At 38.6% G+C, this 69,886-nt stretch overlaps 1 protein-coding gene across 1 annotated transcript; it reads left to right on the top strand.

The window, feature by feature from the left end:
• Positions 1-28,251: 28,251 nt before the first annotated feature.
• On the top strand, positions 28,252-53,316 carry CHORDC1 (cysteine and histidine rich domain containing 1). The gene is made up of 11 exons (XM_069566424.1): positions 28,252-29,279; positions 33,042-33,091; positions 35,740-35,796; positions 37,010-37,167; positions 40,343-40,446; positions 41,086-41,144; positions 44,797-44,867; positions 46,004-46,109; positions 47,823-47,942; positions 48,576-48,638; positions 48,920-53,316. The coding sequence occupies exons 1-11, from the start codon at positions 29,216-29,218 to the stop codon at positions 49,064-49,066; spliced, it is 999 nt and encodes a 332-aa protein (XP_069422525.1). The 5' UTR covers positions 28,252-29,215; the 3' UTR covers positions 49,067-53,316.
• Positions 53,317-69,886: the final 16,570 nt, after the last annotated feature.

Genomic DNA, 69,886 nt, shown 5'->3' on the forward strand with positions numbered 1-69,886 from the left:
AAGACAGCTCACAGGATGTGGCTCAGAATCTTATCTATAACCCTGAGAAAGAACTGAAGGTCCTTGACTATGCTTAATGCTTACATTAGTATTATTTAGTCTCCTTTGACTGTTTTCCTGTGTTTCAGCATTTCTCACTTCTCTGATTAAGGACACTTTTTAACTAAAGTGTTTCACAGGCAAAAGGTAGACAGAGGACAGAGTGGGGCGTGAGGGCGTGGCAAGGACCATAGGATCCTGCTCCATTTCAACATGACAAATTATTTCTTTACCAAGTTTTGTCATTGGGCTGTGAATGAAACTGCAATTATACAATGCACCTCAATTTCAACATGTTAAAATGTGGGGAAAAAAAGAGTTAAAATGTGGAGACAATGTTTCTCTGAATCAAATTAAAATGTCCCTTACTAAAATCTGCTGATTAAATTACTAAAATTGCATAGAATAGAAAACATTTTGAACAATTGTTCCTTAAGCTGCTATGTAACTTAAAATAATCTCATTCACATGCATTAACTTGTGCTTGTATATAACAGGGGCTTCCCTGGCGGCTCAGGAGTAAAGAATCCACCAGCAATGCAGGAGACATGGGAGCCACAGTTTGATCTCTGGGGTGGGAAGATCCCCTGGAAGAGAGCATGGCAACCCACTTCAGTACTCTTGCCTGGAAAATCCCATGCACAGAGGAGCCGGGTGGGCTACAGTCTATAACATCGCACAGAGTCGGACACAACTGAAGCAACTGAATACACACATACATGTGTGTGATTAGAACTTAGATAATATTAGATAAAATTAGATAGAATTAGATAATACAGCTTTGGGCTGTAAACATACGCACATATATGTATATATATTTATATAAATTTTATATGTTTATATATATATAAGTTATGTGTTCACATTTTATTGAAATTCATTCTATTTCTCCACCAATTTCATCACTCTGATTACTCCTGCTGCCCCCAGGCTACCATTCTTTTGGTTTTAAAATGATTAAATAAGTAAATCTTTTAAAGGATCAAGTATATGCCATTTCTTCTCTGAGGACTATAACCAAACAAATCATATTTGTATATCCTCACTGGTATATTAACAATTAAATAGGCACAACAAATAAGACTACAAAATAACTAAGGTATTATTTTATTAAAGTAACTAAGGTATTATTCTATAAATACTTTGTTTCTGTGGTTTAGTAGTTATGGGGACAAGCAAATATAAAATTATAGTGATATGCTGTTTATTAAATGGCTCAGATTTAGAGGAAGAAAAAGCCCAAATTATCAAGTCATCACTAAAAAAGGTTAACTAAGTTTTATATTTGCAATTTCTTCACTAAATAATATTGAAAAAAATGTACTCAGTGAAAAATATTTCATCAAATTCAAGTTCTACTGATCAATTTTTTTACGTTTTATTGGAGTATAGTTGATTTATAATGTTGCATTAGTTTCAGATGTACAGCAAAGTCAATCAGTTATACACATACATATTTTCACTTTCTTTTAGATTCTTTTCCCATACAGGCCATTACAGAATACTGAGTAAAGTTCCCTGTGCCATACAGCAGGTTCTTATTAGTCATCTACTTTATATACAGCAGTGTATGTATGTCAGTCCCTATCTCCCAGTTTCTTCCTCCTCTCCCACCCACTGAAAACCGTAAATTTGTTTTCTACATTCAGGACTCTACTTCGGTTTTGTAAATAAGTTCATTTGTATCCTTTTTTAAGATTCCTCATATAAGTGATATCATATGACATGTGTCTTTTTGTGTCTGACTTACTTTATTCAGTATTACAATCCCTAGGTCCATCCATGTTACTGCAAATGGCATTATTTTGTTCTTTTTATGGCTGAGTAATATTCCATCGTGTATAGTGTCACACTTTCTTTATCAATCTCTCTGTTGATGGACTTTTAGGTTGGTTCCACGGTTACTATAAATGAAAATATACACATACCCACTGAACGTTAGGGTGTGTGTATCTTTTCAAATTATGGATTTCTCTAGATATATGCCCAGGAGTGGAATTGTTGGGTCATATGGTAGTTCTATTTTTAGCTTTTTAAAAGGAATCTCCATAGTGGTTGTATCAATTTACATTCCCATCAACACACTATGGGAGATTTTCCTTTTCTCCACACCCTCTCCAGGATTTACTCTGCAGTTCTTTTGATGCTAGTCATTCTGACTCGTGTGAGGTGGTACCTCAGGGTATTTTTTGGATTTGTCTTTCTCTAATGAATAGTGATGTTGAGCTTCTTTTCGTGTGCTTTTTGGTCATCTGTATGTCTTTTTTGGAGAAATATTTATTTAGATTTTCTGCCCATTTTTTGACTGGGATTTTATATATATATATATATTGAGCTACACGAGCTATTTGTATATTTTGGAGCTTAACTACTTATTGGTTGCTTTGTTTGCAAATATTGTCTCCCATTCTGAGGGTTGTCTTTTGTTTTGTCAATATTATTTTTGAAGTTATTAAAAATCAAACAAATAAAACTACTCTTATCCTCTTTGGACTAATTCATGAAAGTTAAAAGTGTCAAGTGACCACTTAAATATATTAAGAAACAGTCTTTAAAGTATATCAAAATAAGCCAAATAATTTCCAACTCTAGTAGGTTTATTTGACTTCAATACATTTAACTCCTGATTCTTTTTTATGTTCAACATGGCTAGACAGGAAATAAAATCTCCACATTAAATTCAATGCCTTTTCCAGTCCAACCTAGGGCAATCCATAAAAGGGTCAGTCATTCTGAAAGAGCCTCTCAAAAGAAAACTGAACATGCTTAGGTAGCAGACTTTTCCCAAAAAATGCAATCAAATTTAGTCATTATAATGACCAAATAATTTCCCCAATTATGTATAATTTCCAAAAACGGTTGTGTTAGTGTGCTGACTGGATTGGCAAAGGGGTATTAGACGGTAAAATGCAACCTGTAGAATCAATTGACTAAAAGGTTGGCTCTGACCAGCCAATTGGATGATACTAATTTCCTTTCGGAAGAAACAATACTGAGTAAGAATTAAAGTCACAGGCTATTGAGTTAGATTGATTGATTTGAATGGTTTGTTGTTGTTCAGTCGCTCAGTCATGTCTGACTCTTTGTGACCCCACGGACTGCAGCACACCAGGCCTGCCTGTCCATCACCAGCTCCCAGAGTTTACACAAATTCGTGTCCATGAGTCAGTGATACCATCCAAGCATCTCATCCTCTGTCATCCCCTTCTCCTCCTGCTTTCAATCTTTCTCAGCATCAGGGTCTTTTCAAATGAGTTGGCTCTTCACATCACATGGCCAAAGTATTGGAGCTTCAGCTTCAGCATCAGTCCTTCCAATGAATATTCAGGACTGATTTCCTTTAGCATTGACTGGTTTGACCTCCTTCTTGTCCAAGGTACTCTCAAGAGTCTTCTCTAGCATCATATTTCAAAAGCATCAATTCTTTGGTGCTCAGCTTTCTTTATGGTCCAAATTTCACATTCATACACGACTACTGGAAAACCCACAGCTTTGACTAGACAGACGTTTGTCAGCAAAATGATGTCTCTGCTGTCTAGGTTTGTCATAGCTTTTCTTCCAAGGAGCAAGTGTCTTTTAATTTCATGCCTGCAGTCACCATCTGCAGTGATTTTGGAGCCCAAGAAAATTAAGTCTGTCACAGCTTCCATTTTTCTCCCCATCTATCTGCTATGATTTGAATGGTAGCTTCACCAATTATTAGCTGTGAGATCTTGAGCAAATTACTTAAACTGTCTTTTAGTTACTTCTATAAAGGAAGGAAAATAATAAATAAAACTCACCTTGTAAGGTTATTTGTATGAGTAAATAATTTAACACACGTAAAGAACCTAGAATAGAACCTGGAAATTTTAATAGTAAGCTTTTGATAACTGTTTGCTACTGATAACAACAAATTTAATATGAATGTCTTGTTTTCTAAACTGGTTAATAAACTGCTCCAGAGCAAGGACTAAGCATTAATTTCATTTTCATTTCCAGTACTAGCATGCAGTCGATATTCAATGAACACCTGTTAATGTGTGTGTACTCAGTCACTCAGTCATGTCCAACTCTTTGTAACCCTATGGACTTACCTACCAGACAAGAACACTGGAGTGGAATCCCATTCCTTCCTCCAGGAATACCTGTTAAATAACAGTACAAAAATGCATTGTGTTATATCTCAGAGGAACATTATATTACTAATTAGAATTCAGAATCTGATGACAAGGCTTCCATGTAAATCTCTCAAAATAATTATATAAAAGTAAACATCTGTAGGTAAATTACACGTACCCATTTCTCCCAAAGTCTGTAGATAAGTTTGAAATGAAGTGAAGTTGCTCAGTCGTGTCTGACTCTTTGCGACCCCATGGACTGTAGCCAAACAGGCTCTTCCGTTTGGCACCCCACTCCAGTACTCTTGCCTGGGAAATCTCATGGATGGAGGAGCCTGGTGGGCTTCCGTCTATGGGGTCGCACAGAGTTGGACATGACTGACACGACTTAGCAGCAGCAGCAGCATGTATTTATAAGGATTGTTTTCTATAAGATTTTTTAACTTTATGATTTAATTTTTATATTTAATGTAAGTGTATTCCAGGTCTTGTGAAAACCATCTTAAATGTAAAAATGGCTTTATGAACTTAGTACCCCTTGATGTTTACGAAAATAGTATAACAAAAAAGAGCTTTTAATTGTCAAAGTATAATAAAAAGTGACCATTTATATATAACTAGTACGTTGTGCTAAGTAAAGGCCAACTACATCAGTATATTGACTACACAAAATATTCAAAGTAGTTCAAGAGAAAAAAGTTATGGAGACTTGAGTCATCACATAGTCATTTCAAACTAAAAGTAGTCCTTGTTTAAAAGACCATTTTCAACCTGGGAAAATTATTTATTTGAACAAGATATTCATTCATTACATCAAATGAATTGTGTTAATATTAGTTTTATTGGCTTCATGAAAGTGAAAGTGAAGTCACTAAGTTCTGTCCGACTCTTTGCGCCCCTGTGAACTGTAGCTCGCCAGGCTCCTCTGTCCATGGGATTTTCCAAGCAAGAGTACTGGGGTGGGTTGCCATTTCCTTCTCCAGGGGATCTTCCGGACCCAGTGATTGATCCCAGGTCTCCTGCATTGTAGGCAGACGTTTTACTGTTTGAGCCACTAGGGAAGTCCTTGGCTTCATACTTTTGCTTATACAAATATACTAGGGCTCTTTTTTTTAAAAGATTTTTTTGATGTGGACCATTTTTATTAGGTTGGTGCAAAAGCAATTGTGGTTTCAGACCATGAATTTTAAATCATTATAACTAGACTCAAACACATCTTTATTAATCAAAATATGAATCATTAAAATCAACACATTTTTGCCAATGAGAGATAAGTTTGCTTATTCCTGTAGCATAAAAATCCATGCTTCAGGATTCAACGAACTCTTGGAAAGCATTTTCTGCCTCCTTCTGGTTATTGAAGCATTTTCCCTGCAAAAAGTTGTTGAGATGCTTGAAGAAGTGGTAGTCAGTTGGCAAGAGGTCAGGTGAATATGGTGGATCAGACAAAACTTCACAGCCCAACTCGTCAATTTTTGAAGCATTGGTTGTGTGACGTGCAGTCATGCATTGTCGTGGAGAAGTGGGCCTTTTGTGTTGACCAATGCCCACTACAGGCAATGCAGTTTTCAGTACATCTCATTGATTTCCTAGCATACTTCTCAGATGTGATGGTTTCACTGGGATTCAGAAAACTGTAGTGGATCAGATGGGCAGCAGACCACCAAACAGTGACCGTGACCATTTTTTGGAGCAAGTTTGGCTTTGGGAAGTGCTTCGGCGCTTCTCCTCCTTCCAACCACTGAACTGGTTGTCCCTGGCTGTCATATAAAATCCACTTTTCATCACACATCACAATCTGATGCAGAAACGGTTTATTGTCGTTGTGCAGAATAAGAGAAGAAACAAAGTGTGAGAGTCGCTCAGTCGTGTCTGACTCTTTGCGACCCATGGATATACAGTCCATGGAATTCTCCAGGCCAGAATACTGGGGTAGGTATCCTTCCCCTTCTCCAGGGGGTCTTCCCAACCCACTGATCGAACCCAGGTCTCCAGCATTGCAGGCAGATTCTTCACCAGCTGAGCCACAAGGGAAACCCATAGAATAAGAGAAGACAACTTCAAAATTACGATTTTTTTTAAATTTTCAATCAGCTCAAGAGGCTCCCACTTCTCGAGCTTGTTTGCCTTTCCAATTTGCTTCAAATGCCCAACAACCATAGAATGGTTGACATTGGGTTCTTCAGCAACCTCTCATATAAGTTGTAAGAGGATCAGCTTTGATGACTGCTCTCAGTTTGTCAATGTCAGCTTCAGATGGGCCGTCACCGGGCTCCTCATCTTCAAGGCTCTCATCTCCTTGCAAACCTTCTCAAACCACCACCACCCTGTACATTCCTTAGCAGCTCTCGGGCCAGAAGTGTGGTCGATGTTGCGAGTTGTCTCTGCTGCTTTCTGACTCATTCTGAACTCAAATAAGAAAACCACTCAAATCTGCTTTTTGTCTAACATCATTTCCATGTGCTAAGTCGCTTCAGCTGCATCTGACTCTTTGTGAACCCATAGACAGTGGCCTGACAGGCTCCTCTGTCCACAGATTTCCCAGGGAAGAATACTGGAGTGGGTTGCCATTTCCTCCTCAGGGGAATCTTCCCGACCCAGGGACTGAACCCAAGTCTCTTACATCTCCTGTATTGGTAGGCAGGTTCTTTACCGCTAGTTTTACCTGGGAAGCCCCATCATTTTCATAGTCTAAAATAAATATAAAATAAACAGCATAAGTAATGTTATTAGCAAAAAAAAAAACAAAGCAAAAAATGCACATTAAAATGATGTATAACATAACCTACATGTATTAAGAATGCATTCCAATATCAAATGGTAAATTCCAACAATGGAAAACCTGTAATTACATTTGCACCAATCTAATACAGCAATACACCATTACTGGAGAAGACAATGGCACCCCACTCCAGTACTCTTGCCTGGAAAATCCCATGGATGGAGGAGCCTGGTAGGTTGCAGTCCATGGGGTCGCTAAGAGTCAGACACGACTGAGAGACTTCACTTTGACTTTTCACTTTCATGCATTGGAGAAAGAAATGGCAACCCACTCCAGTGTTCTTGCCTAGAGAATCCCAGGGATGGGGGAGCCTGGTGGGCTGCCATCTATGAAGTCGCACAGAGTCGGACACAACTGAAGCGACTTAGCAGCAGTAGCAGCAGCAATACACCATTACAACATACAACAGAGTTTTTATGTTTTGGTTGTTTGACCTTGAGGCATGTGGGATCATAGCTCTGTGACCAGGGATGGAACCCACATCTCCTGCACTGGAAAGGGAAGTCTTATCCACTGGACCACTAGGGAAACCTTGAAGAACTTTAAACAAAAGAAAATTATACTTCTTCCTATGCTTTATATATTTAAGTAATACCGTAGTAGAGAGTAATTTAAATAACCATTAGCAATATACATGAGTGCTTTCTCTTTAAAATGGTTCCTTACATTTCCCACATGAGAAACACTGATTAAGATAATAACAAGGCCATTAACATCAGAAACAGTGTAGTGGCTAGAAAGAATTTAGCAGTATTTTTAAAATATCCAATAGTTTCTGGACAACGGGACTTTTACCTCTACTATTGTTCTCTTCTTTAGAAGAAACATTGGCAAATGCCACATCACTCAAAACCCGTAGCTGTTGGGCCAAGTCTAACCTGCTACATATTTTTGCACATGAAGTTTAATTGGAACACAGCCACGCCCCTTCATTTTGTATTATTTATGGTGGCTTCTGCTTGAATGACAAAGTTAAGAAGTTCTGACTGACACACTACAAAAGCAAAAATCTTTACAGAAAACATTTGCTAACCACAACTCTAGAATTTTCTCTTGTTCTTGGTATTAAATATACATAAAATATCTTCACATAGCTCCAAAGAACAGAATGGAGAATTTTAAAAAACCGATCTACACAAATTATGTCCAAATTATGTCCAACTTTAACAAAGTTAGAAAAAAAAATTCAACAGAAAAAGATTATCTTTTCAAGAAATGGTCTTGGATCAACTGAACATGCATAGTCCAAAAAAACAAAATAAAACAAAACAAAACTACAACCTAGACCTTAAATGTTGTGTAAATTTTTTTCAATTAATTTAAAATTAATCACAAATTTAAATGTAAAAATACATCTGTAAAACTTTTAGGAAAAAAAATCTTCAGAATCTTGAGCTATGGGAAGAATTATTACACTTTATCCAAATTCATGATCCATAAAAGAAAAAATAAATTAGATCTCATCAAAACTTAAAACTTTTTTCTACAAAAACCTCTGTTAAGAAATTTAAAAGATGAACTGTGATCTGCATCTTACACAAGGACTAGTCTCTAGAATACACAAAAGACCAAAAATAAGTATCTGGGTCATATAAAGAACTCTCAAAACTCACCAGTAAAGCACAGTCCAGCTAGAAAACAGGCAAAAGACAGACACTTCACAAAAGAGATGTAACTGTAAATAAAATTTGCCTTCTGTATACCACCAAAAAGGATAATTGATGGCATGAGAAAAGATGGTCAACATGGCTTGCCATTAGAGAAACAAAAATTAAAACTACAATGAGATGATACTACATATCTACCAGAATGGCTAATATTTAAAATGATGACAACAGCAAATGGTTACAAGTAGGCAGAGAAACTGAATAACTCCTACATTCCCAGTGGAGAGGTAGAATAGTATAGCCACGGTGAAACAGTTTGTGGATTTCTTATAAAGTTGCTTGAGTCCTATCCAACTCTTTTGTGACTCCATGGACTGTAGCCCACCAGGCTCCTCTGTCCATGGAATTCTCCAGGCAAGCATACTGGAGTGGGGTGCCATTTCCTTCTCCAACTACCATATGACCTAGCAATTGCATGCCTGGACAACTATCCCAGAGAAATGAGTACTTAAGCTCATGCCAAGATATGTAGGCAGAAGTTTGTAATGGATAAAAACTAGAAACAACCTAGATGTCCTTCAGTGGGGAAAAATTAAATAGACTATGGCACATACATATTATGGAGTGCTGCTGCTGCTGCTGCTGCTGCTAAGTCGCTTCAGTCGTCTCTGACTCTGCGACCCCACAGACGGCAGCCTACCAGGCTCATCTGTCCATGGGATTCTCCAGGCAAGAACACTGGAGTGGGTTACCATTTTCTTCTCCAAGGCATGAAAGTGAAAAGTGAAAGTGAAGTCACTCAGTTGTGTCCGACTCAGTGACCCCATGGACTGGAGCCTACCAGGCTCCTCTGTCCATGGGATTTTCTAGGCAAGAGTACTGGATTTGGGTGCCATTGCCTTCTCCTAGTCAGGCATAAAACGGCAGTGTTGCTACATGTAAGAACTTAGATAAGTCTCCAAGGAACTTTGCCAAGTTAAAAAAAAAAAAATCAATGCAAAGAGATAGAGGAAAACAATAGAATAGGAAAGACTAGAGATGTCTTCAAGAAAATTAGAGATACCAAGGGAACATTTCATGCAAAGATGGGCTCAATAAAGAACAGAAATGGTATGGACCTAACAGAAGCAGATGTTAAGAAGGGGTGGCAAGAATACACAGAAGAACTATATGTAAAAGATCTCAATGACCCAGACAACCACGATGGTCTGCTCACTCACCTAGAGCCAGACATACTGGAATGAGAAGTCAAGTGGGCCTTAGGAGGCATCACTAGAAACAAAGCTAGTGGAGGTGATGGAATTCCAGTCAAGCTATTTCAAATCCTAAAAGATGATCCTGTGAAAGTGCTGCATTCAATATGCCAGCAAATTTGAAAACCTCAGCAGTGGCCACAGGACTGGAAAAGGTCAGTTTTCATTCCAATCCCAAAGAAAGTCAATGCCAAAGAATGCTCCAACTACTGCACAATTGCACTCATCTCACACACTAGTAAAGGAATGCTCAAAATTCTCCAAGCCAGGCTTCAACAGTACATGAACCATGAAGTTCCAGAGGTTCAAGCTGGATTTAGAGAAGGCAGAGGAACCAGAGATCAAATTGCCAACATCCGTTGGATCATCAAAAAAGCAAGAGAGTTCCAGAAAAATACCTACTTCTGCTTTATTGACTACACCAGAGCCTTTGACCGTGTGAATCAAAACAAACTGGAAAATTCTTAAAGAGATGGGAATGCCAGACCATCTTACCTGCTTCCTGAGAAATCCATATGCAGGTCAAGAAGCAACGTTAGAACTGGACCTGGAACAACGGACTGGTTCCAAATTGGGAAAGGAGTACATCAAGGTTGTAGGTTGTCACCCTGCTTATTTAATTTATATGCAGAGTACATCATGTGAAATGTCGGGCTGGCTGAAGCAGAAGCTGGAATCAAGATTGCCAGGGGAAATATTAATACCTCAGATATGCAGATGATACCACCCTTATGGCAGAAAGTGAAGAACTAAAGAGTCTCTTGATGAAAGTGGGGAGTGAAAAAGCTGGCTTAAAACTCAACATTCCAAAAACTAAGATCATGACATTCAGCCCCATCAGTTCATTTCAATTCACTCAGCTCACTTGCTCAGTTGTGTCCTACTCTTTGCAACCCCATGGATCGTAGCCTGCCAGGCTCATCTGTCCATGGGATTCTCCAGGCAAGAATACTGGAGTGGGTTTGCCAGGCCCTCCTACTATATATAAAATAAATAACTAATAAGGACCTACTGTATAGCACAGAAACAAGAATTCTACTCAGTACTCTATAATGATCTACATGGGGAAAAAAATCTAGAAAACAGTGAATGTATGTATAAATAATTCACTTGGCTGTACAGCAGAAACTACCACATAGTTTATAAAGCAAATATAAAGCAAATATATTCTAATAATTTTTTTTACGTACAGTTTCTACTAAATGCATATCCCCTTTGCACCATTGTAAAGGTGAAAAATTGTAAGTCAAATCATTGTAAGTCAGGGACGATCTGTACATCTAAAACTGGAAAACTCTTAAGGATGAATGGGACTGTGTCAATATCAATCTCCTCATCATGGTGTTCGTGCTGTAGTTTTCCAAGATATCATCATGAGGACAAACCAGGTAAAGGTACAAGGGAGCTCCCAATATTGTTTTTTTCACAACTTTGTGTTACTCGTCAATTATCACAAAATAAAATTTCAATTATCTTAAAAGCCTGCTCCATAGAATAAAAGTATCTTTCAAATATTGTTCCTCCTCCTTTTTTTTTGAGCAGCTTTCTCTGTGAAATTTTAATACATAACTTATTCAACAAATATGCACTGTGTATCCCCAGACCTATGTAATGATATTGTACTAGGCATGTAGCAAAGAAAGTAAGACGTAACTCTGGCAACAAGAGAACACTTATTGAGCAGCTAATAATAGCCAATTTCATCTGAAAGTGTCTTCTAATTAATTGCACAAGTGCTACAAAACATTTTAGTATTTTGCTGTGTCAACTCCGTAACTCCTAGATACTGTGCTGCTGCTGCTGCTGAGTCACATCAGTCGTGTCCGACTCTGTGCGACCCCGTAGACCGCAGCCCACCAGGCTCCGCCGCCCCTGGGATTCTCCAGGCAAGAACACTGGAGTGGGTTGCCAGTTCCTTCTCCAATGCATGAAAGTGAAAAGTGAAAGTGAAGTTGCTCAGTCGTATTTGACCCTCAGCGACCCCATGGACTGCAGCCTACCAGGCTCCTCCGTCCACGGGATTTTCCAGGCAAGAGTACTGGAGAGGCGTGCCATTGCCTTCTCTGCTAGATACTGTAGTAGTAACTTATTCTAAATGCTTTAGACAAAGCCCCAGAATATGAGCTCTGGATTCAGAATGCACAAGTTTGAATTGTTTTTGAGACCTACCAGCTGTGATAACTTAGGCAAGTAAGCTAACTCGATTATGCCTCATTTTCCTAATCTGAAAACTTGGGGTAATAAAATATTCATCACAGTTTTTGTGAAGGTTATTTAATATAAAGAGCTTGAAGAAGAGTAAGTACTGGATTTTTGTTGTTGGAGATGGTAATGAATGTAAAAGAACACAGCAATCCCATGTTCTCAGCTTTTGCTAAAAATTGAGAAATCAAATTTGGATGGCTCAACTGAAGTATAAATATGCACATATTTAGACCTTATTTAGTTAGCTTTTGGTATTTTTAAAGAGCCCTGATTTTAAAAAATAAATATGGAATACTGTATTACAAAAACATATGCTGACTGAAATACTACTGGCCTTTGAACAATGTGGGTTGGGAGCTAGGGCTCCCCACCCTCTGCAAGGTCAAAAATCCAAGTATAACTTAGAGTTGGCTCTCTGTACTTGGGAGTCCCTCCATATCTGTAGCCCTAATAAACGATGCAACCAACCTCAGACTGTGTAGTACTGTAGTATTTACTACGGAAAAATCTGCTAAGCGGACCTGCAAAGTTCAAACCCATGGTGCTCAATGGTCAACAGTACTCAGCTCCTAGAGTTGTAGTTTATGTCACTGTCTTTCAGACATACTTATTTTTAATGATGAAAAATGAACTGAAATATTATGAAACAGACATGCAAAAGTGTAACCAGAGAAATATTTGTGAGAGATTTTGAAAATGACACTGCTACCAGTAAAAGATCAGTATTTGAAAAAACAGAGAGTGTTAAGGCCTTTAACACACTGCGAAGAGAAATATCTGGATTTCTTTTCTATCTTGGTATGAATAAATATCCTTGAGCAGGTCCCATAGCAGCCTGACACTCATTAGATCGCCTAGCAAATGTTTTCTGCTTTCCTTATTTTTTTCCTCTTCATTTTATTAGTTCCCTTTCTTTCCCATTTTCCAGCTTATTGAATTATTTTTCCAGAGAAGCAATATGTGTCAATAAAATATGTAGTAGAGTCTGACAATGCTTCATAACATTTTTTACTTGCAAAATTTTTTGAAGGTCATCATTACTCCTATTATTTTATAGGTTAGTAAAATGTGACTGCATTTTATTAACAGAATCGAGTTACCTGTGTTGGTCATGTTACTTTATAACTTCTATTTTCCAATGACAAGTACTATATAAACTTGCTATTTTACATGTCATATCAAGTAGCTAGAGTAAAGGCCATTAGACTCCTATCTGGCTCAACCACTGTATAAAATTACTCCCTAGGGTATATTTTTTTTAATGCTGTTTCCAGATTGCTTTTGAATAACTGATATGTTCACAGTTCCCATGGGAAAATATTTCATAGCATGATTTTAGTATTAGACTATTATATTTCTGAAACTCTTTATTTAAAACTTTCCGTTCTTATAAATATCTGTTTTCATCAGTCCTTTAAACACATTCTGTTTTTTTATGAATTCCTCACTCAATTATCTCATGACCAACTGAGTAGTTTATCGCTAATTTCTTATAAAATAATATATATTAATTCAACTGCTAAAAGAACTGGAGAAAAGCATAAGGATATGTTACTCAGAATCACAGATAATTGATAGGACATATTATTTTTAAACATCTATTTAAATGATATCTATTAAGATGACTCATTCTGCAGACTTTAAGAAAAGGTGTCATAAATATAGCAAAACATTGAGTTAGAAACATTGCTAGGACACAGAACGATTGGAAAATTAAGGAAGAATTGGCTTTTCCATACAATAAACCAGCCATGGACATTAGCTTAATCTTAAATTATCTGAAGGTAATTGTTCTATATATTTTTTTCTAAGATTAGCCAAGAAATAAATACATACTTGCAGTCTTTGAAATTTTTATGATTATGACTGGTACAAATGAAAGAGAAATAAATTTGTAACAGATAAAACTCTGGGTATAACATTATGATATATAAAATTTAATGCAAGCACATTGGGTTGGTAGAAATAATGACGACCAAATAAAATTTCCAACAGTAGGAGTTATAAATGATAATATTTTATACAGACAAAAGCCAGTAAATGGATCAACTCTTAGTTTAAAACCTTTATTTAAAAAAATCATTGGACTTCCCTAGCAATACAGTGGAGAAAGCAATGGCACCCCACTCCAGTGCTCTGGCCTGGAAAATCCCATGGACGGAAGAGCTTGGAAGGCTGCAGTCCATGGGGTCACTACGATTCAGACACGACTGAGCGACTTCACCTTCACTTTTCACTTTCATGCATTGGAGAAGGAAATGGCAACCCACTCCAGTATTCTTGCCTTGAGAATCCCAGGGATGGGGGAGCCTAGTGGGCTGCCGTCTATGGGGTCGCATAGAGTCTGACACGATTGAAGCGACTTAGCAGCAGTAGCAGCAGCAGCAGCTGCGGTACAGTCGATAACAACCTGCCTTCCAATTCAGGGAACACGAGTCCAATCCCTGGTTCAGGAAGATTCCACACACTGCGGAGCAACAAAGCCCATGCGCCACAGCTTCTCAAACCCCTGCAACCCTGAGCCCACACGCTGGAGCTCCTGCAGCCCACGCGCCCTTGAGCCTGCGCCCTGCAGCCAGAGGAGCCGCTGCGATGAGAACCCACAGAAGAGCAGCCGCTGCTCCTCCCAGCTGGAGGAAGCCTGTGCACAACAAAGACCAAACACAGCCAAAAATAAAGTCAGTTCACTCGCCTAAAAGGAAATGGCAGAACAGTGAACGGTTAGCTGGATGTTGGTCAACAGATTAAACTCACATAATGACATCTACCCAGCCAAATACATTCTTGTTTTCCTCCAAGTATTTTTACCAAAAAAAATCAATTGTTGTTATAACTCTGATTAAAATGTCTTACATTTACGAACAAAAGGCAAAATGATCTTAGGAGCAAAATCTAAAGTTAAATTTGCTTAAACTATTTGCTTAAAACAGTAAGTATTTAAAACCTACTAAAGATCTTCTGATTTTAAAAAATGAAAACAAATTATTTTGATAAAGATTCAGGATAGAACCAAGTATTCACTATTAATTCATTTGGCAAAAATTGCTGAGGGACTTTTAATCATCAATATAAGAAGCAAATGTTGTAAATATGAATATCAAAATCTGTAAAACTTAGAGAAAATTATATACAGTAATAATAGTAAAGATCCTTAAATAAAACTGTGATATACTTTTACATGAATGCCTCTAAAAACTTACTAATATTTTTTCAAGACCTGATTGTTCACAACATATTTTCAAAAAATTTTTTCAAGTGATATTCCTAACAACCTGTTGTTAGGTTAGAAACCATGCGAACCAGAGAAGTAAACCAACATGTCCAAGATGATACATTTGGGTTCAACGTCGGGACTTCTCACTCCAAATCTAAGCTCTATGAATGACTACTTTTTTGATTGCTATATTAGTATCCAATTGCTTTTCATATATTCCTTAATTTTATTTTTCTTACAGATTGATAAAAACTCACAGGTTATATAAATAATTTAACGAAACTTTAGAATTACCTTTGGAAAACTTAAACAGAAATAAAACAAAAAGAAATATTTCCTTACTTTTTAGCAAATCAAATACACATTTTACATTTAACAAAAAAGAGAAACTACTGCACCAGATTAAAACAAAGAACCCTTTCTACTACTGAATAGATTCTCTTATGTTGTCAGATGATGAAAGATCATATATTGAAAGATTTTTCCCTTATCATTTCCCTTCCCAACACACACACACACACACACTAATGTATGTCTTGTTTGCCTCCAGTATTCTATACTGGTTGTGTTCCACTGACTATTTAACCTGTAACTTCCAGGTATGCGAAATCATACTTGAACTGGGTTGTATGGTGAGGAGAACTCCAAGTAGGAAGTATAATTTTTTTTTTTTTTTTTGGCATTTTAAGGATGTATCTGGTGGTTCAATGGTAAAGAATCTGCCTGCAATGCAGGAGAGGCAAGTTTGATCCCTAGGTGGGAAAGATCCCCTAGTGAAAGGAAACGGCAACCCACTCCAGTATTCTTGCCTGGAAAATCCCAATCCATGGGGTCACTAAAGAGTTGGACATGACTGCTGTGACTAAACAACAACAAAGAATGTATAAGCTTTAAACAAGAGATTGGAAAAAAGCCAATGGGAATTAAACAAAGCCTTACGGAAACTGCAGGACACCTCAGGACAAGAGGAAGGAATTCGGTTTGACTCATGCGTAAGTCACACAAAGTGTAATCATGAAGTGTAGAGACCATGGTGTGAAGATCCTTGAATGTAAATTCTTCATCCTACACCTAAAAACTGAATTATACTTACACTCATTTTTTACATCATTCCTTTCAGACTGAAAAAAAAAGTATTATGAACAAGCACTTCATCTATTAACAGATTGACAGACTTTGAGCATATCTGACAATTTCCAGAATCTTGCTTTTTCAGCAATTCCCCTTTTTTCTTATATTTTAGCCATTTCTTTGCCTACTGGGTTGTTTCTTCATAAATTATATTCTTGCTCTAATCTCCTCCATTTAAAACAAGCAAAACAATCAATCAATCCTCTTCCTCTATTCAGACTTCATATGAAGCTACTATCCCATCTTGTCTTTCGGAAGGGACTTCTCCTGGGAATAGCTCATCCCTTCTTTCCATCTCATCCCTCCTCCTCCCGCAAGAGATGAGCTAACACTGTTCTAGCAGAGGTCACCCTCCTGGAAACTAATGGCCAAATCCAGCCAATTAATTGTTCAGAGGTCTCTTCTCAGCTAATCCGCTCTACAGCATTTGATGCTAAATTATTCCATTCCTAAGAGTTGCTCCATTCTTGCGACCCTGGCACCATTCTCCCCATTCTTAGACTGCTTCCTCACCATCCCTTTAAGTCTCATTTGCTGCCCCGTCCCACTCCCCTTTCATGACTTACTGTTGAGTGAACTGAAGTTACAAAAACAGAATTCTATTATGACCCATGTATGATGCATTTGTATATTTAGATATTTAGAGTATGCACAAATAAGTTGCGTCTGTGTAAGCCAAGACTATAAATATGTGTATACCAAAATGCTAGTAGGCAATACAGATATTCTGGGTGAATCTCACATTAATCATTTCTAGCTTTTTTCAATGTGTATTCAGTTCAGTTCAGTCACTCAGCCATGTCCAACTCTTTGCGACCGCATGAATCACAGCACGCCAGGCCTCCCTGTCCATCACAATCTCCTGGAGTTCACTCAGACTCACGTCCACCGAGTTCGTGATGCCATCCAGCCATCTCATCCTCTATCGTCCCCTTCTCCTCCTGCTCCCAATCCCTCCCAGCATCAGAGTCTTTTCCAATGAGTCAACTCTTCGCACGAGGTGGCCAAAGTACTGGAGCTTCCGCTTTAGCATCATTCCTTCCAAAGAAATCCCAGGGCCGATCTCCTTCAGAATGGACTGGTTGGATCTCCTTGCAGTCCAAGGGACTCTCAAGAGGTTTCTCCAACACCATAGTTCAAAAGCATCAATTCTTCGGTGCTCAGCCTTCTTCACAGTCCAACTCTCACATCCATACATGACCACAGGAAAAACCATAACCTTGACTACACGGACCTTAGTCGGCAAAGTAATGTCTCTGCTTTTGAATATAGTATCTAGGTTGGTCATAACTTTTCTTCCAAGGAGTAAGCATATTTTAATTTCAACTGCAGTGATTTTGGAGCCCCCAAAAATAAAGTCTGACACTGTTTCCACTGTTTCCCCATCTATTTCCCATGAAATGATGGGACTAGATGCCATGACCTTCGTTTTCTGAATGTTGAGCTTTAAGCCAACATTTTCACTCTCCTCTCACTTTCATCAAGAGGCTTTTTAGCTTTTCACTTTCTGCCATAAGGGTGGTGTCATCTGCATATCTGAGGTTATTGATATTTCACCTGGCAATTATAATTCCAGCTTGTGTTTCTTCCAGTCCAGCGTTTCTCATGATGTACTCTGCATATAAGTTAAATAAGCAGGGTGACAATATACAGCCTTGACGTACTCCTTTTCCTATTTGGAACCACTCTGTTGTTCCATGTCCAGTTCTAACTGTTGCTTCCTGACCTGCATACAGATTTCTCAAGAGGCAGGTTAGGTGGTCTGGTATTCCCATCTCTTTCTGAATTTTCCACAGTTTATTGTGATCCACACAGTCAAAGGCTTTGGCATAGCCAATAAAGCAGAAATAGATGTTTTTCCAGAACTCTCTTGCTCTTTCCATGATCCAGCGGATGTTCACAATTTGATCTCTGGTTCCTCTGCCTTTTCTAAAACCAGCTTGAACATCAGGGAGTTCACGGTTCATGTATTGCTGAAGCCTGGCTTGGAGAATTTTGAACATTACTTTACTAGCATGTGAGATGAGTGCAATTGTGCCATAGTTTGAGCATTCTTTGGCATTGCCTTATTTTGGGGTTGGAATGAAAACTGATCTTTTCCAGTCCTGTGGCCACTGCTGAGTTTTCCAAATGCTGGCAGATTGAGTGCAGCACTTTCACAGCATCATCTTTCAGGATTTGAAACAGCTCAACTGGAATTCCATCATCTCCACTAGCTTTGTTCATAGTGACGCTTTCTAAGGCCCACTTGACTTCACATTCCAGGATGTCTGGCTCTAGATTAGTGATCACATCATCATAATTATCTGGGTCGTGAAGACCTTTTTTGTACAGTTCCGTGTATTCTTGCCACCTCTTCTTAATATCTTCTGCTTCTGTTAGGTCCATATCATTTCTGTCCTTTATCGAGCCCATCTTTGCATGAAATGTTCCCTTGGTATCTCTAATTTTCTTGAAGAGATCTCTGTCTTTCCCATTCTGTTGTTTTCCTCTATTTCTTTGCATTGATTGCTGAAGAAGGCTTTCTTATCTCTTCTTGCTATTCTTTGGAACTCTGCATTCAGATGCTTATATCTTTCCTTTTCTCCTTTGCTTTTTACTTCTCTTCTTTGCACAGCTATTTGTAAGCCCTCCCCAGGCAGCCATTTTGCTTTTTTGCATTTCTTTTCCATGGGGATGGTCTTGATCCCTGTCTCCTGTACAATGTCACAAACCTCATTCCATAGTTCATCAGGCACTCTATCAGATCTAGGCCCTTAAATCTATTGCTCACTTCCACTGTATAATCATAAGGGATTTGATTTGTGCTGTTTAATTATAGAAAGTGAAAGAAAGTGAAGTGGCTCAGTCGTGTCCAGCTCTTTGTGACCCCATGGACTGTAGCCTACCAGGCTCCACTCTCCATGGGATTTTCCAGGCAAGAATACTGGAGTGGGTTGCCATTTCCTTCTCCAGGAGATCTTCCCAATGCAGGGATTGAACCCTGGTCTTCTGCATTGCTTTACCATCTGAGCCACCAGGGAAGTTCTGTTTAATTATACTTACATGTTTATTATTCCCTAAAGCTCAAAATTTTGCCCTGAATTACAAACCTGGGTGACTTTAGTCATACTTAACTCTCCCCCCCTGTTCTTTTGTGCCTCAACAGTCCCCAGACAGTACTCTTCTCTAGGGAACTGCTTTCCTGCACCTTTATCTTTACATACTTGCAATTCCCAAAGTGGAAAGCTTCATGTAATATCCTGTTTCAAATCCTAGGGCCTACCATAGTGCTTTGTAAATAGAATATAGTTACTGAATTGACTGAATGGATAAACTAAAAGCATTATTCTTTATTCTGTATGGTTTACGGAATTGTTTTATTTTAGTTATGGAGTGATATATTCAGACATATAATTTAAGATTTATTGGGAAGTATATAAAAAATGAAATGCAGGTGGAGTGTTTAAAAGACAGTAGGTAAGTATAAGGAATCACAGAAACCTTAGCCATCAATAAGAGGATCTTTTTGATGAAGTGGTGCCTTCAAGGAATAATAAAAAATATCCCCAACGTTCCTGATATGCTATAGCTTTTAAAGATGTACATCACTTGGTATGATGACTGAGGGTGTCTAGTGATTCTAAAATAAACTATTGCTGCCATCTTCTGGAAAAAAAAACATTTATACTCTATACCATTTAAGTTTCGCTAAGACTCATTGAACCTGTAATTATTCAGTCTTTAAAAATAATAAATCTCAACCTGTTTTTTAAAAAGTTAAACTTTGTCTTTTAAAAAGAAACTTTAAAAAAAGTTGAAATAAACTTGTCTTTTAAAAAATAATAAATTTCATCTTAATCCTTAACATTTAAAACTATTTCTTCTGTCTTTATGTAAAGTGACTTTTCAATTTACATAGACTTTTTAATCTATATCTTTTTTGGAATCTAATGCTGTCTTGTTCTTTGTAATATAAATATCTGTAAATTAATTTTTATATTTAAATGTTTTTATTTTTACTCCAAATTCTACAAGCTAAAGAAAAATGTCAGCTATAAACTAATTGTGAATTTATTGCCTTTTACCTCCTTTCTGAGCGACTTCACTTTCACCTTTCACTTTCATGCACTGGAGAAGGAAATGGCACCCCACTCCAGTGTTCTTGCCTGGAGAATCCCAGGGATGGGAGAGCCTGGTGGGCTGCTGTCTATGGGATCGCACAGAGTCAGACACAACTGATGCAACTTAGCAGCAACAGCAGCAGCTCCTTTCTAAGTACATGAGTTCATTCAATTTATTTAATAAATACATACTGAGTGCATATCTTGTGTCAGTAATGTTTTAAGTGTTCAAGACATGGTAGTGAATAAAAGAGAAAATCTCCGCTTTCAAGGATTTTACATTTTAGACATATAAAGTGGATTTGTTTGTCTTGATGTTCTTTGAAAACATCTTTGTTATACACTATAACAAACTGGATAGAGTTTCTAATTAGAAGGAAGGAAGATATAGAAGAAACTGTCACTAAAATGGAGTTTCTTCATAGAAAATAACATCTCAGTTCTGTTCAGTTCAATCACTCAGTTGTGTCCGACTCTTCGTGACCCCATGGATGGCAGACACCAGGCCTCCCTGTCCATCATCAGCTCCTGGAGCTTACTCAAACTTATGTCCACTGAGTCTGTGATGCCATCCAACCATCTCATCCTCTGTCATCCCCTTCTCCTCCTGTCTTCAACCTTTCCCAGCATGAGGATGAGTCAGCTTTTGCATCAGCTGGCCAAAGTATTGGAGTTTCAGCTTCAGCATCAGTCCTTCCAATGAATATTCAAGACTGATTTCCTTTAGGATGGACTGGTTGGATCTCCTTGCAGTTCAAGGGACTCTCAAGAGTCTTCTCCAACACCACAGTTCAAAAGCATCAATTCTTCGGTGCTCAGCTTTTTCTATAGTTCAAGTCTCACATCCATACATGACTACAGGAAAAAACATAGCTTTGACTAGATGGACTTTTGTTGGCAAAGTAATGTCTCTGGTTTTCAATATGCTGTCTACGTTAGTCATAGCTTTTCTTCCAAGGAGTAAGCATCTTTTAATTTCATGGCTGTGGTCACCATCTGCAGTGATTTTGGAGACCAAAAAAATAAAGTCTGTCACTGTTTCCATTGTTTCCCCATCTATTTGCCATGAAGTGATGGGACTGGATGATCTTAGTTTTCTGAATGTTGAGTTTAAGCCAGCTTTTTCACTATCCTCTTTCACTTTCACCAACAGGCATGATTCTCACCTTTCATTTCAGGAAGCTGCTGAAACTAACAAGGGCACCACCTGAGGTAGGAATTTAAAAAATAAAAACAAATCATGGAGAATTTATTATAAGAAAAAGTACTTTCAAATTTTATAGGAGAATTTAATAAGTTACTTCCATCAAGAATTGCAGTTTATATGAAAATTCAAATATGGGTAATGTTATGGTAACACCTGTTTCATGCCCCACCGCACACTCTCTGGCCCATCATTGTATTCTAGTCTTTGTGGATGCAACTTAATGTTTTCTTTCATCAGAAAGAAAATCACATTTCATTCTCTAACCTCAGATTTCCCTGGTGCTGATATGTAAAATGCCCAGGGGAATCCAGTCACCCCTTCTGATGCTTACCAAACCTGAAAGTGGTAGGAATAAACATGCAAGGGTGCAACCCTGACCAAGTGTCGGTAACAGTATGAGAAGGCAAAATGATAGGATACTGAAAGAGGAACTCCCCAGGTCAGTAGGTGCCCAATATGTTATTGGAGATCAGTGGAGAAATAACTCCAGAAATAATTAAGATGGAGACAAAGCAAAAACAATACACAGTTGTGGATGTGACTGGTGATAGAAGCAAGATCCGATGCTGTAAAGAGCAATATTGCATAGGAACCTGGAATGTTAGGTCCATGAATCAAGGCAAATTAGAAGTGGTCAAACAGGAGATGGCAAGAGTACATCGACATTCTAGGAATCAGCGAACTAAAATGAAATGAATTTATATGACCACTTAGATGACCATTATATCTACTACTGCAGGCAGGAATCCCTCAGAAGAAATGGAGTAGCCATCATGGTCAACAAAGTAGTCAGAAACGCAGTTCAGTTCAGTTCGGTCGTTCAGTCATGTCCGACTCTTTGCGACCCCATGAATCACAGCATGCCAGGCCTCCCTGTCCATCACCAACTCATGGAGTTCATTCAGATTCACGTCCATCGAGTCAGTGATGCCATCCAGCCATCTCATCCTCTGTCGTCCCCTTCTCCTCCTGCCACCAATCCCTCCCAGCATCAGAGTCTTTTCCAATGAGTCACCTAGCAGTATTTGGATTCAATCTCAAAAACAACAGAATGATCTCTGTTCATTTCCAAGGCAAACCATTCAATATCACAGCAATCCAAGCCTATGCTCCAATCAGTAACGCTGAAGAAGCTGAACTGTTCTATGAAGACCTAGAAGACCTTTTAGAACCAACACCCCCAAAAGATATCCTTTTCATTATAGGGGACTGAAATGCAAAAGTAGGAAGTCAAGAAACACCTGCAGTAACAGGCAAATTTAGCCTTGGAATACGGAATGAAGCAGGGCAAAGGCTAAGAGAGTTTTGCCAAGAGAAAGCACTGGTCATAGCAAACACTCTCTTCCAACAACACAAGAGAATCTGCACATGAATATCACCAGATGATCAACACTGAAATCAGACTGATTATATGCTTTGCACCCAAAGATGGAGAAGCTCTATCCAGTCAGCAAAAACAGGACTGGGAGCTGACTGTGGCTCAGACTGAAAGTGAAGTCACTCTGTCGTGCCTGACTCTTTGTGACCCCATGGACACTACCCTGCATCAAGCTCCTCTGTCCATGGGATTTTCCAGTAAGAGTACTGGAGTGGGTTGCCATTTCCTTCTCCAGGGAATCTTCCCCACCCAGGGATTGAATCCAGGTCTCCCGCATTGTAAACAAGACACTTTACCGTCTGAGCCACCAGGGAATCTCCAATTCAGATGTAAATTGAAGAAAGTAGGGAAAACCACTCCAATACTCTTGCCTGGAAAATCCCATGGAGAGAGGAGCCCGGTGGGCTGCAGTCCATGGGGTCGCTAAGAGTAGGACATGACTGAGCTACTTCACTTTCACTTTTCACTTTCATGCATTGGAGAAGGGAATGGCAACCCACTGCAGTGTTCTTGCCTGGAGAATCCCAGGGACGGGGGAGCCTGGTGGGCCTCTGTCTGTACGGTTGCACATAGTCGGACACAACTGAAGCGACTTAGCAGCAGCAGCAGGAGCAGCAGGGAAAACCACTAGACCATTGAGGTATGACCTAAATCAAATCCCTTATGATTATACAGTGGAAGTGAGAAATAGATTTAAGGGCCTAGATCTGATAGACAGAGTACCTGATGAACTATAGACTGAGGTTCATGACATTGTACAGGAGACAATGTACAGGGATCAAGACCATCCCCATGGAAAAGAAATGCAAAAAACCAAAATGGCTGCCTGGTGAGGGCTTACAAATAGCTGTGAAAAGAAGAGAAGTGAAAAGCAAAGAAGAAAAGGAAAGATATAAGCATCTGAATGCAGAGTTCCAAAGAATAGCAAGAAGAGATAAGAAAGCCTTCCTCAGAGATCAATGCAAAGAAATAGAGGTAAACAACAGAATGGGTAAGACAGAGATCTCTTCAAGAAAATTAGAGATACCAAGGGAACATTTCATGCAAAGATGGGCTCGATAAAGGACAGAAATGATATGGACCTAACAGAAGCAGAAGATATTAAGAAGAGGTGGCAAGAATACACGGAACTGTACAAAAAAGGTCTTCACGACCAAGATAATCACAATGGTGTGATCACTTACCTAGAGCCAGACATCCTGGAATGTGAAGTCAAGTGGGCCTTAGAAAGCATCACTACGAACAAAGCTAGTGGAGGTGATGGAATTCCAGTTGAGCTGTTTCAAATCCTGAAAGATGATGCTGTGAAAGTGCTGCAGTCAATCTGCCAGCAAATTTGGAAAACTCAGCACTGGCCACAGGACTGGAAAAGATCGGTTTTCATTCCAACCCCAAAATAAGGCAATGCCAAAGAATGCTCAAACTATGGCACAATTGCACTCTTCTCACATGCTAGTAAAGTAATGCTCAAAATTCTCCAAGCCAGGCTTCACCAATACCTGAACCATGAACTTACAGATGTTCAAGCTGGTTTTAGAAAAGGCAGAGGAACCAGAAATCAAATTGCCAACATCTGCGGATCATGGAAAAAGCAAGAGAGTTCCAGAAAAACATCTACTTCTGCTTTATTGACTATGCCAAAGCCTTTACTGTGTGGTCAAAATAAACTGTGGAAAATTCTGAAAGAGATGGGAATACCAGACCATCTGACCTGCCTCTTGAGAAACCTATATGCAGGTCAGGAAGCAACAGTTAGAACTGGACATGAACAGACTGGTTCCAAATAGCAAAAGGAGTACGTCAAGGCTGTATACTGTCACCTTGCTTATTTAACTTATATGCAGAGTACATCATGAGAAACGCTGGACTGGAAGAAACACAAGCTGGAATTATAATTGCCAGGTGAAATATCAATAACCTCAGATATGCAGATGACACCACCCTTATGGCAGAAAGTGAAAAGCTAAAAAGCCTCTTGATGAAAGTGAGAGGAGAGTGAAAATGTTGGCTTAAAGCTCAACATTCAGAAAACGAAGGTCATGGCATCTGGTCCCATCACTTCGTGGGAAATAGATGGGGAAACAGTGGAAACAGTGTCAGACTTTATTTTGGGGGGCTCTAAAATCACTGCAGATGAAATTAAAATATGCTTATTCCTTGGAAGAAAAGTTATGACCAACCTAGATAGTATATTCAAAAGCAGAGACATTACTTTGCTGACTAAGGTCCGTCAAGTCAAGGCTATGGTTTTTCCTGTGGTCATGTATGGATGTGAGAGTTGGACTGTGAAGAAAGCTGAGCACTGAAGTATTGATGCGTTTGAACTGTGGTGTTGGAAAAGCCTCTTGGGAGTCCCTTGGACTGCAAGGAGATCCAACCAGTCCATCCTAAAGGAGATCAGCCCTGGGTGTTCTTTGGAAGGAATGATGCTAAAGGTGAAACTCCAATACTTTGGCCACCTCATGCGAAGAGTTGACTCATTGGAAAAGACTCTGATGCTGGGAGGGATTGGGGGCAGGAGGAGAAGGGGACGACAGAGGATGAGATGGCTGGATGGCATCACCAACTCGATGGCCAGGAGTTTGAGTGAATTCCGGGAGTTGGTGATGGACAGGGAGGCCTGGCGTGCTGCGATTCATGAGGTTGCAGAGTCGGACACAACTGATAGATTGAAATGAACTGAACTGAAGTGAACTGAACTGCAGTTCAAATAACTCACGCTAAGAGTATAAAGTTATATTTAAAATATGAAATTATCATTTCTAGTTTCTCAATATTTATATTTTGTTCCCTCCTTTTTTTGGTAGGAATGATTTCAACATATTTTTGTTTCTAATCTTTGTTGTTGTTTTTCTTTAATTGCAATTTTCAAAAGCCTTCAAAAGCTGAAGGGTTTTGGGAATCCAAATTTAAAAACTATTTCAGTTAAAGATGTTCAGCCTCTTTTGAAAAATGTAACCAAATTTTGGAAGAATCATTTACAAAATATGCAATATTATATGGTATTTATACTGGTTTACAGAGTAGTAATTAATAACATTTCTAAAAATGTGATTGATGCAGGGAATTAAAAAGAGAAACTGATATTATGATAAGGCTGGTCTTTTTTTTTTTTAATTCAACATAGGCTTCATTACAAAAAAAGAATTCAATTATTCCATGTAAGAAAATTTGCAAATTATGAGTTTTCTAATGTAATTAGTAAACCATCACAGCTTAAGTAAATAAAATTGTACATGCACAATCACTAAGCCCAAATACATTTGTGCCTCATAAATTTCTGAATTTGATAAAAACAGTGTTTGTCTCATGATGTTGTGCTCCAACAAAACTGGTATTCATATTGTCACCCTCTAATCTATTATATAAAATTTATGCATGCATGGATGCATGCTAAGTCGCTTCAGTCGTGTTGACTCTGGGCAACCTTACGGACAGCAGCCCACCAGGCTCCTTCATCCACAGGATTCTCTTGGCAAGAATACTGGACTGGGTTGCCATTTCCTTCTCCAGCATAAAATGCATATGCTATATTTAAAAGCTAGGTTATCATTGCAAATTTCAAGTTTCTAAACACCTAGACCTCATATTCTTGTGATATGAAAATGTATATATAACCACAACTTCAGGTTATTTAGTAAAATAGTAGAATAACAACACCACATAATTTGTAAAATGGAGCTAAAATATGTGAATGCAAATCTGCAGCCTTGAATAATTTCATCAGTGAACGAGGAGGAAAAACGAAATTAAGGCTTTTATCCTAACAAAAAATAAATTAAGGAAAACAGATGAAATAATACATGAAACAGAGAAGATAATAATAGAATGGAATAGAAAACCTAAAAATAACCCAGAGTAGATATACCTGTGTTTTCATAAACAGTATTATGGGAGTAGTTGACTTAATGATCCTAAGTATAAAAACACTGGGAAAAAAATAACACCAAGAAAAATATACATAAATTTGACTGCATAATTTTTTGTATAAAATATATGTAAAAATAAATATTGCTCCATGTAGCAAAAAACAATAAGGTCAACTATGAATAAAAAAGTTTATATTTTAAAATTATACAAAATTCTCTTTACAACTAAAATAAAAATCTTTAGTTTTCCATAGAAAATGATTAAATATGAGTAATGAATTCACAATATACAAAGAAAACAAAATTATTAATAGTTATAGTACTTAATGAAGGATGCTGTGAATTTAGGACTTTCATGTATTGATGTTGGGAGTGTAAATTTGTATAATCTACCTAAAAAGTAACATAGCTGTATATTTAATCTTAAATATGTTCATATTGTATTGCTAGAAATTCCAGTTTCAAGAAACTAGGCTGAGAAAAAAGAAGATATAAATATTTGTATATAAGGATGCTAATCATATTATCATTATATTATTATATTATGCCAAAGCCTTTGACTGTGTGGATCACAATAAATTGTGGAAAATTCTGAAAGAGATGGGAATACCAGACCACCTGACCTGCCCCGTAGAAACTTATATGCAGGTCAGGAAGCAACAGTTAGAACTGGACATGGAACAGACTGGTTCCAAATAGGAGAAGGAGTAAGTCAAGGCTGTATATTGTCACCCTGCTTATTTAACTTCTATGCAGAGTATATAATGAGAAACACTGGGCTGGAGGAAGCACAAGCTGGAATTAAGATTGACGGGAGAAATAATAACCTCAGATATGCAGATGACACCACCCTTATGGCAGAAAGTGAAGAACTAAAAAGCCTCTTGATGAAAGTGAAAGAGAGTGAAAAAGTTGGCTTAAAGCTCAACATTCAGAAAATGAAGATCATGGCATCTGGTCCCATCACTTCATGGGAAATAGACAGGGACAGTGTCAGACTTTATTTTGGGGGGCTCCAAAATCACTGCAGATGGTGACTGCAGCTATGAAATTAAAAGACGCTTACTCCTTGGAAGCTAAATTATACCAACCTAGCAGAGACATTACTTTGCCAACCAAAGTCCGTCTAGTCAAGGCTATGGTTTTTCCTGTGGTCATGTACGGATGTGAGAGTTGGACTGTGAAGAAAGCTGAGCCCTGAAGAATTGATGCTTTTGAACTGTGGTGTTGGAAAAGCCTCTTGGGAGTCCCTTGGACTGCAAGGAGATCCAACCAGTCCATCCTAAAGGAGATCCGTGCTGGGTGTTCATTGGAAGAACTGATGCTGAAGCGGAAACTCCAATACGTTGGCCACCTCATGCGAATAGTTGACTCGTTGGAAAAGACCCTAATGCTGGGAGGGATTGGGGGCAGGAGGAGAAGGGGACGACAGAGGATGAGATGGCTGGATGGCATCACTGACTCGATGGACAGGAGATTGAACTCTGGGAGCTGGTGATGGACAGGGAGGCCTGGCATGCTGTGATTTATGGGGTCGCAAAGAGTCGGCCAGGACTGAGCGACTGAACTAAACTGAACTCTGTTATTGAAATCGCTCCCGATGCCTACACCCTCTCCACGCTTCGGAGATCGGAACAGTGGAACCTGAGGGAGATTCGTCCACCATCCCGCTCAATTATTAAAGAACGTTCGGGGAAGAGGAGTCAGAAAGGCTGCACGACTCTCCGGTCGTTCTCAGAACGCTCAGGAGCCAACTTCCCGGCCGCGCGTAGAGGCCTCACCCCAGTCCGAAGAGGAAGGAGGTTGCTGGGCGGCGGCGGCGGCGGCGGCGGCGGGGAGCAGGGCGGTCCCCGGGCTGCGCGGAGGACAGGCAGCCCGCAGCGGCGAGGGAGGTGGGGCGCGCCCGGAGGCCCAGCTTCCGGCTTGCGAGGTCTGTCCCGCGAGTCCCCGCGCCGCGCCGCGGAGCCCCACCTGCGGGGCCCCCACCCTGTTCCCTCGCCCGCGCGCTTCCCCCGCCGCTTCCCGTCGCGCCTGCAGCCTCGCCGCGCCGCGGAGCCCCACCTGCGGGGTCCGCCCCTCCCCGCCCCGTCCGCCAGCCTAGCCACCCGCTTCCCCCGCCGCCCCGCGGAGCCCCACCTGCGTGGTCCCCGCCTCTTCCCTTGCCGCTTCCCGTCGCCGCTGCGCCTGCGCGGCCGGAACCTTCGCGAAGGTTCCCGAGGCGGAGCTGGCCGTTCCCGGAAGCCGGCAGCTTGCGCGCCCGCAGGCCCGGGTCGCGCGCGGGGGCTTCCAGAGGCAGCGAGCGGCGGTTCCGGAGTCCGGGAAGGAGAATGGCCCTGCTGTGCTACAACCGGGGCTGCGGCCAGCGCTTCGACCCCGAGACCAACTCCGACGGTGAGAGAGGCGCCGCCGCCCCCTCCCCTCCACCTCCTCCCGGGACGCCCGGGGCCTCGCAGGCTGACCCCGCCGGGCCGCCGCATCTCCTCCCGGGACGCCCGGGGCCTCGCAGGCTGACCCCGCCGGGCAACCGCATCCTTTCCAGGGGACGCCCGGGGCCTCCCAGGCTGACCGCGCCGGGCCGCGTCCCGGACTGCCCCCGGGTGCGGGGCCGCTCTGCGGGACCCGGCGCCGGCGTCCGCACCCGGCGCCCGCCCTCGGCACAGCGCCCGGCGCACATGCTCCCCGCCGTCCGCTCTCCCTGTGCGCGGGGTTCAGAGCCCCGCCCGCGCGTCTCGGAGCGGTGAGGAGTTAGCCAGGTGCCTTGGGGTCGCCGTGCCGTGGATCCGCGCGCGCGTGTGTGTGTCAGAGACAGACATGGACCTCAGGGTTGGACAGCGGGCGGCTTATCCTAGCATTCAGTTGACTCACTGTTTTAACCATACTTTAAAAAAAAAAAAAAACTTCTTGGTTCAGATTCTTTTGAATGGTCACGCTGTTAGGTTTTGATACATTTGTTCCATGGGAGATACCATTCGTCATCCGTTACTTTATAGCCGTCCGTGTTCCTTGGGTATTTTTGCATGGCCTTCCCGTCTTAGTACTGCGCCGCCTGCAGGACACTGTGCTTGAATGTCCAGGACCTAATGACTGATGATCTGAGGCGGAGCTGATGTAGTCCTCGTAGAAATAAAGTGCACAATAAATGTAACGCTTCAATCATCCTGAAACCGTCTCCCATCCCACCCCCACCGTTAGCGGGTGGAAAAGTTGTCTCCCAAGGCCAGGTGCCCAAGAGGTGCAGCTCTCTAGCACCCAGCTGTAAAATTAAGGATGTAAACTTGAGAGTTACTGACTAGGTGAATGATAGAAACTGACCAGTGGATTTGAATTTTGGTAGGTGAATGGAGTAAAGGACTGACTTGATTCCTTGAAAACTGAGCAGTTACAACACTTTCTCAAATTCCACTAGCATTTATTGTATGTTTTCTGTATGCCAGACATCGGTCTGTCACTTAATATATATTACGTTATCTCATTTAATCTTTACAACAACCCTGTGAAGTGTTTATTATACCCAGTTAATACGAGAAGTACAGCAACAAGTTAGCAACAAGGTTCTTCATTGTGTAGGGAATTAGAATCAATACTTTAAAAACTCTCTTTCACCTCTGATAATATGTATGTTTATAGGGTGTAATGTACCAGCCTAATTTTAAGGGGAGATACAGCCAATGTTTTGGAAGTCAGCTCTGTGTGTGTGTGAAATGGTTCAGTGCCTAGGAAAGGGATAAGGGAAGCCAGTGGAGTAGACAGTCTCAAGGATTGAGCATCCACAGCGCTGAATTAAGTAGGGAACGCCTTTAAGGTTGCTGAAAGTTTATTAGCTTTAACAAAATTAGTCGTTCAGTCGTGTCTGACTCTTTGCGACCCTGTGGACTGTAGCCCGCCAGGCTCCTCTGTCCATGGAATTCTCCAAGGAAGAATACTGGAGTGGGTTGCCATTCCCTTCTCCAGGGGATCTTTCTGACCCAGGATTTTCAAACCCAGGTCTCCTGAATTGCAGGTGGATTCTTTACTGTCTGAGCAACCAGGGAAGCTCAGGGTTTTGTAGGGACTTAAAGTACTACAGGTAGGTGGATTGATGGAAAATGGAGGTACAAAAGCTAAAGGAGTGTTTTGGTTTGGTGATCTGCATGTGTTAAAACAGCTTCTCTAGAGGAAGCATTTCTTCACTGCTGCCGCTGCTAAGTTGCTTCAGTCGTGTCCGACTCTGTCCGACCCCGTAGATGGCAGCCCACCAGGCTCCCCCATCCCTGGGATTCTCCAGGCAAGAATACTGGAGTGGGTTGCCATTTCCTTCTCCAATGCATGAAAAGTGAAAGTGAAGTCGCTCAGTCGTGTCCAACTCTTCGGGACCCCATGGACTGCAGTCCACCAGGTTCCTCCAACCATGGGATTTTCCAGGCAAGAGTACTGGAGTGGGGTGCCATCGAACAATATTGTATTCAGTACACACATTTGAGGAAACAAACAGCAACCAAGAGGCAGAACCAAAATTTGAGCCTGGGTCAGACTCAATGTTAAAAGCCCTGGTTTTTAACCACTGCTGTCTTGTCGCTTTTTACCCATAAAATATTACCTTGAGCGAAAGTGTCAAACTTGATTTTTTTTTTTAACGACTAGAGAGAAGGATGTCCATCTGCATGTTATTTAGCAGTGATTTTCAAGTACTGTTTATACTAGTTGTATTGTTAAGGCCTGACTCACTCTTGCTCTTCTCCTGCCAGAATGTCCATTATTGTAAATGCCTGTGTCAGACATTATGCACTGTGTGCCTCTGACTGTATGTAAATTTGATATGAAATATGCTCTCTGTTCTCTACTTTGATTCTCCTCTCAAATTCCTGTTCCTCTGCGTATTCATTTCTACTTTGAGTCTCCTTTTCCAGCCCTCAATTCCACTACTACCCTTAATTAGATCTTCTGAATCTGGGCTTAGGTACTGTACCATGAACCTGACACTTTCTCTTTATTAGCTAGTATGGTCTCTATGTAGTACCTGGTTACTAACCAAAGAAACCATGCTGACTTAATACAGGGATAGGAGATTTTTCTCTAAGTACCAGAAATGTATCATCGGAGAAGGCGATGGCACCCCACTCCAGTACTCTTGCCTGGAAAAATCCCATGGACAGAGGAGCCTGGTGGGCTGCAGTCCATGGGGTCGCCAAGAGTCCTACACAACTGAGCGACTTCACTTTCACTTTTCACTTTCATGAATTGGAGAAGGAACTGGCAACCCACTCCAGTATTCTTGCCTGGAGAAGGGGGACAGGGACGGGGGAGCCTGGTGGGCTGCCGTCTATGGGGTCACACAGAGTTGGACACGACTGAAGTGACTTAGCAGCAGCAGCAAGGTAATTCCAGGAATCAGAGGTTGTAGTCAATTGATTGCTAAACAGACATGAAAGTTTGAGCAAAGTATCCTTATAAGAAAATTGCACAAGTGTGGAGCTGGTCTTTTTCTGAGTTTATGGTTCTATCTAACTATGGAATAAGTGTGTCCATTATCATTTTTTTAAATGTAATACTCCATATTGCAGACTAATTCCATATTTGTAAGAGAGTTAAGTAAAAATTGATGGTGTAGTGGGGCGGAGGTAGGGAAATAATAGACTAACAATCAGTGACAAACCTGAAAACTGTAAAATTTAAGCCTCTTTTTAGTAAGGTTTATATCTAGAAATTGACACCTACTTAGGAAAATTAAATTAGCAATTAGATATTACTGATACATCAGTTTTTAGAAAATTGAACCTATTCTTCAAAAATGTCTTTTTAGGATATCTCTTGGGTGACTTTTGTGGACCAATACACATAAGAATGTTTAAATTTGATAATATTTTTGTAAAAACAAAATTGAAATACAGTACTAAAGTTTGGGTACTAAACATTTTACTGTAAAGATTAGAATACAAAATATTATTTGTTTTACTTGAACTATGTGTATTTTTATTTATAGCTGTCATACTCAAATTAGAATTTTAACCTTTACTATTTTAATACAGTGTTATATTAAGCATTGTGTGTCATCCATCAAACTGGAGCATTAGTGAAGTATTACCTGCATATGGAAAAAGGATTATATGTTAACACTGAAGGAAAATGGGTTTTCTTCATTGTGAAGTGTTTTCTTTTTTCTTTGCTTTTGACCAGATGCTTGCACATACCACCCAGGAGTTCCAGTCTTTCATGATGCATTAAAGGTAGGAGCTTGATACATTTTTGTTGTAACATTTGTATATTAAATTCAGAGGTATAATACTAGATCTTTTTTTTTCCCCTCAGCTTATGCTTTCTTATTGACCATTTTGGAGTGCTTTAAGCAAGTGTTCCACTAGAGTCAAAGGAGACAGCAATCTTAAGGGTTTTTCCAGTTAAACAAAATTATTATTTTTATCCCAACTCTAATTTTCTATGTCCCTCATTTCTTCACCTAACTTTGAGGGGAAATGAAAGCAACTATACTGATTTCTTAGTCTTTCAACATTTTGGGCAGCTATTGGCTCATAAGAGCAGCTCTGAATTTTAGGAAAGATTGTTACAAACACTTAGCAGTCCGACTCAGGACAGACATCTAAGTTTAGAGTAATACAGTACAGAAGAGAGATGCCACCAGTTTTCCTTGATGTTCTGAAGAATTAGAGACATACAAAATATGGTTTGATGAGGATTTTTGTGTTGGGTTTATTGGTCTTTAAAATTTATGATAATGTGGTATATTTCCCATTGTGTATCTCAAAAGAAAATGTTGCAACATGGCTGCTATGGTTTTAGATTTTCTTAGGAACATAAGCAGTACATCATGTTTATATTTATCAATGTCCTTTGAATTTTTAATTTTACCTTTCAGGGAGTAATTAGACCTTGGTGTTTAGCTGTTACCCAAGTGTAAAAAAAAGTGATATACAAGGAAATAACAAGCCTATATTAATCTGGTTACTTCTAACTGAGAAAAACGGAACACACGTTCAATACCAAATTGTGACCTGACTCCTTAACGTCTTTGTGTTTCCCGATGATGTTTTTCCTCATATCTTATAACCATGGGCATACTTCACTTCTCAGTTTTGGCTTCCTTTTTTCCTCTCATTCAGTTTATTTTGTCCTTACTTCACTTCTACAATGTATTTTCATTTATGTGTGTCATTGGCAACTACAGATAAGTTCTGAAGTGACCCCTTATTCCAAAAATAACCTGCCTTTGCTGCTGCTGCTAGTAATGATACCACTAACATTCTAGTCATTCAGTCCATTGCTCCTCTGTTTATATCCAACTGTTAATTATTCTAATTAAACTTAATGATTTTACTTGGAAGTATTTTTCTTTTTCTGTTCTAATTTGGTTCCGTTTATTGTTTTTATAACATTTCTTGAAGACCTACACTTTCCAATGCTACTGAATTTCACAGCCCAGTATATTTTAAGCAAAATATATAAATCAGTAGATTGTATACTGTTGTCAGTTTTCTGTATAGCCAAGTAAAAAATTAAACATTGCATGAGCAGAAGAGAAAAACATTTTACTATTCAAGTTGTACATGCATGCTCCGTCATGTCTGACTCTCTGCAGCCCCATGGACTGTACCCCACCAGACTCCTCAGTCCATGGAATTTTCCAGACAAGAATACTGGAGTGGGTTGCTGTTTCCTTTTCCAAATTATTCTTATTAGAAGAGGCACATTCAGGGAAAAGAAAGTTCTTAAGAAAAGACAGTTTGCAGCATTATACTCGCAAACTTAAATTTTACTTTCCTTTTCACATTTGACTGAAGACCATCTCGAGTGGGCATTGGGAACAACTAGTCTATGTCATATGTATATCCCAGTATTCCCAGAATACTTAATTCTTCATATAGGATTAAGATAATAAAACTTTCTACATACAAAATAGCTTTACTGGTGACAATATTATCTATACTAACTAAACCTTTAATTTTGTACTGGTTATTTTTCATCCATATCTCAGTTCATAGTAGAAGAAAATGAAATTTCAGAATAAAGGAAAATATGAATTGTAGAATATTTGGCACATCTTTTTAAAAAAAACTTTTAAGTGTGTATTATGAAAAAAGACACTACCAAATTCTTTATGTATATATTGAGAGAACCAGTGAGGCCCAGGTGGGTATGTGCAAAGCTGGCCCTTAGTCTGAATTTGAGACATCCCAAGCTTTGGGACTACTGCATTTTTATTTCCTTTTTCATGTACTATATTGGAGTTTTAGGTGACAAAGCAGTGGTTTTGGTTAGCTACTTGATACTTTGTTTAGCAATCTCATACTACTTTATAGTTTCTATATTTGTATGCTTCTAACTAAAAAACTCATGTAACCTTGAAAGATCTAACAGTGCTTAAGCTGCTACATTAATTAGTGTTTTTCTGAAAATAGAATGCTTATTGTTGAGAAACAGCTAGCCTGAGTTTGTTTAGAAACTGAATTATTATAATTATTATCTCTTAATTTACTGGATTTTAATATATCTTCCTTTTTAAAGTAAAGCACTTTGCTTGCACCCTAGATTCCTTAAAATACCTAATTTTATAAATTATAAAATGTTTTTGTTCTAAAAATCAAGTACTATTCTAAAACAGAAGCAATTTCTGTTTCCATATTTTAAGGTGCTTCCTTTTATGATGGATCACAGCAACATTGGTTAATTCATTTTTTTTTTAGTCAAAGACTAAACATTTAACTTGATTAATTATTTACAACACTTTAATACTATAAAATTATATATATACAGGTCACTTTGCGACCCAAGGAGGTAAGTGCAAGTGGCATTTCAGTGAGTTACGGTTCTTTTACGAAGAGTTTTCACTTTGTTTTCTTTTGGCTCTTACGTTTCCTAGGGTTGGTCTTGCTGTAAGAGAAGAACAACTGATTTTTCTGATTTTTTAAGTATTGTAGTAAGTATTAATGTTTTTTTCTCTTAGATTATCCCCTAAAACGTACATATTATGGGAAGGTCTGATTTTGGACAACTTTTGTCTAGTCCTTGTTAACTTACAGATAGTCCCTTTCTTTTAAAATGGAGGTCACCTCCCTTCTGTGGCACTTAAAGTAGGGAATTTATCTGTTTTAGAGATTAGAGTTTTAAGATGTTAATTAACTACTTGTCAATTTATGTTTGTTTTTAATGTTAGTAGTCCTTTTTTTTGTTTTCATTTCTAGTGTACTTATATACATCTAAATTACACTCTAGAATTTTTTCCTACAGCTTAGTTTTTCTTTAGCTTTTTATTTATTTTTTAATTGAAGTATAGCTGATTTACAATGTTCTTTTAGTTTAAGATATACAGCATAATGATTCACTTATACATATGTATACCTCTTCTTATTCAGATTCTTTGCCATTATAGGTTATTATAAGATATTAATATAGTTCTCTGTGCTATGTGGTAGTTCCTTGTTATTTGATGTTAGTAGTCTTAAATAGAACTCCATGAGGAGGCAACAATTTAAATCCTATTCAGTTAGGAACAATAAATTATTGTATCTCAGATACCATGAAGTTGCACTATTATTTTGTGTACCCTTAAGAAAGAAGACTAAAGTTGCTAATTAAATGACATACCTTTGACCTTATGATTTCAGGGACGTTAAAATGTACGTCAATGGTATGTAGAAAAGGGAGCTAGCATTTATTGACTCTATTGTATTTTTTTATTTAATCCTCTCAAAAATTGCCTCAGTGTTACTGATGAGGAAACAAGTTTAAAAAATAACTTGTTCAAGATCATATAGCTAGGAACAGGAGAACTGAGACTCAGATTGAGGCCCTTTTGTGTAAATAATTTGTAGAATTCTCTGTGAGATCTCCAGAATTTGTTTCCTGTAAACAAGTTTATGCTGTTCCTTTAATAGAATAATTAAAGTAGAAATTTGTTAGGTCTAATTTAAAGGCCTCTTTTTAATGCATTTTTCTGCATGTAAGAAATCATTTACAAATATATTAAGTCTGAAGTTCTGTTTTTAGTTTCTTAAAATAAGTCAGTGTGTTAAAAGTGGAGAAAACATGGACTTGAATTTATGAATTAAGAATTGAAAATTAATATTTGTTACGGCATGTGAAATAGATACTAGGATAATTCTCCGTGAATGAATACCTTTCACCAACAGGGCTGTACGAAAGGAAGGCATAACAGTGAGAAGCCACCTGAGCCAGTCAAACCTGAAGTCAAGACTACTGAGAAGAAAGAATTATCTGAATTGAAACCCAAATTTCAGGAGCACATCATTCAGGCCCCTAAACCAGTAGAAGCAATAAAAAGACCAAGGTACACTTTATGTAGCTATATACTCGTGTTACACTTAATGACAGCATTTGTTCCTGGTATTACCTTTTACAATTTTGCATCATATCATTTGTAGCCTTTGTGTAGGTCACCAACTTTTGAACCATTTGGTTTTCCTTCAGTTCAGTCGCTCAGTCATGTCCAACTCTTTGCAACCCCGTAGACTGTAGCATGCCAGGCTTCCTTGTCCATCACCAACTCCCAGGGCTTGTTCAAACTCATGCCCATCGAGTCGGTGATGCCATCCAACCATCTCTCATACTCTGTTGTCCCCTTCTCCTGCCTTCAGTCTTTCTCAGCATCAGGGTCTTTTCAAATGAGTCAGCTCTTCACATCAGGTAGCCAAAGTATTGGAGTTTCAGCTTTAGCATCAGTCCTTTCAGTGAACACCCAGGACTGATCTCCTTTAGAATGAACTGGTTGGATCTCTTTGCAGTCCAAGGGACTCTCAAGAGTTTTCCGCAACACCACAGTTCAAAAGTATCAATTCTTCAGCGCTCAGCTTTCTTTACAGTCCAACTCTCACACCCATACACGACTACTAGAAAAACCATAGCTTTGACTAGAAGTAATGTCTCTATTTCTTAATATGCTGTCTAGGTTTGTCGTAGCTTTTCTCCCAAGGAGCAAGCGTCTTTTTAATTTCATGGCTGCAGTCACCATCTGCAGTGATTTTGGAGCCCCCAAAAATAGTCTGTTTCTGTTTCCATTGTTTCCCCATCTATTTGCCATGAAGTGATGGGACTGGATACCATGATGTTAGTTTTCTGAATGTTGAACTTTAAGCCAACTTTTTCACTCTCCTCTTTCACTTTCATCAAGAGGTTCTTTAGTTCTGCCATAAGGGTGGTGTCATCTGCATATCTGAGGTATTGATATTTCTCCCAGCAGTCTTGATTCCAGTTTGTGCTTCATCCAGTCTGGCATTTCTCATGGTGTACTCTGCTTATAAATACATTTTCTCTTAGATAATACCTTTTCACTTCTATTTCCTTGAGGGCATACACATAGTAAAACTCCAGGGCAGGTTTGTTCACTGTATATGCAGTTATGCTCAGGGTGAGGGAGCCACACGTCTGTCTTGTGCCTTGGCATATATTATTTTCACTGTGGCATAGTGGAATTCTCTAAGGGAATCGTCCTTGTCAGGGAGTCAGTTTGAGTTGAAAAAGAACTTGGAGGCTTTCCTTTCATTTCTGCCACTGTTTGTTGAATATTTTTTAAGACATTCTTCATAGAAAAACATTTCCTTTCCTTTCAAAAGTTCTAATGAATTTTAGAGCAGCTCATTTTATCATTACTAATTGAGTATATAAATTTCCTTTGTATTGGGTCAAATTCTATTTATTTGTCCATATTTTGCCACTTAGAATAAGCCTAGTCATTCATCTTTTACCCCCGGTTGTCTGAAAACTGTTAGTCTCATTACTGATCAATTTTTAATGTATTTGATTTACATGGCGAATCTATTAAAGTACTTTTAAAATGTATTTTGCTCATTTTGCAGTAGAATTGCACAGATTCTTCATACTTACCCACTATACTCTGTTTTATAATCCCACATATGCTGGGATTGTTGTTGGATATCACTGTTACACCAGGTCTTCTTCACATGGCCCTTGAGTACTTAATTGTTTTAGAATCAAAATACAGGACTTAAAAAAAAAGATAGTTTTTGGCCTCAAACATAACCTTTGTTGATATTCATACCATGGATTGATTTCCCCAATTTTTTCTTTATTAATCATAAATAAATAAGTTTATAGCATCTTGACTGATAGCCAACAAAGAAAAAACCCTCAGGGACTTTCTGATGTTTTATTTTGTTTATTTAACCAAACTACTTAGAATGATTTTATTCTATATCCACCTTATTCATAATCATGAAAAATTTTATCAAATGTCTTACTGATTGATTTGCCAGTTGTGGGGGAGGGAAGTCATAAAAAGATAAGAATTTTGACATAGATCATTATTAAATATTATAGTTGAGTCTATTGTAATTGACAGTATGAGGTAATATTTTTGAAAATAATAACTTCACATAAGAGAAAGAAAAATTAAGTATTCTATCCTGAATTCATTGGATGGTATTACAGAGATTATGAGGATACAGGTTTTATGTACTTTATTAGTGCCTCCTATGCAGTAGGTTTTTCATTGAGGTTGTAGAATGAATAACCTAGGATTTTTAGCTTTATTGTTACAGTTATTAGTATTCTTAATACTTACTGAATGCCTTAAACAAATTCTACATACAGTACTTTACAAAATGTTAGGGGACATTGTCGTTACTGTTTTTTAAGCCTACAACAACTGCCTTGTGATATAACTGCATGAATAGGTGTGTGTAGTAGTGTCCACGTGAAGTGAGCTGTCTCCACCAGTAGGGATATGGATTCACTTTGTACATAATTATTGCCTTAGTACATAATTATTCAGTTATGTACTGATGTAATGATAAAATGAGCTGCTTTAAAATAAAATTCTTCTTTATTAGAATTTTTGAAAGGAAAGGAAATGTTTTTCTATGAAGAATGTCTTAAAAAATATTCAACAAACAGTGGTAGAATGGAAAGGAAAGCCTCCAAGTTCTTTTTCAACTCAAACTGACTCCCTGACAAGGACGATTCCCTTAGAGAATTCCACTATGCCGCAGTGAAAACGATACATGCTAAGGCACAAGACAGACGTGTGGCTCCCTCACCCGAGCTGCACATACAGTGAACAAACCTGCCCTGGAGTTTTGCTGTGTGCACGCCCTACTGAGTAAAGCACTTAGTGCATAATTGTTCACTTTGTCCGGACTTGCGCGCTCCCTGTTCTCCTTGGGCGTGGGATGTAAAGGTACTTCACAGTCCCCTCCATGGAGTTGCTCATCTTGGCAAATTTGGATTCTTAGTCTTTGCTTCCTTCCCATTAGCACAATTTGTGTTGAAAGTAGCATGGTTATTTGATATTTAGTATCAACATTTTTCCACTAAAACTTAGAAACGTAGCTATATTATAGCAGTTATTGTAAAATACTTTTTTAATTAGAAAAACTTGATTCACAAACCTTTTGGTTTATCATAAGTAGACTCAAGTATATTTATTTTTAGTACAAACAAATATTTTTGTACCTCAATAATGGTAATAAAGTTTCCAAAATCTCCAGCCCGGATGAACCAATGACAAATTTGGAATTAAAGATATCTGCCTCCCTAAAGCAAGCACTTGATAAACTTAAACTGTCATCAGGGAATGAAGAAAATAAGAAAGGTAAGATTTTGCTTTTTATATTTTTCTGTAAAGTTAGCCAGTTATCTAAAAGAAGCAGTAGCAGTATAGTTTATAGCATTATAAATATAAAAAAATAGTACTTTGTAGTAAAGAAATTTTTGTTTACTGAATGCCTGTTAAACCACAGGATGAATTTGTGATTCATTTTGTCTTTATTAAAAAGGAGAACCTGTTAATTTTTTTTCTTCTGTTACTCACTACTTTTTAACAGTGAATTAAGCTTTTTTGTAAATGTTTCATTGTGCATGATATAAAATATATTCAGCATTCTCTGACCCATACCTGTTATCTGGGGAAAAAGAATCATGATTGCTCTTTTACATAAGGTAAATATACTGGATATAAGGTGCATTATAGAATAGAAATGCATCATGTCGTGTCATTTTGGGAATATAGGCAAGACTTAATCAAAATAGTTGGCTTCTGATTCACTTTTATGTGTGTTACATGAAAGGTCACACAGAAAACTGTTAAGTAAAATCATTGTAAAATAGCAGTTTTTCTGTATTTAGATTATTTTTTTAAATACTCATTTTAAGAAAAGAGTACTTTTTAAGAATAGCATTATAGTAAAAGTGTTCTATTTTAATGTTTCTATTTTGTTTTTCTTTCTTTTAGAAGAAGACAGTGATGAAATTAAGATTGGAACCTCATGTAAAAATGGAGGGTGTTCAAAGGTATATATTATAAAATTTGTGTTATATCTGGAAGTAAAATTTTCATTTTGAGAAAAGAGTAATTTACTGACTCAATTAGACACAAACGTTTATGTGCCTGTTAGGTGTTGGGCACTATTCCATGGAGCAGGACTATGCGCATGGGTAAGCGCACCTGTCCCTGAGGAGCACATCTGATAGACACAGGAGTAAACAGGTCTAGTTCCCCCAGCATTTACTGAGCACTCCTTGTGTGCCACAGATGGTTTTAAGGACTGGAAATGTGGTATTAAATAAAGCAAAAATCCCTGTTCTTGGGGAGCTGATATTCTGATTTGGGGGGAAGACAACAAATAAGTTCTTAAGTGCTGTGAATTTAGGTAGACTTGAAAAGAATAAAGCTGACAAGGAGATACAGAGTAAAGCTATTTATGTGCATTTATCTGGGAAGTCTTTTTTGATATGGTGACACTAAGTTGGAAATCTGAATGATTTAGCAGATGAGTTCTGTAAACTTTGGAGTAGATGTGGGAGCAGTATGTTTAGAGGCTTTAGAGCTTGGCTACTCAAGAAATTATAAGAAAAGTCAGTGGAGGATTGATCAAGGGTGTGAAACAGGGTATGAAAGGCAGGCAAGATTATAGAGGTCCTTGTATGTCACAATGAGGAGTTCAGGCTTTAGGAAGTATAATATAAAGCCATTGTCTGTTTAAGGAGGGACTTTAAAGGATATCTTTGGCTGATGAGTGGTAAATTTAGTGGTGCAGGAGTGGAATCAAGGGAAGGAAAACCAGCTAGGGTGCTATTTTGAAAGACCAGGCATTGGCATATGTTTTAGAGAAGCAGTTACATGTAGGATGTCATCAGACATCTCATTGAGGCTTCTTTCTGTCCACTCTGTGTAATATTACACCCTCTCTACTATTTCCATACTCTCCTTATTTCCCCACAGCACTTAGACTTTTTCCATACTACTTATTTTACAGATTTTACTTTCCTTCTTCACTCATGTAAGATTTGAAAGGAAAACATTTTCTCTTTTCTGTGTCTTGAGTGCTTAGAACAGTGCCCAGCACATGACAAGCACGTTAGAATGAATGACACCTGGAAGTATTAGCAGGACCTGCTGATAAACCAGAAGTGAAGCATCTCAGTGCACCATTAACTGAGGAGGAGAGATTGGAGTTAGGGTTGGGAGCAGGTTTGTAGTCTTCTTTGATGCTGAATTTGGGATCACCTTGTTCATTTAGAGATGGAAATACAGATGCATTCCCATGTATTTAAGGTAGACGTAGTAGATAGAAAGAGAACGATTAATTCTTTGGGTGTAGGAGGTGCAGTGCAGGTGGTGGGGTCTGTAGGCATGTCAGAGTGAAGGTATCCCAGATGAATTTTGAGAAATGAATGACAGTTCTATACATGGACAAAATAGGAAAGGATATCCCAAGCAGAGATAGCAATCATGTACAAAAATCAAAAGTAGTCAATGATGTCCAGAATTTGCTGATGTAAAGTTGAAATTAAAAGGAAAATCAGGCTAGATCCTGAAAGGCTTGCTGCTCACAGCTTAGGCCTTCCTTTAGGTCACGGTGGCCGTCGAAGAAATGTTTCTAAAGTTTTTTCATTGAAATACAACATTGAATATATATAAATACAGGTTTATTAAGCAAAGTGCACATGCTTCCTCTCACCCATTATTTCCTTTCCCAAAGGTAACTACTTTTTTCTCTCAACATAGATTAGTTTTGCCTACATCTAAATTTACTGTAAATAGAATCATAGAACAGGTACTTAAGTCTGTCTTCCTTGCTTAACTGTTTTTGGTTATCTTGGTTTCATGTAGCTGTAATTTGTTCCTTTATAATGCTGTAAAGCATACCAAGCAGTTTATTCTCTCTGCTGTCCTGTGAGGTTTTTTGATTCATGTTATTATGGACATATTTGTGTATGACTTCGGGGATACGTTTACACATTTCTTTTAGGGAGATAACTAGAAATAGTTTTGCGTGTGTGTGTGTGTGTGTGTGTCTGCAGCTTTAGCAGGGAGTACAAAGTGATTGTGTTCATACTCTTACCAGTGATATATGAGGCTGGGTCCATTTGTTCTACAGCTTGGTAACACTTTTGTAATATCAGTCTTTTATATTTAGCCACTCTGGTGAATGTGGAATGTTCCCATTGTGATTCTGATTCGCACTTACCTGTTGATGATGCTGACTGCATTTTTGTATGCCTATTGGCCATTTGGATGTCCTTCTTTGTGACACTGTCCAAAATCTGTATCGGTTTTTTCTATTAAGTTGACTTTCTCTTAATGATTTTAGGGATTCTTCATATGTTTTAGCTGCAAGTCCTTTGTCAGAGAGACTGTATTTTTTCACTGTCTTAATAATGGCTTCTAATAAACAGTCTTTAAATTTAATGAAACTCAGTTTGTTCATCTTTTCCTTCATGACAGGCTTTCTCTGTCCTCTTTAGGAAATCTGTTTCTTTTTAGGGCTTAGAGGCACATTTAAATGTGCAAACCACTGGCACTGATTGTTGTATATGGTTTGAGGTAGTGGTATTTAAAGGGCTTTAAACAAGAGAGTGGTACATGTTTAAGTAGATGGTCAAGTCCAGAAACTGAAGGCAGAGAAATTCATCAAAATCTTTTAACAGAGTTTCACTGCCTAGAATCTGCTAGTGATCTTGAGGAAGTTTAGCAAATTAAACTGGTAAGATTTTTTTTTTAATTCAGGTTGACAGGGTTTTGTGATAGACTACATGAGGGTAGAAGGTAAAGAGAAACTGAAGAGGACTTGGAGAATTTTTACTTTGAGAGACTCAATGGATATGGTGCCATCAGATAAGATGGGGAAGAAGAGTGGGAGGTCTGGGAACGATAGTGATAGAAGTTGAGAATCTTAATGCGCTGAGTCTTGGGTGCCCATGGAATATCTTCAGGAGATATACACACCCCGTAATCTGAATTTACAAAAAGTAAATGTACAGAATTTTATTTTCTGTAACTGTAGGATGTTGCTATAAATACCAAAGTAGACAGAAAATATACTACTGGCTGCATCTATGTTTTATTAACATAACTTTTTGTGAATTCATCTGTAGAGCCTTCATCTACAGCAGCAATGGGGCCCGGATCTTCCAGACAAACCCTGGATATATATATAGGTCTGCAGCTCATTTTACCCTTTGTAGGGATAAGAAGTCATCACTCTGGACTTCCAGAATTGCTTATTCGATTTTCCATTTCAATTCGTAAAGCTCACAAAGTTTACTGTGCACATAATCATGCTATAACTATGTTTCTGATGAGAACACTAATCTCTTGGTTTTAGTATTGGCCTGTAAATTTACAGAACATACCTAAATATGTTTGGAATATGTTGGGATGTGTCCTCATACCCAAAAGTCTAAAAAACATCTGATACATCCTATTGCCTACTTTAATATTTACCTTTTTCACAGGGAACTGAAATTTAAGCATATCTAAACTGGAATCTTTTTTCATTCCTTATTAGAATGGCCTGAGGTGAATTTATGAATGTTCTAGGTAATTGTTACCTCTTGGGCATTTTCATAGTTCATAGAGGTCACCAGTACTTACAAATACGTGTGAAATGTAACAATGAGATATGAAACTAATTTTTTCCCTCTTTTTCTTCTCTTGTAGACATACCAGGGTCCACAGAGTCTAGAAGAAGTTTGTGTATATCATTCTGGAGTACCCATTTTCCACGAAGGGTAACTTAAACCTGACTAATGAAAACTTTATGGTAGATGTTAGAAATGTTAATATGCCTTTAAACATTATTTGCCATGCAACAATATTAGGTATTTTACTTACATTGTCATTTAAACTTTAAAATAACATAGAAATGTGAGTTTTGTCTTTTTTTTACATGTGGGAAAACTGAAACAAGGTTACGGTTGAAGTGACCTCTGTGATTCAAACCTCATGTTTTTTTTATATTCCTTTATATTACAATAGAATACTTTTTTCTTTAAGCTAAATAGGTGTTTTGTGTTGTTTTGTTGAAGGGCTGTCCTGCCCATTGGTAGGACATTTGGAATTTTGGGCCCTGGGACACTAAGACACCAACATTGTGGCATCTGAGAAAACCAATACTTTTCCACAGCCCTCAGCTAAGCGCCTCTCTCATTATGTTACACTGTAGTTTATAGAAACACAGTACTGTGAAAATCTTCCACTCTGTTTCCATATCTTCAGGACGCAAACCCAAAGTTTTACTGTAATTTTTGTCTTCTAGTGTTAGATCTTTCTTAAGTAAATAGTGTTAGGAGTAAATAGTGTTAGATTTTTCTCAAGTTAGTTTTTTACTTGCCGTAGGATTGACTATCACAGGTTATGTAAACATTAGTTTTTAGATTGTTTGCATGTCCTCACTTTCCTGGTTTATTCGAATATGAAGGCCTTCAGTCTTTGACCAACCATTTCATAGTAGCTTCATGAGGAAACTGAGATGGAAACTGTCAGTGAAAAGCTGATTTTGGATGTTGTGATGGTTTTAAGAATCCTCACTCAGGAATGCCAGAATTGCTATACTAAATGGCATTCTGGTTATTAGTCTTCTGGTAGTGTTAACTGTTTAGCAACTTCAGTTCAGTCACTCAGCCGTGTCCGACTCTTTGCAACCCTATGAATTGCAGCACGCCAGGCCTCCCTGTCCATCACCAACTCCCGGAGTTCACTCAAACTCAAGTCCATTGAGTCGGTGATGCCATCCTTTAGCAATTTAGACACTTGTAAAATACTAAAGTTACATGCTTACTTTTTTAAGGTACTTATCACTATAACACTTCCAAATTTAATTAATTGTCAGATTTTATTTCTAAAATTTCTCTATGATAATTTAAAGGATGAAATACTGGAGCTGTTGTAGAAGAAAAACGTCTGATTTTAATACATTCTTAGCCCAAGAGGGCTGTACAACTGGGAAACACATGTGGACTAAAAAGGATGCTGTAAGTAATGTTTTAAAAATAGCCTATTGGAGTGTATTTATCTGAGTCATTTTGAAGACATTTGAGATTACTCTGTCTTTAGATTTAAGAAAAAAAAAAGTTCCTCACAGTAAAGTTTGATGAACCTAACTAAAATCTAAAATTAATTTGAGTCACGCTCTTAACACACTGCTCTTTGATCAGAATAACTGTTGTGTATGTTGATTGCAAATATGTAGATTTTTGTGAAATACGTAAGCTAGTCTAAACTGAAGCATATTTTTCTGTAATTGCATACTTTGTCTCAACTTTTTCTGTTTAAAAATCACTTTTCTGGTCATTTGAGTTACCATTGAGACCTCTGATGCTCTTTGGGCCATTCAACCATTTACACATGACAGACACTCCATCTAGTGGCCAAATGGTAGGATTGTAGACTTGTTTCCGTGGGATTGTTTCTGTTTTTGTGTTTTTAAAATTAATTAATTTATTTTAATTGGAGGCTAATTGCTTTACAATATTGTGGTGGTTTTTGCCATACATTGATATGAATCAGCCTCTGCTTGCTACCAGGAAACTTTATCAAAAGAGAAAGCATCAGTTCCTACTTCCCTAATAGCATTTTCAAAAGACTTGGAGCTATGCAAATAATCTCAGAAAATCCCATTAAACTGTAAGAAGGCAAGCAACTCATTGCTAAATACATATTTGTTAGCTTTTATTAACGTGTCTTTTAATACATTAAATTAGTTTTATGTGCTGTATTGGCACTAAAAACCCCGACAGTGATGTTTTCAGTGTATCTTTATGTTAGATTACTTTAGGAATTCAGTGTATATTAGCATATATTATTATGTCTGCTTTTTAATAACACTTGGGTTAGATATTATAAATGTATCTGTTAAGTTATAATGATTTGTCTACCACAAAACTTCTATGAGTGTTCTGTTAGTAAAAAATGAAATCTCACTATTTTCTCCAAGGTACGAAAATTTGAAAGTTTTGCTTTGAAAAAATAAAATGTTGTTTTGTGTACTTAAGTTTTCATAGTATGACCCTTGATGAAAAACACCTATTTATTATCTTTTAATGCATATAGTTGTCAACTATTGAGTGACTAAGCCAGGGCAAAAAAATGTAAGTGGTGTAAGTAATTTAAATTCAGTTGGCATAATTATACAAAAATATAAATATTGTTTTTTCAAACAATAGTGTCTCACAATCTCATGCATTAAATTACCCTCAGTTATAAGACACATCACACTTCATCTTTCAAGTAGTTATTGTTATAGCAATGTATCATTCATATGTAATAATCTATTTCCATAATAGTAATCAAAAGATTACTTCCACAGATTCTTACCTTTTTTTCATGTTATTGTAAGAGGAAAATATTCAATAAGAACAATAGACAGTTATAACTAGTCAATTATTTTTCCTCAAATTTCAGTCTGTAGAAAATAACTAAAGTTATTATGCATGAGGTTAAGATGTTTTCTAGTTCATATTGTTAAGCAAATATTTCTACTTCAGTCTCAAAAGTATGTTCTCAAGTCATAAAGCTAGTATTTTGTTTTATTGGTTAAACTTCTTGATGGCTTTAGAATTTGTTTATGCTTATAAATATTAAGGGCTCAATTTTATGTGGTGTATTCTCAATTTTAATGGGTCAGATTACTCTTTTTAAGAGGTTAAGACACTTCGTAAATTCATAAAGTTTCTCTTACATTGCAGGGGAAAAAGGTTGTTCCTTGTAGACATGACTGGCATCAGACTGGGGGTGAAGTCACCATTTCAGTATATGCGAAAAATTCACTTCCAGAGCTCAGCCAAGTGGTAGCAAATAGCACATTGGTGAGTACACTGAGCAGCTCTGTCTTGTGCGTTGTCCCATTGTAAGTGTGTGTGTGTGCTTTGTCTGCGTCAGGTCGCAGCTGCCATGTGCAGGGCCCTCTGTGCTGCTGTGCGGGCGCTTGGTAGCACGGGCCCTCTCCAGCTGTGGTGTGTGTCTTAGCTCCCCAGCCAGGGCTCGAACCTTCATCCCAGTGTTGGGAGGCGGATTCTTCCAGTGGTGTTCCCTGGAACACCAGGGAAGTCACTATACATTATTCTTACTGTATTATAAAATGTTGATCTTGAGCTGTTTTAAGATTTTAAAAGTCTCTCCAATTCAAAACAATAATTTCAAATTGCTTTCCTAGAAACTACTTTAAGTGAACGTTTTCAGCAAGATATTTCTAAAGCAGGATATTTCTATCCTGGAAGTACTGTAATGGCTTAGATTTATCAGATAATAATGATACTTAGTTCTCAATATGAAATTCCACGTTAATATTTTTTTCACTGTTAGTGGTTTTCTCAAATAAAGTATAGTATTGGCAGTTCCTTAAAATAACTTAAATGATTTTTATCTGTCTTTTTATAATCACTGTTTTAATATCATAAATCTTCAGTTTGATCCATTGATCAACTTTTTTTTTTTTTCAGTTAAATGTACACATTGTATTTGAAGGAGAGAAGGAATTTCATCAAAATGTGAAATTATGGGGTGTAAGTATTATAAATCCAGCAGAATTTTTTTCTCAGTATTTAAAATGCCATTTTATAATAAAAGACAGTACTTTAGATAAGCATTGATGCAGAGTAGATATATAACTTAGCATTATTTCTTACCCAGGAGTTTACATCTAAGGTTAGAGATGACCTTAGAAGCTTGAAGTTTTGACTGTTAGCAATAGGCATAGACATGAAATCTTGTGTATCATTTAAACCTATTGCCTCTAAAATTAGTAAAACCGTCCAGAATACTGTCATTTTCTTTAATGTTACAGGTGATTGATGTAAAGCGAAGCTACGTAACTATGACTGCAACGAAGATCGAGATCACCATGAGAAAAGCTGAACCTATGCAGTGGGCAAGCCTTGAATTGCCTGCAGCCAAAACCGAGGAAAAACAAAAGGAAGAGACAGCAGAATGAGTTGGGAAGGGAAAGAAATGTTACTGGCTGTTTCAGAATTCTTACTATGTGGTGAAGTGGTGGCTTGCTGCTATACTCTTGTTTTCTTGTTGTTGTTGAATCTGGCATTTCAGGGTCTGCAGTAGGTTAAAGCCAAAGTTGGTTTATCTTTTTGTGCCTCCCTTATCGCTTTTGAGTTACCTAAGTTAATTATTCATTTCTCCTTACTAATAGAACTGTAGTTGTGTCCTATACTTGAAGAAGCTAGAAAATAGTTCATAACAGTTACAATATTTCTTAGCATAATATTGCATTAATCAGAGAAATGTAGAGAGACATTTGTTTTTACATCTCTTTCTTTTATCTTATAATCACTAAAGCAAGATGGAATGTCAAATTTTTAATTGGCTTTTTCATGAATTTGTGTTCCTATGATACTTGAAAATCTTTTAAGGAAGAGATGAAGCTCTGCATTGCTTTTCCACTCAACAATAACATTTTGTAGGGGGATTAACTCACAGTAGTGTAGTATGTAAGTAGTAGCAAGGAAATATAAACATTGATTAACAAATCAGAATTCATTTACAACTAATTGGATTAAAAATTACATCAGTACCTGTATACTTGCCAAGCAGTATGATCTGAGTATAGGAAACATCATAAATAAGAATTAAAAGGTATCAATTTGATTAAAATTCACCATTTTATAAGACTAAACAGTAGTGTTAAACATCTCTTTCCTAATTATTCGTAAGGTCTTTGTATGGTGTTATGACTGAATTGTACCTAATTTATGGTCTGTGCCCTCTTAGAATCTTTTCTTAGTTATAAAAATAAATTGTATATACTATCTGGCCTCCCTGGTGGAAAACTGTCCATAAAATTGCAAGCTAAAAGACCTTTAGAAATACATTAAGGTATCAGAAAAGTAAATACTTAAACTTCGCTTTATGACAGCTATTACATGTGAAATAAACAAAATAGCTTATTTTTTTTAAGTTTTCACAAACAGCTTGACAATTCTAGTGATACAGTGTTGATTATATATTGTACTTGATTAAACATAGGTATCACAGAATTAGATAGTTTATGCTAATTGAACCCATTAAAGGATGATTAGTTATTGAGGCAGTGCAGAGTTCACAAAGGAAACTGAAATTAAGACATGTTATGAAGGCAGAAACTATGGCAAAACTTAATACACTTGAGTATGAATTATGTTTATGTAGATTAAAATAATTATTTCTTAAGCTCCTTGAGTGTTTTTCTTTCTTGGTATTAATGGACTTGAAAAGTTTGCAAAAGTACAGTTTTAGTTAATAGTGTTTCTCAAGTCTATTACCCTTAACAAATAAATAACTATTAGATATAGTTAGTGTAATTATTAAATGGTTTAGCTGTGTTACATACAAAGACAGAAAAATTGGCAGCCAGCTTTAATGACACTAAAATACCATGGCAAGAAATTTTTGCAGTGGAGATTGGACCCAAGCGAAATACGTATTTCTAGTACTTGGGGTTGTATTTAAATTTGTTTAACTTTTCATAGTTTTGGAACCTGAGTTCATTTAGAGACGTGGAATCTAGAGTAAGGATTGATAATTGATTTGATTTGAGGTAATGATTACTAGGCCCTTTACTGATCATTCCTTCTTGAGGTTTTTCCCCCTAAGCAATATGTAATATGTACCCTTGAACTATTATTTAAAGCAAGAGTATTATTCATGTAAGAGTTAGTTACAAACCACTCACCTTTATATATAATGTATTACCTATACATTATATACTCACAATTTATATATTTAGTCTGGTTATACTAGGGACCATTCTGTTTCCTTTGTTATTCCTGTGAACCTCTGAATTTGTTGCATAAATAAAAATCTACATACAATTATCTTAGACTCAAACATACAGTTAAAATTAAGTGGAATGAGTTTTAGTATCAATCTGGGTCAAAATTCTTGTTAACTTTATTCAGTTGTTTTCTCTAGGAAATCTTCATCTATCTTAGTGTATTCATGGTAATTACTATAGCAAAATAAAGCTAAGTTTATTGTATGCTTGATAACGTATCTGATGGCTAAGTCAACATTTTAGGGAAACCTAAAATAGCATTTTTCTTGCTTGGCACGTTCACTAATATAAAGGAAGAAAGGGCTGAGAATTTGAACTTTTATTTTTAACCTCTTATTTTCCTATAATTTTAGATTTACAGAAGTTGCAAAAAAGTACAGTTTTTTTTTTATGTCCTATATTAATCTTCCCCAACTGCTAAAATCTTACATATCATTAGAACATTTACAGAACTAAGAATTAGCGTTGGTATAATACCATCAACTAACGTTGAACATTAGTTTTGATTATTTGTTTTTAGTGGAACACGATTTTCCAAGTAGTTCTTGAGACCTAGTATTTTGATAGTAATTAAAAACCAGCAATTTATGAGCCATTAAAAATATAAATTAAAGTCAACCTATCATAGACAAGGATTGTAACCAAATACTAGCAAAGTACTGCAGTGATCTATTTTATTAAAATTTATATTTTATGCCAGAGATTTTAATTCTTATTAAGTAAAACTTGTTTGGTTTTCTTTAGACAATTCTTTAGCAATCTAAGGGTAAACAGACCCTTAAAGAGCTCTTGCCAATATCTTAAGATGACTGGGTTATTGCTCTCCCACCCCTTGCTTTGGAAAAAAAAATCACTACCAGATTGAAAATTATGTTATAAATAAATTAACAGAAAATCTTGAAAGTGAAAATTCCCAGGTGGTCCAGTGGTTTGGGCTCTGTGCTTTTACTACCAGGGGACAGGGGTTTGGAGTAAAGTAAAAAAGGATTAAAAGCTCACTTATGAAACCTGTAACCTTTCTTTTTCTTTGTAATGGCCAGGTACTTTTTATTATCAGAAAGTTAAGGAATTTTTTGGTTTGTTTCATTCAAATTATTTTGGCCTGGTATTCATTTTTGATACTTATTTTCATCCTTTTGCCTATGTTATAATTCTTTAGCCTCAGTTCTGTAATGCAAACTAAGTCCTACCTTGTTTCTAAGCTTTGTTAGAAACTTTGTTTCTAAGTTTCATTTCTTTTGTTTTTTGGGTAGCTGGGAAGTTGGTGTTTTACCTGATTGCTTCCTTTCTGCCCAAATCTTTTACAAGTTAAACTCCTCTGGAGTTGTTGTGTGGCTTGGTTTTGTTTTGTTTTTTTAAGTACAGATGCATGGTGCTTTATACTTTATATCTTTGACATTATCCGTAAAATACTGGACTTGCAAAGGTTGCTTGTTTTTTGGTTTGTTTTTTGCATAGTTTAATTTTACTTTTTTAAGTTTTTGTATAGCTCTTAGTTGTGAAGAATTCCGTAAAAAAGTTACTTTTAAAGAGCATGATTTTATTAAATGCCAGTTAATGCCTTTTCTTATTTTTCCAATTTAGTAGGCCACCTTTTATGTCTACTGAAGTGAAATAAAACTTCTAGCCTTAAACATTTTTATGTTGCTTGAAGATATGTGGCAAAATAATTTTATTTGCTGATCCTTTTTGACTCCGCAGATAACAGTGTCCAGATCATTGTGTTGTTAAATTATGCTTTTAAGACTGCTAAGAAAGATTAAGCCTGGGAGAGGGAATTATCAGTCTGTCAAAATGCTTATTACTCCCTGAAGCAGAATACTTTCTGTTCCAAAAATGAGACTAGATGAGTGTATTAATGTTTTAAAAACACTGTCATCCTTCATGTTGTTCATTTCAGTTTAGAGTTCCATATTTATTAATTATTTATTTGTATGATTGACTTGTTAATGTTTGTATCCTGTTATAGACCACATATAGCCTTGACTGTGTAGGCCAACCATCATACCCCTGTTTTCTAGTGTAGTACTTGGCATGTTGGCTGGCTCTTACAAACATCAAGGCATGCAGGACTTGTTATGAGCCAGTCTGAGAACTTTTATGAATATGGGCTTAATCCTCATGACACCCTGTGAGGTATATTGTTACAGGCAAGGAAACTGATTTATGGCACAAGTTTAATAGCTTGCCCAATGGCAAAACTGGTGAGTTGTGGAACTGAGATTTCAAACTCGGGCACCTGGCTCTGTGTTCTGTGCTCCTGCCTGTTTTATGCTGCTTGTGTCTGTCAGTTGAGTTAACGGGTTCCATGAAACGCTGGCCTATACCGCATGGAAAACTAGTACCATTGTGTTCAGTTACCAAGAAAAATCTTACTTTTTCATATGTTTTGTTAGAAAATAAATTTATAAAATAAAGTATGTAGTCTTTTTGTCTGTATGGTTTTCGTTCTAATAATAGCTGGGTTAAAAACTTACCAGTTATGATTTAACAACTCTTAATGTCTCTAGTTTCTTTAAACAGGTTCCAAAGAAATTTCAGAGTCCTCAGTTCAGAAAAGTTGCCACTGTCATTTTGATTGTCATGTATTTTGCGTATAGCTTGTAGACAGGAATTTATACCTGCATGTTGGATAAAATATGTTATGAAAGGGCATTAAACTTACCATAGCTTTCCCCATTAGTATGAGAATTGGTTGAAGCAGTTTAGGTCTGGAGCATAACATGTGCAGAGAAAGATAAGACTGTAAATATAGGGATAAATAGCAAAGGAATTGCTGGCTTTTGAATCTGAATTGTTGACTTTCATCTTCTAGTCCAGGTTATTGGTCATCAAAGTACCACTTCTAGGACGGCAGTGTCAGCATCTTGGAATCTGTTACAAATGGAAATTCTTGGTCCCCAACATGTCAGACCTACTAAATCAGAAGCTCCACGAGTGGTGTCCAAAAGTTCGCAGAATTTCCATTTTAATACTAGCAGCGTGGATGTCTGATCAGGCTTGCGTTTTTTTCTTTTTATCAGCTTCATTTGTTTCAATTAACTTTTTGTTTAAGAACCATTTTGAATTTAAAAGTTGTGAAGATAGTACAGAATTCCCATATATTCCACTATTTTTAACATCTTGCATTAGTATGGTACATTTTTACGGTTAATAATCCAGTATTGATCCATTTTTATGAATAAAGTCCATGCTTCATTCTGATTTCCTTAGTTTCACCTGATGTCTGTCTTTCTGTTCCAGGATCCTATCCAGGACACCACATTTCATTTAGTCATCATGTGTCCTTGGTCTCTTCTTTTTTAAAGTTTCTCAAACTTTCTTGAAAACCCTAACAGTGTGGAGAAGTACTGGTCAGGTATTTTGTAGAATGTCTGTCAGGAATTGTCTGATGTTTTCCTTAGGATTAAACGTATGTGTTTTGAGAAGGAAAACCACAGGGGTAAAGTGCCGTTCTCACTGGTGGTGTTGAATAAGTACTGTCAACGTGGCTTACCATTGCAATCTGGCTGAGGTGTTTGAGACTTAAAAGAGTGAAGTTACTCTTTGTCCGGTCTTCTTTCAGTCATGTGCAGCCCACACTTAAAAAAGGGTAGGGAGTCACGCTCCGTCTCTGAAGGGTAGAGTATGTACATACGTGATTTAGGACTTTTGTTCACTGGAAGATTTGTTTCCTCCTGGTTTATTTAATCATATATATGTGCCCGATAGACTCGTTTTTAGACTTTGAGTTACAGTCCACGTTGCTTTGTTTCCCAAGTTGTCCAGCGGTGGTTCCTGTAGCCTTTCAGTTGCCTCTGTGTTCCTTTGTCATGCCCCTGGCCTGTCACTGTGGGTTTGCTTTCGGTTTGGCTTGGTTTTGGTTTTATGTGTTAGCACATTCTGGCACTTGAGCCTGCTCCAGGCAGTCAGTTCTCCAAAGATTCTAGGTGGTTCTTATTGGGAAATTGTCAGGAACCATTTAACAGGAGGCTTCCTGTGTGCTGTTTTGGATCTGTCAGGAATTTTCTGTTCCTTATTAATTCCTGAATATTCAGGAATTAAGAGGAGAGGCAAGTCTCTCCCGGGGCTAAGGAATCCAGGCATTTCCTTCATTAGTTTTTCTATACGGTGATAAGTACCATCTTCCTTTTTATAAACCATATGGTAAAAGTGGTTCTTTACAACCCTCTTTGTTATGGATGACCTCATGTTTTCTTGTAAGTTTTTATTTTATCTCTGCTGAAAATAGCTATCTTGAAAGACAGTATAAATACCTACACAATGTTGAATAAGACACCTTTGCTCCATCAGAGCTTTGGTCCCCGTGTCTTGCTTTCTCTCTCTCTCTCCCTCTCTCTCTCTCTCTCTCCCTCTCTCTCTCTCTCTCTCAGGCTATTTCTTTGGAGCGCAGAGGATCTCTGAGTTGACTTTCCTGCCCGGGCTTCTAAGACCCTCTCGAGAAGGCACTCTGCACCTTCACCCCATCGAGAGGGCACCTGAGGCCTCCGTGAACAGAGCAAGCCCCGTGCCAGGGACTTTATTGGCTTTCTGCGTAAATCAAGGAATATCAGCCTCTTTCTCTCTCCTTTACTTTCTTATCGGTCGACTCTGGACCACCAGGTTCTGGTCTGTTAAAGGACCTCAGCAGGAAATGGTGTATATCTTCCCACTCCTAGTGTAAACAACCCTGGCTTCTATCATCCACTGTCTGTTTACTTGTTCAGTTTCAGCATACATGTACAGCAGTATCAGAATTTTTAACCCTAATCTTCCGTGCAAAACAGATCTATCACTTGGAGCAGTGCTTAGGTAGTTTTCTGTCTGTAGGCTTAATCCATTTTTAGACTCCTGCAGTCTCAATTGGACAATTTTTCCTCTCACTTCTTTCTTTGAGGTTTTTTCATATATTTGAGATTTTTTTTCATTAATTTGTAATGAGACATATTATTTTAGAAAGATCATTGTAAGGCATTCCCTGGCAGTCCAGTGGTTAGGGCTCCCAAGTTTCCAACTGCAGGGGACCCAGTTTTAATCCCTGGTCAGGGAACTCTGATCCCCCAGGTCTAGTAACATGGCCAATGTGTGTGTGTGTGTGTATATATATATATATATATATATATATATATAAGTTATTGAAATAGATCATTGTAATGATCAGAAGTGGTTTAAGGAGAAAGGCCTTTTAGGATGAAGGCGTGAAATACAGCAGAATCAGTAGGAAGAGAAAAGAATAGATTTAACTTGAACACAAAGGAATTAGAGATCAGAAGGTGAGATTTTAACAATAACTCCTAGGTTTATTTCCTTCTCCAGGGGATCTTCCCAACCCAGTGACTGAACCCACATATCCCTTGGCAGGCACATTCTTTCCTGCCGAGCCACCAGGTTAGTCCATCTAAACAAGATAGGGATTATAGAAAAAAGCTTTTGGAAGAAGTGATTTTTCACATAGGACCCTTTGAGTCCAAGGAATCTTTATCATGTCCAGGTAAGGGCTTCCATTGTGGCTCAGCTGTAAAGAATCCACCTGCAATGTGGGAGACCTAGGTTCGATTCCTGGGTTGGGAAGATCCCCTGGAGAAGGGAAAGGCTACTTAATGGCCTGGAGAATTCCATGGACTATAGTCCATGGGGTCGCAAAGAGTCGGACATGACTGAGCAACTTCCACTTTCGAAGTAGTCCAAGCCATTGGTAAGTCCCTAATGTGAGCCCGTGTCTGGCGCAGGATTTGAAAGTCCTAAGTAAATAGGCGGTAGTGCAAATACACCATTTTGCTCACTTTAAGGATGCAAAGTTCATGCTATTCTGAACTTTGGAAGTCATATGGCTTTAATTCAAAAACAGTGACAATTCATGTTCTTTGTATCATGTAGGGATACACAGCCATTGAAATAAAATAAGCCTGAAAAAGCAGTGTGGAGGCTTAAACAGTGAATAGGCAGCATGTGCCGCCTAAACCACCTATAATGGCTCTCCTTGATGAGAGGGTTCTTTACCAGGAGACTGGAAAGAAGGCTTAGTGGACAAAAGCACTGTGAATTCTGTCAGTACAATCATTAATAATTTTAGTGTTAGGCATGATAACACTCTTATGGTAGAGGAAAGTGTAAAGATTATTTGTCGACGAATACAGGGAGGCGTGCGTACTCATTCGTGTTCTGCTCTTTGTGACCCTATGGAAGGGGCCTGCCAGGTTCCTATCCGTGGGGTTCTGCAGAATACTGGAGTGGGTTGCCATGTTTGATGCATTAGGCTTGTTAGAATTGGTGGGTTCATTATAGTTAAATTTATAAAATTCTAAAAGGTGTCCAAATAATGGATTTCATTAACAGACTGATCCCAGACCAACTTTAATGATTCCTTCCAGCCCCACCCACACTTTCTTTTCCCCATAACGCTACATAAATTATCATCAAGAGGCTGGGTTAGGGACAGAGGATGGAAACCAGTTTAAGGAAGCACGAAGCCAGTATCAGGATAATGAAAATCAGAATTGAAGGATACTTAGGTGGACTCTAGTCCCATTTAAGGAAATGTAAGAGGGCTTTAAAATTCACTTGATCAGATTAAAATAGTTCATAAATTATGGGATTTAGGCTTAGAAAATTTAGGAAATATTAGTTACAAGTAATTTGAAACTAGAAATACTGATGACTGATTCAGTAGCTTGGCAAGTAACATGTGTCAAGGACTTTGCTAAGTTCTTTTGAGAGCTTTTCATTTTATTTTCAGAACACCTCCATGATTATATACTATTATACATGCATTGGGTAGAGAAACAGGCAAAGGAAAGCTACATAACTCAGGTTAAAAAAAAAGAGCAGGTCGTGAAATTTTTAAAATGAGGGCCTTCAACTTCAAAGTCCTGTTTAAACTCTCCACCATGACACTAAAGATATCTGAGTCATCTTGCAAAACTGTCAACTTAAAAAATGCTCTACCTGTGAGTTGAAAGTTAAGTTTTATTTGGGGCAAAATGAGGGCTGCGGCCCGGGAGGCAGCCCCTCAGTTTCCTCTGACTGCTCAAATGAGGCAGCCAGGGGAGAGACCAAGCTGCATGACTTTGGTGAAGGGGGAGTTTTATGTGATCAAGCGCATATTTTTGAAGAAAGTTTTGCTGATCACAAGGAACAGGTGTCATGGTGAAGCAATTTGGTGCTTTTCTAGACAAAGGACATGCAAAACAGACTCATGAAATCAGTTCCTGAAAATATCTAACTATCTGAATACATGTTGTACAAGTTTCCCAGAGCACAGAGTGCCTCATTCCTGCTCTCCACCCTGAATTCATTCAGGGTGTGTTGAAACTCAGCAGCTGCAGCAGAATGTAGTTTAATCTTAGTGGTAGATCAGTTCAGTTGCTCAGTCGTGTCCAACTCTGCAACCCCATGAACTGCAGCTCACTAAGCCTCCCTCTCCATCACCAACTTCCGGAGTTTACCCAAACTCATGTCCATTGAGTTGGTGATGCCAACAAACCATCTCATCCTCTGTCATCCCCTTTTCCTCTCACCTTCAATCTTTTCCAACATTGGGGTCTTTTCCAGTGAGTCAGCTCTTCACATTAAGTGGCCAAAGAACTTTCAGCTTCAGCATCAGTCCTTCCAATGAATACACAGGACTGATTTCCTTTAGGGTGGACTGGTTTGATCTCCTTGCTGTCCAGGGGACTCTCAAGGGTCTTCTCCAGACCACAGTTCAAAAGCATCAATTCTTCAGCACTCAGCTTTCCTTATCATCCAACTCTCACATCCGTACGTGACTACTACAAAAACAATAGCTTTGACTAGATGGACCTTTGTTGGCAAAGCAATGTCTCTGCTTCTTAATATGCTGTCGAGGTTGGTCATAACTTTTCTTCCAAGTAACAAGAGTCTTTTAATTTAATGGCTGCAGTCACCATCTGCAGTGATTTTGGAGCCCAAAAAGTTGGCCACTGTTCCACTGTTACCCCATCCACTGGCCATGAAGTGATGGGACCAGATGCCATGATCTTCGTTTTCTGAATGTTGAGCTTTAAGCCAGCTTTTTCAATCTCCTCTTTTACTTTCATCAAGAGGTTCTTTATTTCGCTTTCTGCCATAACGGTGGTGTCATCTGCATGTCTGAGGTTATTGATATTTCTCCCAGCAATCTTGATTCCAGCTTGTGCTTCCTCCAGCCAGTGTTTCTCATGATGTACTCTGCATAGAAGTTAAATAAGCAGGGTGACAATATACAGCCTTGACAGACTCCTCCTATTTGGAACCAGGCTGTTGTTCCATGTCCAGTTCTAACTGTTTCTGCTTGACTTGCACACAGATTGCTCAGGAGGCAGGTCAGGTGGCCTGATATTTTCATCTTTTGAAGATTCTTCCACAGTTTATTGTTATCCACACAGTCAAAGTTGAGTTCAGTCACTCAGTTGTGTCCAACTCTGCGACCCCATGAACCGCAGCACTCCAGGCCTCCCTGTCCATCACCAACTCCCAGAGTTTACTCAAACTCATTTCCATTGAGTTGGTGATGCAATCTAACCATCTCTTCCTCTGTTGTCCCCTTTTCCTTCTGCCCTCAATCTTTCCCAGCATTAGGGTCTTTTCCAGTGAGTCAGCTTTTTGCATCAGGTGGCAAAAGTATTGGAGGTTCAGCTTCAGCATCAGTCCTTCCAAAAAACACCCAGGACTGATCTCCTTTAGGATGGACTGGTTGGATCTCCTCGCAGTCTAAGGGACTCTCGAGTCTTCTCCAGTGCCACAGTTCGAAATGCAGCAATGGCATAGTCAATAAGTCAGAAGAAAATGTTTTCCTGGAACTCTTGCTTTTCAATGATGCAACAGATGTTGGCAGTTTGATCTCTGGTTCCTCTGCATTTTCTAAATCCAGCTTGAACATGTGGAAGTTCATGATTCATGTACTGTTGAAGCCTGGCTTAGAGAATTTTGAGCATTACTTTGCTAGTGTGTGAGATGAGTGCAATTGTGTGGTAGTTTGAGCATTCTTTGGCATTGCCTTCCTTTGAGATTGGAATGAAAACTGACCTTTTCCAGTCCTTTGGCCACTGCTGAGTTTTCCAAATTGGCTGTCATATTGAATGTAGCACTTTTACAGCATCATCTTTTAGGATTTGAAATAGCTCCACTGGAATTCCATTAACTCCACTAGCTTTGTTCGTCGTGATGCTTCCTAAGGCCCACTTGACTTCACATTCCAGGATGTCTGGCTCTAGGTGAGTGATCACACCATTGTGGTGATCTGGTCATGAAGATCTTTTTTATATAGTTCTGTGTATTATTGCCACCTCTTCTTAATATCTTCTGTTTTTTAGGTCCATACCATTCCTGTCCTTAATTGAGCCCATCTTTGCGTGAAATGTTCCGTTGGTATCTCTAATTTTTTAGAAGAGATCGCTAGTCTCCCCATTCTATTGTTTCCTCTGTTTCTTTGCACTGATCACTGAGGAAGGCTTTCTTATCTCTCCTTGCTATTCTTTGGAACTCTGCATTCAAATAGGTATATCTTTCCTTTTCTCCTTTGCCTCTTGCTTCTCTTCTTTTCATAGCTATTGTAAGGCCTCCTCTGACAACCATTTTCCCTTGTTGCATTTCTTTTTCTTGGGAGTGGTCTTGATCACTGCCTCTTGTACCATGTCATGAACCTCCATCCATAGTTCTTCAGGCACTCTGTCTAGCAGATCTAACTCCTTGAAACTATTTGTCACTTCCACTGTATAATTGTAAGGGATTTGATTTAAGTCATAACCTGAATGGTCTAGTGGTTTTCCTTACTTCAATTTATGTCTGAATTTGGCAATAAGGAGTTCATGATCTGAGCCACAGTCAGCTCCTGGTCTTCTTTTTGCTGACTGTATAGATCTCCATCTTTGGCTGCAAAGAATATAATCAGTCTGATTTCAGTGTTGACCATCTGGTGATGTCCATGGGTAGAGTCTTCTCTTGTGTTGTAGGAAGAGGGTGTTTGCCATGACCAGTGTGTTCTCTTGGAAAAACTTTATTAGCCTTTGCCCTGCTTCATTCTGTACTCCAAAGTCAAATTTGCCTGTTACTCCAGATATTGACTTCCTACTCTTACATTCCAGTCCCCTATGTTGAAAAGGACATCTTTTTTGGATGTCAGTTCTAGAAGGTCTTGTATGTCTTCATAGAACCATTCAACTTCAGCTTCTTCAGCATTACTGGTCAGGGCATAGACTTGGATTATTATGATTATGAATGGTTTGCTTTGGAAATGAACAGAGATCATTCTGTCATTTTTGACATTGCACCCAAGTACTGCATTTCGGACTCTTGTTGGCTATGATGGCTACTCTATTTCTTCTAAGGGATTCTTGCCCACAGCAGTAGATATAATGGTCATCTGAGTTAAATTCACCCATTCCAGTCCATTTTAGTTCACTGATTCCTAAAATGTCAATGTTCGCTCTTGCCATCTCCTGTTTGACCACTTCCAATTTGCCTTGATTCATGGACCTAACATTCCAGGTTCCTATGCAGTATTGCTCTTTCCAGCATTGGACTTTACTTCCATCACCAGTCACATACACAGCTGGGTGTCGTTTTTGCTTTGGCTCCATCCCTTCATTCTTTCTGGAGTTATTTTTCCACTGATCTCCAGTACCATATTGGGCACCTACCGACCTGGGGAGTTCCTCTTTCACTGTCCTGTCTTTTTGCCTTTTCATACTGTTCATGGGGTTCTCAAGGCAAGAATACTGAAGTGTTTTGCCATTCCCTTCTCCAGTGGACCACGTTTTGTCAGGATTCTCCACCATGTCCCGTCCGTCTTGGGTGGCCCTACACAGCATGGCTTATAGTTTTATTGAGTTAGACAAGGCTCTGACCATGTGATCAGATTGGTTAGTTTTCTGTGATTGTGGTTTTCATTCTGTCTTCCCTCTGATGGAGAAGGATAAGAGGCTTATGGAACCTTCCTGATGGGAGAGACTGACTGAGGGGCAAACTGGGTCTTGTTCTCATGGGCGGAGCCATGCTCAGTAAACCTTAATCCAATTTTCTGTTGATGGGCAGGGCTGTGTTCTCTGTTATTTGCCCTGAGGCCAAACTGTGGTGGAGGTAATGAAGAAAATGGCAATCTCCTTCCAAAGATCCCATGCATGCACTGCTACACTCAGTGCCCCCAACCCTGCAGCACGCCACCTCTGACCCACACCTCTGCCAGGGACTGCTGGACACTCACGGGCAAGTCCAGGAGAGTCTTGTGGGGTCACTGCTCCTTTCTCCTGAGTCCTGGTGCACACAAGGTTCTGTTCTGCCCTCTGTCTATTTCCCAGTCCAGTGTAAGTTCTGACAGCTCTGTGATGGGATTAATGGCCACCTCCTCCTGAGGGCTTATGTCATACCCAGGTCTGCTACACCCAGAGCCCCTGTGGCAGTCCAATCACAGAAAACTAACCAGTCTGATCACATGGACCACAGCCTTGTCTAACTCAATGAAACCATGAGCCATCCCATGTAGGGCCACTCAAGATGGATGGGTCACGATAGAGAGTTCTGATAAAATGTGGTCCACTGGAGAAGGGAGTGGCAAAAGTCAAGTGATACCTGGAGTAACAGGCAAATTTGTCCTCGGAGTACAGAATGAACCAGGGCAAAGGCTAACAGAGTTTTTCCCAGAAAACGCACTGGTCATAGCAAATACCCTCTTCCTACAACACAACAGAAGACTCTACCCATGGACATCACCAGATGGTCAACACTAAAATCAGACTGATTATATTCTTTGCAGCCAAAGATGGAGAAGTTCTATACAGTCAGCAAAAAGAAGACCAGGAGCTGACTGTGGCTCAGATCATGAACTCCTTATTGCCAAATTCAGGCTTAAGTTGAAGAAAGCAGGGAAAACCAGTAGAGCATCTGGGTAATGACCTAAATCAAATCCCTTATGATTATACAGTGGAAGCGACAAATAGATTCAAGGAATTAGATATGACACAGTGCCTGAAGAACTATGGATGGAGGTTCATGACACTGTATAGGAGGCAGGGATCAAGACCATCCTCAAGGAAAAGAAATGCAAAAAGGCCAAATGGTTGTCTGAGGAGGCTTTACAAATAGCTGAGAAAAGAAGAGAAGCTAAAGGCAAAGGAGAAGAGGAAAGATATACCTATTTGAATACAGAGTTCCAAAGAATAGCAAGGAGAGATAAGAAAGCCTTCCTCAGTGATCAGTGCAAAGAAACAGAGGAAAACAATAGAATGGGGAAGACTGGCGATCTCTTCTAAAAAATTAGAGGTACCAATGGAACATTTCAGGCAAAGATGGGCTCAATAAAGGACAGAAATGGTATGGACCTAACAAACAGATGATATTAAGAAGAGGTGGCAAGAATACACAGAAGAACTATATAAAAAAGATCTTAATGACCCAGATCACACCCATGGTGTGATCACTCACCTAGAGCCAGACATCCTGGAATGTGAAGTCAAGTGGGCCTTAGGAAACATCACAACAAACAAAGCTAGTGGAGGTGATAGAATTCCAGTGGAGCTATTTCAAATCCTAAAATATGATGCTGTGAAAGTGCTGCACTCACTCTGCCAGCAAATCTGGAAAACAGCAGTGGCCAAAGGACTGGGAAAGATCAGTTTTCATTCCAACCCCAAGGAAAGGCAATGCCAAAGAATGCTCAAACTACCGCACAATTGCACTCATCTCACATGCTACCAAAGTAATGCTCAAAATCCTCCCAGCTAGGCTTCAACAGTACATAAACCATAAACTTCCAGATGTTCAAGCTGGATTTAGAAAAGGCAGAGGAAGTAGAGATCAAATTGCCAACATCTGATGGATCATCAAAAAAGCAAGAGAGTTCCAGAAAAACATCTATTTCTGCTTCATTGACTATGCCAAAGCCTTTGACTGCCTGGATCACAATAAACTGTGGACAATTCTTTAAGAAGTAGAATACCAGACTACCTTACCTCTCTCCTGAGAAATCTGTATGCACGTCAAGAAGCAACAGTCAGAACTGGACATGGAACAACAGACTGGTTCCAAATTGGGAAAGTACTATGTCAAGGCTTTGTATTGTCACCCTGCTTCTTTAACTTAAATGTATAATACATCATGTGAGATGCCAGGCTGGATGAAACACAAGCTGGAATCAAGATTGCCAGTTAGAATATCAATAACCTCATATATGCAGGTAATACCACCTTTATGGAAGAAAATGAAGAACTAAAGAGACTCTTAATGAAAGTGAAAGAGGAGAGTGAAAAAGTTGGCTTAAAACTCAACATTTAGAAAACTAAGATCATGGCATCTTGTCCCATCACTTCATGGCTAATGGATTGGGAAACAGTGGAAACAGAGACATTATTTGGGGGAGGGGCTCCAAAATCACTGCAGATGGTGACTGCAGCCATGAAATTTTTAAAAGATGTTTGCTTCTTGGAAGAAATTTTATGATCAAACTAGATTGCATATTAAAAAACAGAGACATTATTTTGCCAAGAAAGGTCTGTCTAGTCAAAGCTATGGTTTTTCCAGAAGTCACGTATGGATGTGAGAGTTGGACTATAAAGAAAGCTGAGCTCTGAAGAATTGATGCATTTGAACTGTGGTGTTGGAGAAGACTCTTGAGAGTCCCTTGGACTGCAAGGAGATCCAACCAGTCCATCCTAAAGGAGATCAGTCCTTTTTGTTCTTTGGAAGGACTGATGCTGAAGCTGAAACTTCTTTGGAAAGTACTTTGAAACTTCTTTGAAAATACTTTGGCCATCTGATGAAAAGAAGTGACTCATTGGAAAAGACCCTGATGCTGGGAAAGATTGAAGGTTGGAGGAGAAGGGGGTGACAGGATAAGATGGTTGGATGGCATCACCAACTCGAAGGACATGAGTTTGAGAAAGCTCCAGGAGTTAGTGATGGACAGGGAGGCCTGACGTGCTGCAGTCCATGGGGTCGCAAAGAGTCAGACCCAACTGAGTGACTAAACTGTAATGGGATGAAAGAAATCATAAGTTAAAAAGATTAGTGCATTAGGCAAATAAATTCACTCATTTCAGTCATGTAAAGCTATGATTCCTTTGTGAAAAGTTAAGAGAACCTGTCTCATCAAATTATAGGGAGAAACACTTAAACCTGAGCTTTAGTGTTTTAATGAATCAAGGACCACATGTAAAATTATTGTGTTATAAATTATAGGTCGCTTCTTCCAAAGAGAGATCTGTAGCCATGCATGTGTGATCTTTTGTATATTACTATGCTTCGTCAGGTCATCTTAAGGTTAGGTTTCTTAATATTTCTTTCTTCTCTCTGTTCTGTATTGGTAGTTAATGAAATTTGTAGATTTTATTAAAGTTTTTGATAAGATACAAAAGTTTGTGACCACCTTTAAGTATTGTAGCCATTCCTTTGCTTTTTTTATTTCATTTAAGGAGACTTTTTTTTAGCCGCTTCTTATGTGCTGGGGATAATTGACCAAACACATGGGAAAGAAAAATTTCCATCAAGGAAAGCAAAAGGTCATCAAATAAAAACTATGCTAAAGATAATCCTGTAAAGAGTGGCTGTGAGAACATATTGGGTAGATTTTATACATAGATTTTTGGTGGGGCAGACACCAGCATCCTGAAAAGAATGGGCAGGATTTAACCAAATTGAAGAGGGAAGAGAAAGAGATGAAAAGACCGGGAATTGAGGGATGACGATGGTCTCAAGAAAACTCTTGTTAGTCTGCTGAGCCCTCAAGCTTTCTGTCTTGTCCTCGCCCCTGAGCAAACAACCCAGCCTTTGGTTTTAGGTTACTCTAAATTATAGTACATTGTGGTAGTACTAGAATACGACCACTAGAAGCTCTGCTGATGTTCCCTTGTAAAGTGCTTTAATCTAGGCCAAATCTCATCATTAGCTCAAAGCTAGAATTGGCAAATGCTCCCAGGGAAGTAATCAGTAGTTGTCAGCAGTACTTGGAGAGTTTTAGTGTTGAATACATTTAGTCTTTACTGCTTCCACAGCTTTTTGATATTTCTAAAAACGTGCGTTCAATGAATTTTTTTCTAGTTGTCCGAACTGCAGTGGTTGCCTACCAATACCTACTATATCATTCCTGGGAGCGTGGAAGTCCATATTGAAACGTTTGCAGAGTGCAGCGTGATCACATTTAGGAAGTTCATTCAGGCTGAAGATACTATAACTGTAGTATAATAGCGGAAAGGAAGTGGGTGATTGGAAAGGAAGTTGTTACATCATTTAAGTGAAAGCTATTCTTGGCCTGAATTTAGAATAACTGCCCTTGGGATTGATGGAAGTGGATGAATATAGAAGTTACTGAAAAGAGAGGAAACAGAGCAGATGATGCACTCACATTAAAAAGCAAGGACAGCACAGATTAAAATCTATTCTAGTACTGTAATTATTTCTGATGTTATTGTCGTACCAAACCCATTTCTAGACTTTGAAAGTCAACTAGAAGAGAAATAATTATTTCCTTGTATCTCATTTCTATGTATGAACTTGAAAGTTTGAAAGTCAATTGATAGTTTTAAAATTCTGAGCTAATAAACACCAAAATAGCCCATGTATGCTTCTGTAAATGAGTGTTATTTATGTCCTCAGAATAGAAAAACTGGTAAATTACAAAAATACAAAAAGAAGTTTCTATCTTTGAACTTCATTGCATCCTGAACGTTACGGACTTTTCTTCAAAATGAGAACAGTGTTACTGTAGTTCTTATTATAAGAAATTAAAGCAGTACAGAAAGGTGCAAAGAGTAAAAGCCCAGCACCCCGGTGTGAGCACTGTGGATATTCAGTGTGGCATCTTAACCTTTAGTTTTCTCAAAATTGTATTTTCTAACAAAAATAACTCATGAACAACTTACCATAAAAAGGAAAACTGTTTCAGTCTTATGGTTATTATACTGGAAGTTAACCAGTTTCCCATTGATGAATATTTAGTTTACATTTTTACTGTGATGAAATGTTGCAGTATGCATCCTTGTCACATATATTGGCATTCTTTCCAATTTTCCCTAGAACAAATTTTTAGAATTTCTAAATTAAACTATATGCCTACCTTTCACATGATTTTATTGGTTTACTTCTATGTCATTCAACATAAAAACAAATAATGAAATTATTGTAATAGAAATTCATGGCTTTTCTAAATTTGAGTTTAAAAGTCAATAATAGGGTTTGTAAATGATGTGACTCATAAGGGATTAGTTTCCACAATTTATGAGGAGCTATGTCACTTATTCGGAGAAGGCAGTGGCACCCCACTCCAGTACTCTTGCCTGGAAAATCCCATGGACGGAGGAGCCTGGTAGGCTGCAGTCCATGGGATCGCTAAGAGTCGGACACGACTGAGCGACTTCACTTTCTCCCATGCATTGGAGAAGGAAATGGCAACCCACTCCAGTGTTCTTGCCTGGAGAACCCCAGGGATGGGGGAGCCCAGTGGGCTGCCGTCTATGGGGTCACACAGAGTCGGACACAACTGAAGCGACTTAGCAGCAGCAGCAGCTGCTTATTGTCACTTACTAGCATCAATACAAACAACACTGTCAAAAAATGGCCAGAAGACCTGAATAGACATTTCTCTAAAAAAGAGATGTGAAAAGGCACATAAAAAGATGTTCAAAATTGCTAGTTATTAGAGAAACGGAAATCAAATGAGATAGTGACCTCATACTGCTCAGAATGGCTATCACCAAAAAATTCACAAACGACAAATGCTGGAGAGGGTGTGGAGAGCAGGGAGCCCTCCTGCCCTGTTCATGGGAATGTAAATTGGTGCAGCCACTGCGGGAGAACAGCATGGAGGTTCCTTAAAAAACTAAAAATAGAGCTACTCTATGGCCCCGTAATCCCACTCCTGGGCGTGTATGCAGAGAAAAACATGGCCGCAAAAGATACTACACCCCAATGTTCATTGCAGCACTGTTTACAATAGCCAGCACATGGAAACAACCTAAGTGTTCATCAACAGAGGAATGATTTAGGAAGATGTGGAGTATACACACATAGGCACACACACTGGAATATTGCTCTGCCGTTAAAAAGAATGCAGCAAGGCCACTTGCAGCAACAGGGATGGACCTAGAGAGTGTCAAACTGAGTGAAGTCAGACAGAAGAGAAATAGCCTATGACATCCCTTATCTGTGGAATCTAAAAAGAAATACAAATGAACGTACGAAACAGAAAGAGACTCGCAGACTTGAAAACGAATGCGCAGATGCTGGGGGTCAGGGGAAGGGACAGTTAAGGACTCTGGGAAGGCCATGTACACAGTGCTATATTTAAAATGGATAACCAAGAAAAACATATTGGATAGTGCATGGAAATCTGCTCAGTGTCATGTGCCGGCCTGGATGGTGCGGGGCGGGGGCGGGGTGGGGTGGGGGGGTTGGGGGCGGGGAGGAACGGATACATGTGTACGTGTGGCTGAGTCACTTCACTGTGCACCTGAAACTATCGCAATATTGTTAATTGGGTATATCCCAATACAAGATGTTTTTGGTGTTGAGAAAAATAAAAACAAAAAGTTTTTAAAGTCAGTAATAGGAGATTCCTTGTCAGTTCAATGGTTAGGATTCAGCAGTTTCATTGACAGGGCTCAGCCTTGATCCCTGGTCCTGGTTGGGGGAACTTGGATCCCACTAGCCCCACAGCATGGCCTTAAAAAATATATAATAATAACAAAACAGGCAAAATCCCTGCAGATGGTGATGGCAGCCATGAAAGGAAAAGATGTTTGTTCCTTGGAAGAAAATTTATGACCAACCTAGATAGACAATATTAAAAAGCAGAGACATTACTTTGCCAACACAGGTCTTTCTAGTCAAACCTATGGTTTTTCCAGGAGTCAGGTATGGATGCGAGAGTTGGACTATAAAGAAAGTTGAGCACCGAAGAACTGATGCTTTTGAACTGTGGTGTTGGAGAAGACTCTTGAGAGTCACTTGGACTGCAAGGAGATCCAATCAGTCCATCCTAAAGGAAATCACTCCTTATTGCTCATTGGAAGGACTGATGCTGAAGCAGAAACTCCAATACTTCAGCCACCTGATATGAAGAGCTGACTCATTGGAAAAGACCCTGATGCTGGGAAAGATTGAGGGCACCAGGAGAAGGGGATGATAGAGGATGAGATGGTTGGATGGCATCACCGGGTCAATGGACATGAGTTTGAGTAAACTCCAGGAGTTGGTGATGGACAGGGAGGCCTGGTGTGCTGCAGTCCATGAGGTCGCAAAGAGTCGGACACAACTGAGTGACTGAACTGGACTGAATAAAACAGGCAAAACATTTGTCACTAGCAAAATATTTCCTTGGTATTTCAAAAGTATCCTTATGAGAATCTCTTACTCAGGATGTGCACCATTGAATAGAATATGCTTAGGGAAAAAACTTTTTTTTTTTTCTTTTTTCTTTTTGCAGGGGGATGATTCTTTGAGCTGGGAAATAGACAAATGGGAGTTTATTGTATGTTCTTTATGACAGCGTAAGTCTGACTTAAGGAAGTGCTGTTCTGGGTGTAAAGTACTCAAATCAGGCACCATCCTCTTCTAGAGTGTTTTGTTGTTGTTATTTTGCTTTTGTTTTTTTAAAACATATCTGAAATGTAACATGTAAATTTAAAATGTTAATTTGATGCATATTGATGTTGTAACATGATTGCCATTGTAGTGATAGTTAACACCTCTATCACCTTAGTGTCCTTTTTTTGGAAGTTGGAATATATTCTCTAAAAATTTTGACGATTGTATTATACTGTCAGTTCAGTTGAATTGCTCAGTCGTGTCCGACTCTCCATGGATTGCACCATGCCAGGCTTCCTTGTCCATCACTAAGTCACGGAGTTTACTCAAACTCATGTCCATTGACCCGGTGATGCCATCCAACCTCTCATCTTCTGTCATCCCGTTCTCCTCCCGCCTTCAATCTTTCCCAGCATCAGGGTCTTTTCAAACGAGTCAGCTCTTCGCATCAGGTGGCCAAAGTATTGGAGTTTCTGCTTCAGCATCAGTCCTTCCAAT

The sequence above is a fragment of the Ovis canadensis genome, chromosome 21 (assembly GCF_042477335.2).
Source record: "Ovis canadensis isolate MfBH-ARS-UI-01 breed Bighorn chromosome 21, ARS-UI_OviCan_v2, whole genome shotgun sequence".
Taxonomy (NCBI): Eukaryota; Metazoa; Chordata; class Mammalia; order Artiodactyla; family Bovidae; genus Ovis; species Ovis canadensis.

Excerpts from the sequence above, each read along its gene's own strand:
- CHORDC1 (XM_069566424.1), top strand. The coding sequence starts at position 29,216 with ATGGCCCTGCTGTGCTACAACCGGGGCTGCGGCCAGCGCTTCGACCCC. Across the intron at positions 40,447-41,085 it reads GAATGAAGAAAATAAGAAAG|AAGAAGACAGTGATGAAATT; the intron begins GTAAGATTTTGC and ends TCTTTCTTTTAG. Across the intron at positions 48,639-48,919 it reads AAAATGTGAAATTATGGGGT|GTGATTGATGTAAAGCGAAG; the intron begins GTAAGTATTATA and ends TTAATGTTACAG.